The sequence below is a fragment of the Nicotiana tomentosiformis genome, chromosome 9, assembly GCF_000390325.3.
Source record: "Nicotiana tomentosiformis chromosome 9, ASM39032v3, whole genome shotgun sequence".
Lineage (NCBI taxonomy): Eukaryota > Viridiplantae > Streptophyta > Magnoliopsida > Solanales > Solanaceae > Nicotiana > Nicotiana tomentosiformis.
The window spans coordinates 96734427-96806515 of record NC_090820.1 but is presented as its reverse complement, the minus strand read 5'-3'; the positions used below and the strand labels follow the sequence as shown (position 1 = coordinate 96806515).

The following is a 72089-nucleotide window of genomic DNA, read 5'->3' as shown; positions in this document are numbered from 1 at the left end:
TAAATTAAATAGTTTTATAACCAAACCAGTGGTTTATTTGATGCTTTGATATAAGTGCAAAGTTATTTTCTTCATCCAAATGATTTCTAAAAATATATTCAATTCTTTGTTGATTTCTTACTTGATTTAAAACTTTAAACTCACTTTAGTAGAAATAAATTGATCATGTAGTTCTTATATATATTGAGGATATTGGCATGTGAACTGTTCATGCAGTTGAGATATGAAATGAGGGCACGATGTGCCAGAGAAATATAATAATTTAATTATGGGCATGAAGTGTCGTGGAGATATGAAAAATGGGCTGAGACCCGTGTTTATGAAAAATATAAAAATGGACTGAGACCCGTATTTTTATGATTATGAAATGAGGTGTCACATGGTGACTTTTTAATTGAAGAATTATATTCAAAATATTTATTTGGAAGGATTTTTATTTAGAAAGTACTATATGAAAGAATTGTATTTGAAAGATAATTATTTGAGGAAAATTATATTTGAAAGAGAGTTAATTGGTAGAATTATATGTGAAGGATATTTAATTGAAAAACTTGATTTAACTGGGTGTAATTGTATTTATTAATTATTGAGAGATATTAAATGGTGATCTTATTGTCTTACTGTGCATATCATTGATTATTTTATTTTGCCTTGTTGTGATATCACTGGTTGAGTTGTTGTTATCATTGCTAGTTATTTTTCAGTACTATTGTATACTGCTATATTGTACAGGGTACTAGACTAGTGAGTGTCTTGACTGTACCTCGTCTTTACTCCATTGAGGTTAGTCTTGATACTTACTGGGCATCGCTGTGGTATGCTCACTCTACACTTCTGCACATTTTTGTGCAGAGCCAGGTATTGAAGATAACGGACTTGAGCAGAACTAAAGCGGGATCGTAAAGATTTAAGGTAGAACTGCTTGGTCGTCGCAGTTCCTTGGAGTCCTTTCATTTTATTGTACTGTTAACTTGTAATCAAACAGTATTATATATTCGGTCCTCGTGATCATTCTATGTATTTAGTTAGAGTTCGTGACTCAGTACTACCAGTCTTGGGAAGTTGTATATTGTAATTATTTTTGTTATTAGTTTTGGTTACTTATTTAATTCAAAAAAATGGCTTCAAAAATGCAATGGAAATCGGCTTACCTAGTCTTAGAGACTAGGTGCCATTACGACGCCTGCGGTGGGATTTTGGGTCGTGACAAGTTGGTATCAGAGCTCTAGGTTCATAGGTTCTATGAGTCACGAACGAGTCTAGTAGATTATTGCGGATCGGTACGGAGACGTCTGTACTTATCTTCGAGAGGTTACAGAACTGTTCGAAAATTTCCATTTCTTTCATTCTTGTCGTGCGGAATTTGTTGAATTTTGAATTGGAATCTTTTTATCTCCATTCTCTCACAGATGGTGAGGACATGTGCTACTGGGTTAGCTGAGCAGGCATCCGCACATACTGCTAGGGCTGTAAGAGGCCGGGGCCGAGGTAGAGGCCGAGGAAGGGCACGTGCTATGACTAGAGCACCTGTCAGAACAACAGTTGAGGAGCCACCAATAGCTCCAGTTGGGGGACAGCTACCAGAAGCACCTGTTGTTACCCCCGGACTTTAGGAGAATTTGGCACAGTTCCTGAGTATGTTTGGTACATTAACTCAGGCGGGATTGATCTCTGTTGCACCAAACATTCAGCAGATTGCGGGAGTAGCTCAGACTCCTATCACAACTTCAGAGCAGTAGGTTCACGTTGGTCAGGTTTTGGGTGTAGAACCAGTACAACCTGTTATTCCGGTTTGACCTAATGTCAGGTCCGAGGCATCAGAAGAAGAACAAAAGAGACTTGAAAGGTTTAAGAAATACGATCCACCAACATTCAGTGGCACAGCTACAGAGGTTGCACAAGAATTTCTAGAAAATTGTCACTGTATTCTCCACACCATGGGTATTATGGAGATGAGCGGAGTTGCCTTTACTACATTTCAACTGTCAGGCGCAACGTATCGGTGGTGGAAAATCTATGAAGAAGGTAGACCAGTCAATGCCACACCACCAACTTAGGCTCAATTTTCGAAAATATTCTTGAAAGAATTTGTTCCCCAGACTCTCCGAGATGCGTGGCGCACAGAGTCTGAATGGTTACGTCAGGTCACTATGACAATGTCAGAATATGCTATCAGGTTCAGTGAGTTAGCCCGTCATGCACCTATCTTAGTTCCTACAATAAGAGAACGGGTCCGCAGATTCATTGAGGGGCTCGATTATGATATTAAAATATGCATGGCTCGAGAATTGCAAACTGATGCTTCATTTCAGCAAGTAGTGGAGATTGCAAGGAAGATTGAGGGTGTTTTAGGCGAGGAAAGGGGGTCTAAGTAGGCCAAAAGGTCTCGAAGATCTGGAGGGTTCAATGGATTTTACTCTTCAGCTAGAACCCATTATAGCGGAGGCTCGAGCAGTCGGTCAGCTCAGTCCGCACATCAGATAACTCGGGGTGCTCCAGTTTATAGTGCACTACCAACATGAGATTCTTACAGTGGTTATTCCAGTTATCCGGCACAGACTCAGTACGAGCAGCCGCGACCTCAGAGGGGTTGTTATGAGTGTGGTGATACTAGGCATATCATGAGAGATTGTCCTAGACTTGGGAGGGGTGGATTTCATTAGAACACTCCAGCTATAAGCTTTATTCCAGTTAATACTCCACATGCACCGTCATCAAGAGGTGGAGGACAGGCAGATAGTGGGCACCTAAGAGTTGGAGGCCCGACCCGTTGATATAATCACTATGATTTGGCTGAGGCCGATACACTAGATGGTATAGTTACAGGTACGATCCTGATTTTGTTATAAAAGGATATTTTCCTTTAATTTGGTCTGGTTCTAAATATTGAGGTGAGTCCTCCTATTATGCTCCGCTTATGGGTGAGCTTTGTAAATTTGTGACCCACTTATATGTTTATCCCTGTTGGGAGATTTGAAGATGTGAGCCCGTGACTGTCATTTTATTTTTGTGCACCATTGAGGACTATAAGTCTAAAAGCAAAATTTTATTATTCAATACAGTGGGTTTAATGTGTTTTGGAATAATTGATTCCATTTTTTTTATGAATCATATGCCTTACCGGTATGAGGGTTCATTATATGTTGTGAAAATTATTTATGAAATATATTGAAAAGAAGAAAGAAAGGAAATTGAAAATTTCAGTTGGCACAATGTGCAACAAAATTGTGCTTTGGATTTGAGGACGAGATCCTCATATTTTTACACGACGTGAAATATTTAAACCGGGCTGCAAGCTGCGGTGGAAGTTATGTAAGGACGAGGTCCTTATGGTGAAATATTTATGAGTTTAAAATTATCCCTGTGTGAAATTAATTTGTACAATAATATTAATAGGGAGTCATGCCTGTTAGGCTTATTTGATAATTCTTGTGTATTATTTCTGTTTATATTCAGCCATTTTCGTGCTGTGAACATTGAGTTTTAGCCTATAAGGTGAGTGCCCAGGTGGCTTTGAATATGACTCATTAATCCGAGTAAGTAATCATGAGGTCTTCATGCCTCACATTCTGTTGTCAGTGTTGTGAAAATTCGAAATGAGGTGGTGGTTAATATGAGATTAATTGATGATGCTGGAATTAATTATGAATAACTTTTAAGATCAGAGATGTGGTGATGAGCATACATATGATGTGCTTCATATCCTGATATCATTATAATAAGGCAATGCTGAGATTAATGTTATTGATATATACCCTGTGGTATTTTGTTGGGTTGTGGATATGTTGTTAGGAGTTGTTTGGGTGTTACTCTAGCGGGTGGATAGGCCCAATTACAGGGGAGACTCTGCCGAAATTTCTAAAAACCTTTGGGAGTTAGTAAAATTTGGAGGATTGAGAATTTGCAAAAGAAGAGATAAAAATGTTATGTGTTTGAGGGCGAATGATCCTAAGCGGGGAATAATATAACAACCTAGAGAAAGTTTTGAGTTACTTCAACACTATTGAGGAAATTTATATGTGCATAGGCACGAGTTGCTATAGCTAGTTGAGACTAATGTTGTGCGTTGTTGTGAGAATTCAAGCATATTTAGAAATGATTGGAGAATTAGGGATTTTGCTTTAAAGCTTATAAGAATGGAGAAAAGAAATAATCTCAATTGATATGGTGTTGTCGGACCCGTGTTAAATTGCGGGAATGTAAAATCACTCACAAGTATGTGTGCAAGAATATACTCAGTAATTTAAAGTCCTCAGAAAGATTCTTAGCACGTTCGAGGACGAACGTTTGTTTAAGAGGTGGAGAATGTAACGACCCGATTTATCATTTTAAGAATTTACGCCCTGTTCAGTGACTTAAGGTCTCTAGCAGCCTCGCAATATGCATTATGACCCGCGTATGTGATCGAGTTTGATTTACGGATGATTCGGAGATATTTGGGACACTTAGTCCCTGAGATGGAAGCTTAAGCCTTAGGATTTTTTACCGTAGTCAGAACTGTGTGAAGACGACTCCGGAATAGAGTTCCTTCGGTTCTGTTAGCTCCGTTGGGTGATTTTGGACTTAGGAGCGTGCCCGGACTGTGAATCTGAGGTCTGTAGCCAATTTAGGCTTGAAATGGAGAAGGTCGAATTTTTGGAGAATTGGACCGGAAGTGGACTTTTTGATATAGGGGTTGGAATCCGATTCCAGAAGTTGGAGTAGGTCCATAATGTCAATTATGACTTGTGTGCAAAATTTGAAATCATTCCGGATTAATTTGATGTGTTTCGGCACAAGTTATAGAATTTGAAAGTTCAAAGTTCATAAATTTTGAATTGGGATATGACTCATGGTTTTCGAGTTGTTTGTGGTGATTTGAAGGTTCGACTAAGTTCGTATGATATTTTGGGACTTGATGGTATGTTTGGTTGAGGTCTCGGGGGCTCGGGTGAGTTCCGGGATGGTTTCGGATCATTTCTCCTTGTTTTGCAACTGCTGGAACTGATATCTTGTATTGTTCTTCGCGAACGCGAAGGGTCTCACACATTCGCGAAGAAGGATTTTGGACGGCTGGGATTTGCCCATCGCGAACGCGATGAAGAAGCCGCGAACGCGAAGGAAGAGATGAGGAAAGCCTACGCGAACGCGAGTGGGGAGACGCGAACGCGAAGAGAAAAGGGAGTTGGGGGCCTGCCTGGCGTTAAGCCTTCGCGAACGCGACTCGTGTCTCACGAACGCGAAGGGCAGAGGTCGGAATGCATCGCGAACGCAATAAGGATATCGCGAACGCGAAGAAGGAATCTGGGCAGCACATTTTTTGTGCTTCGCGAACACGAAGCTATGGTCGCGAACGCGAAGAAGGCCTATCTGGGCAGAATTAAAAGTACCAAAAACGGGGGTTTGAGTTCATAACTCAAAATCTAATTTGGAGCTCGGTAGAAGGCGATTTTTGGAGAGATTATTGCGTGGGTGTTTGGGGTAAGTGATTCTCATCCAATTTTGATTAATTTTCATGATTATGTCTTTGAATCTATCATTTAATTCGGATTTAATGAAGGAAAAATGAAGATTTTTGTAAAATCTTTCAAAAACAAAAATTGAAGATTTGGAAGTCGGGTTGTTATTGGAATTCGATAAAATTGGTATGGTTGAACTCGTATCGGAATGAGTGTTCGTATTTCATGAAAATTATGTCGGGTTCCGAGAGGCGGGTCCCGCATTGACTTTTGTTGACTTTTTGGAATAAATTTTTAAGTCGACGTATTATTATCCGGAATTATTTTCGATGAATTTTAATGAAGTTATATAATTAATTTGGATAGATTTGAACGGCCCGGAGGTCAATTCAAGTGAGAAGGTGATTTTGGAATATTTGCATAACTTCAAAGAGGTAAGTGTCTTGCTTAATCTCGAGTGGGGGAATTACCCCTTAGGTATCAAGGCTTATGTGCCAAATTGTGTAATTGAAAACCATGTACGCTAGGTGACGAGTACGTACTTGGTTTATATGTGCAATTTTCATGAATTAAAAATCCTTAGACTCCCTTATGTATTAAATTGGAAATTATTGGCAATTATTAAATCCTCTATTTGTCATGCCTAGATCCTTGTTTGTTGAAATTATTTTTACATGGTGATTTGGTGTGATTGCCACCTTGATTTTTATGTGAAATATTATTTTTTGAGTTGTTCACTTTCGGATATTTTGTTAAGATTTTTGTGCACATTATGGTCGAGCCATGGGCTCCTTATTATAAAAAATAATGTATTGTTGATTTCTGTGGCAAGTTGTAATATTTGGGCACTTGATGTGCAACTTGTGATATGTTGTAAGATTTGAGCACCTGATATGCAATTTGTGATATGTTGTTAGATTTGAGCACCTAATGTGCAATTTGTGATATGTTGTAAGATTTGAGCACTTGATGTGAAATCTGTGATATGTTGAAAGATTTGAGCACTTGATGTGTAATTTGTGAAATGCTGTAATAGTTGGGCACTTGAGGTGCAAGTTATATTATGCTGTGATATTTGGGTACTTGAGATGCAAGTTATATTATGCTGTGATATTTGGGCACTTGAGGTGCGATTTGTGAAATATTGTGATATTGATACGCATGAGGTGAGATAAGGGTGGCTTGAAACACGTGGCTAGTAGGGGAACTACTAGAAGTCATGGGGTGATAAAAGGTCAGGGTGTTGAAATGCATGCGGTGAGATAAGGGCGGCTTGAAATGCGTGGCTAGTAGGGAAACTACTAGAAGCCATGCGGTGTGATAAGTGTGGCTAAAATGCGGAATGATATTTCGGGAAAATGATTTCTTTAAAATTTAATGTGAAGGCTCCCGCGGTGATATAAGTAAATGAGATATTGTGAATTTATTTATGATTTGGGACTACGAGACGGTACCTCGGGAGTGCCCTGTTGATATTTCTTTATTCATGTTCTTGCCCAGGGTGATTTTGTTTCATTTAATATGTAAATTCATGTCTTCTTCCGTGATGTACTAGTTGACTTTATTATTATGTGTTTTGTGCTCCTAGTTGTTTTGTGTTGACTTTGGCTTTTTAGCACGAGACTCTGAAGAAGTATATTTCTGGTTTTTCTTACTGATTTTCGATGATTGTGTTGATTTAAATAAAAGAAATTATTATTATATTTTAAATTAAATAGTTTTACAACCAAACCAGTGGTTTATCCGATGCTTTTATATATGAGCAAAGTTATTTTCATCACCCAAATGATTTCTAAAAATAAATTCAATTCTTTGTTGATTTCTTACTTGATTTAAAAACTTTTAAACTCACTTTAGTGGAAATAAATTGATCATGTGGATCTTATATACATTGAGGATATTGGCATGTGAACTGTCCATGCAGTTGAGATATGAAATGAGGGCACGATGTGCCGGGAAAATATAATGATTTAATTATAGGCATGAAGTGTCGTGGAGATATGAAAAATGGGCTGAGACCCGTGTTTATGAAAAATATGAAAATGGGTTGAGACCTGTATTTTTATGATTATGAAATGAGGTGTCACATGGTGACTTTTTAATTGAAGAATTATATTCAAAATATTTATTTTGATGGACTTTTATTTAGAAAGTACTATATGAAAGAATTGTATTTGAACGATAATTATTTGAGAAAAATTATATTTGAAAGAGAGTTATTTGGTAGAATTATATGTGAAGGATATTTAATTGAAAAACTTGATTTAACTGGGTATAATTATATTTATTAATTGTTGAGCGATATTAAATGGTGATCTTATTGTCTTACTGTGCATATCATTGGTTGTTTTATGTTGCCTTGTTGTGATATCACTGATTGAGTTGTTGTTATCATTGCTAGTTATTTTTCAGTACTATTGTATACTGCTATATTGTACAGGTATTAGACTAGTGAGTGTCTTGACTGTACCTCGTCTCTACTCTATTGAGGTTAGTCTTGATACTTACTGGCCACCGCTGTGGTGTGCTCACTCTACACTTCTGCACATTTTTGTGCAGAGCCAGGTATTGAAGATAACGGACTTGAGCAGAGTTAAAGCGGGATCGTAAAGATTCAAGGTAGAGCTGCTTGGTCGTCGCAGTTTCTTGGAGTCCTTTCATTTCATTGTACTGTTAACTTGTAATCAAACAGTATTGTATATTCGGTCCTCGTAATCATTCTATGTATTTAGTTAGAGTTCGTGACTCAGTACTACCAGTCTTGGGAAGTGGTATATTGTAATTATTTCCGCTGTTAGTTTTGGTTACTTATTTAATTCAAAAAAAAAATGGCTTCAAAAATGCAGTGAAAATCGGCTTACCTAGTCTTAGAGACTAGGTGCCGTCACGACGCCTGTGGTGGGATTTTGGGTCATGACAATGCGTATCAATATCACAATATTTCATAAATCGCACCTCAAGTGCCCAAATATCACAGCATAATACAACTTGCACCTCAAGTGCTCACATATCACAAATTGCACATCAAATGCTCAAATCTTACAACATATCACATATTGCATATCAAGTGCTCAAATCTTACAACATATCATGAATTGCACATCAAGTGCTCAAATCTTACAACATATCATAAATTGCACATCAAGTGCTCAATTCTTACAACATATCACAAATTGCACACCAAATGCTCAATTCTTACAACACATTATTTTTCAACAATAAGGAGCCACGACTCGATTATAATGTGCACAACATCTTAACAAAATGTTCGGGAGTGAACAACTCAACCGAATAATATTTCACAATTTGGCACTTTGTTTCAATATGATTCACGGCCTTTATAATTCAATACCATATTTTCAATAACGTGAACTGACAAGTAATTCATCCAGGAACAACACATCTTTTAAATCACAACTTCAGGGAATAAATAGATTTATTCATCTTATTAACTAAATTTTTCATTTAAATTATCTGTAAGTAAAATCAATAATGAAAGTATTTTCCATAAAAATAGCAACTCAAACAAACACAGAGTTCACATAAAAGTCAAGTGGCAATCACACCAAATTATCATATAAAAACAACCTCGGCAAACAAAGAATGAGGCATGACAATTAAAGGATTTTATAAGTTACAATAATTTTCCAACTTAATACTTAAGGGCGTCTATGAATTTCAACCGATATAATTTGCACATATAAACCAAGTACGTACTCGTCACCTCGCGTACATGGTTTTCAATTACACAATTTCTACATAAGACTCAATGCCTAAGGGGTAATTTTCCCACTCGAGGTTAGGCAAGATACTTACCTCGTTTCGCAACCAATTTCAAGATTCCAAAAAATCCTTGCCTCGCGAATTCGTGTCCGAAAGCTTCAAATCTAGTCACAAACAATTCAATATACTCAATACGAATCGTAGGAATTAATTCCACATGAAAATACTAATTTTCTAACCAAATCCAAAATTTAACTCAAAAATCGCTCATGGGGCCCACGTCTCGAAATCCGGCGAAACTCACAAAATCCGACCACCTGTTCAATTATGAGTCCACCCATACTAATTTTATCAAATTCCGATATCAGATTGACCTTCAAATCTTCATCTTACATTTTTGGAAGATTTTACAAAAATCTGATTTTTCTTTCATAAATTCACGGATTCATGATGTAAATGAGTATGGAATAATGAAATATAATTAATATAGGATAAGGAATACTTACCACAATGTTTACCCGTGAAAATCACCCAAATATCGCCCAACCCGAGCTCCCTAACTATTTTTATGTCAAAAATAGCCAAAAGACCCGTTTATAGAGCCTCTGATGTTTTCGAGCATCACAGATAGCGTGGGGCACTGTCAGTGGTGCAGTTTCCAATACCCCAAAAATTTCCAGTGCCAGAGCTAGCGCCCCACGCTACCCTGGCGCTCGTGGCGATGGGAAATCTTTTCCGACAAGGAAATGAGCATAACTCTCTCATACGATGTCCGAATTCGATGATTCTTTTTTATATGACTCCGTAATTTCAATACGGATCTAATGCTTTAATCAAAACTGAATTTGGAGCTTATTTGCTTAATGAGATACATCGTATTCTTGAAGAAGCGATGTCTAAATATAGCGAATCAAGTCCGATTGACCTCAAACTTTGCATACAAGTCATAATATATCATATGAAGTTATTCAAGACTCAAAATAGTAGAGAGAAGAGTAATTACTCAAAACAACAAGCTGGGTCATTACAAAAATAGTTTGTGAGGAAAATAAAGAGTGAGCGATATTGTAGTAAGGTGAGAATATCAAAAGAGGGTTATTTCTTTTCAGTGTTGTAGTGGTCTTTGTAGTATTTTACTCGGACCTACAAAAGTGTAAAATTCCTTGCTATAGTGATATCAGTTGCTCCTCTCAGGGCCATGGTTTTTCCCTTATTCAAAAGGTTTTCCACATAAAAATCTTGGTATCATTGTCACTCTTTTATTCTTGTTAATTACCTTATCTCGGTGCTACGTTACTATTCCGCTTTTATTACTGTGAATATTATTTCTGTAGAGGGTTTATTCCCAATAACTGGTATCAGAGCACAGGTTTTGCTCGTTCACAGAAATACTATTCACTGTCGGTAGTACTATACTCGGTGAAAAACAAAAATGTCTAGAGTAAAGTACGAGGTAGCAAAATTTAACGGAGATAGCGGTTTCTCAATATGGCAAAGAAGGATGAGAGATCTGCTCATCCAGCATGGATTACACAAGGTACTAGATGTTAATGCCAAAATGCCTGATACCATGAAAGCTGAGGATTGAGCTGACTTGGATGAAAGGGATGCTAGTGCAATCAGGTTGCACTTTTCTGATGATGTGGTAAATAACGTCATTGATGAAGACACTGCACGCGGCATTTGGGCAAGGTTGGAAAGCCTATACATGTCCAAAACTCTAACAAATAAATTGTACTTGAAGAAGCAGCTATACGCCCTAAACAAATTTTTTGTCACATTTAAATGTGTTTAACGGACTAATCACACAGCTTGCCAATCTCGGAGTGAAAATCGAGGAAGAAGATTGTGATGGCCCAAAATATCATCTTTAAATTTAATAAGTAATTCTGTGTTCTAAGACCTCAAAAAGCACCATTTATCATTCCTCGACTTGCGTGTGCAGTCCATAAAATTTTTCGGAAAGTTTTCATGTGAAAAATGGATTAAAATGTGAAATAGAGTTTAAAACTCAACTGAGTTGACTTTTGTCAACATTTTTAGCAAACAGACCCGGATCAGTATTTTGACAGTTCCGGTAGCTCCGTATCATGATTTGGGATTTGGGCGTATGCCCGAAGTTTAATTTGGAGGTTCCTAGCTCAAGTTATGACCATTTAAAAGAACTAGCAATTTAAAGGCTAAAGATTTCCAAGTTTGACCACGGGGTTGACCTTTTGATATCGGAGCCGGAATTTAATTCTGGAAATTTGAATAGCTCTGTTATGTCATTTATGACTTGTGTGCCAAATTTGAAGTCATTTCGGATTCATTTAATATGTTTTGGCACGAGATTTGCAAATTGAAAAGTTTAAAACTCAAAGTTTGAATTGGGGTGTGAATTGTAATTTTAGCATTGTTTGACGTGATACGAGACCCCGAGTAAGTTCGTATTATGTTATTTGACTTGTTGGTATATTCGTATGAGTCCCGAGTACCCCGAAAGTGATACGGATTGAAATCGGATCAAGAATTGGACTTAAGCAAAATCTGAATTTTTCCTTCTGTTGTAATCGCACCTGCGGATTTTTGCCCGCAGGTGCGAGCTCGCAGAAGCGAGCCTTCCATCGCATATGTGCCCAGGCATGTCCAGGCTTCGATCACAGAAGCGGATAGCTTCTCACATAAGCGTGTGCGCAGATGCGCACCAAATCACGCAGATGCGGGACTGGGCTGGCTTGGGGTCTTCGCAGGTGCGGCCTTTTTGCGCAAAAGCGAATGTCGCAGGTGCGACAGGAGTGTCCGCAGATGCGGAACTTCACCTGGCAGCCTGGCATTTCAAATGCAAGCTTTGTCTTGCAAATACGAGTCCGCAGATGCGAAAATAACTGGGCAGAGCCCATAAATTCGGAAGTCGCTATTTTTACTCATTTTTGAGTTTCAAGTCTCGGATTTGGGCAATTTCAAGGGGGATTTTCACGACTTTGAATTGGGTAAGTGTTCTTTAACCAAAAGTGATTATATTTCAAAATTTTATGTTTATATTTATCATTTATTTCGAATTTAGATGGAAGAAATCAGATATTTTATAAAATTTTTCAAAAATGAAAAGTTAAGATTTGAAGGTCCATTTGATATCGGAATTGGAGAATTTTTGTATGGTTGAACTCGTATCGGAACGGGTGTTCGAATTTTGTGAGTTTTTCCGGGATTTGAGACGTGGATCCCACTGTCGAATATTTAAATAAAATTCGGATTTTTATCCGAAAAATTAGTAAATTCATATGGAATTAATTCTTATGATTAGTATTGAATATATCAAATTGTTTGTGAATAGTTTTGAATCTTTCGGAGACAAATTTAAAAGGAAAAGGTATGGTTGAATACTTTATTGGAATTTTCAAAGCGAGGTAAGTGTCGTGGTTAACCTTGACTTGAGGGAATAAAACCCTTAAATTAATTGATATGTGAATTGCATGTGAACTACGTATAGGCGAGGTGACGAGTACCTATACGTCGTCAAATTAATTGTTTGCATAATTATTTAAAAATCCTAAAAAAAATTTAATACATGAATTGATTGCTATAATAATTGTTTCTCTCCTATTCTTTGCTAAATATTAATTTTTAAATTCCTATAATAATTGCTACATGCTTATTTGAATTATGTGCACTAATTGCTACTTGACATTTAGCATATTAAATATTAAACTGTCTATTTTCTCCTTGATTTCCAAAATAAATTGTCATTGCCATTGTTTGTTCAGAAATAAATTATAATTATTGTGTGCCTTGATGCTTAATAGTTCAACATTGGACGTGGTATTTATTGGAGTAATTTTTATTTACATTATGAGTTGTCTAAAGTTATATATATTAGGAGAACAGGTTGCACGCCGCAACGGAAATGAAAGTAAATATATCTATATTGGGGGATCGGATTGCATGCCGCAATAAACTTATTTAAAAGTCAATATTGGGAGATCGGATTACACGCCGCAATAGACTTATTTAAAAGTTAATATTGGGGGATCGGATTGCATGCCGCAATAGACTTGTTTAAAAGTCAATATTGGGGGATCGGATTGCACGCCGCAACAGACTTATTAAAAGTCTATATATATGCTTGATTGAAACAAATATATGACGGACTTGATTAAAAGGAATATATTGGGAGAGCGGGTTGCACGCTGCAACAGAATTGAATGTGAATATATTCTGTTGCACGCTGCAACAGAATTGAATGTGCAACAGGAGAGCAGGTTGCACGCTGCAACAGAATTGATGGAAATAATAATGGATTATGACTACTGAACCGCCTTATCCTCATCACTACTTCGTCGAGGTTAGGCTTAGCACTTACAAGTACATGGGGTCGGTTGTACTAACACTACACTCTGCACTTCTTGTGCAGATTTCAGAGTTGGTCTCAGTGGCGTGCCATAGACTTACTCGGAGGAGACTTGAGGTATAACTGCATGGCATCCGCAGTTCTGAAGTCCCCGTCTATTTTTCTTTAGCTGTGTGTTTATTTCTAGATAGCTTTATTTTATTCAGACCTTTAATTATATTTATTTTAGAAGCTCGTGCACTTGTAACACCAATTCTGGGATGGTATTTAGACACCGTTATTTTTATGGATCAATTACTATATTTCAGACCTTACTTCCGCATTTATTTCTTTGTTATTAATAAATTTAGAAATTGGTTAATATTATTCTAACGTTGGCTTGCCTAGCAAGTGAAATGTTAGGCGCCATCACTGTCCGAAGGTGGGAATTTTGGGTCGTGACAGTTGGTATCAGAGCACTAGGTTACATAGGTCTCACGAGTCATGAGCAAGCTTAGTAGAGTTTGAAGGATCGGTACGGAGACGTCTGTACTTATCTCTCAGAGGCTATGAAGTTTAGGAACAATATCACTTCTTTCTTATTCTGTCGTGCAATTTTATTCCATCATCGATGATTGAACCATTCTTGTCACGATCCAAAATCCCACCACAGGCGTCGTGATGGCACCTAGTCTCTAAGACTAGGTAAGCCGATTTCTATTACATTTTGAAGCCTTTTTTTTTTAAATTAAAATCTAACAGCGGAAATAATTACAATACACAACCTTCCAAAACTGGTAGTACTGAGTCACGAACTCTACTGAATGCATGGAATGATCACGAGGACTGAATATACAATATTGTTTGATTACAAATTAATAGTACAATGAAATGAAAAGACTCCAAGGGATTGCGACGACCAAGCAGCTCTACCTTGAATCCTTACAATCCCGCTTTAACTCTGCTCAAGCCCGTTATCTTCATTACCTGGCTCTGCACAAAAATGTGCAGAAGTGTAGAGTGAGCACACCACAGCGGTGCCCAGTAAGTATCAAGACTAACCTTAATTGAGTAGAGACGAGGTACAGTCAAGACACTCACTAGTCTAATAACCTGTGCAATATAATATACAAAATAATAGGAAACAAATAATAATAATAATGGCAGGATAAAACAACGAGTGATATGCATAACAGACAACAAGAATACCATTAATATCACTCAATAATTAATAAACATAATTACGCCTAATTAAATCAAGCCCTTCAAATAAATGTATTTCACATAGTTCTTCCAGATAACTCTTTCAAATATAATTTTCTCAGATAATTATTTTTCAAATATAATTCTTTCAATAAATCTTTCCAAATACAATTTCCTCAAATAAATATCTTTCAAAATACAATTCTTTTATATAATACTTTCTAAGTAAAAATCCTTCCAAATAAATATTTTGAATATAATTCTTTCAACTAAAAAGTCACCATGTGACACCTCATTTAAAAATCATCAAAATACGGGTCTCAGCCCATTTTTATATTTTTCGTACATACGGGCCTCAACCCATTTTCATATTTTCACGGCACCTCGTGCCCATAATTAAATCATCATATTTGCCCAGCACCTCGTGCCCTCATTTCATATCACAACTGCACGGACAATTCACGTGCCAAATATCATTATCATTGCATCACAGCACCTCGTGCCCACATTTTATATCACAACTACACGGACAATTCACGTGCCAATATCCCCATTTCATATCACAATTCACGGCACTTCGTGCCCACATTTCATTTTATAAACCGCCTGACAATAGCCACATGCTCCCAATTTCAACATAAATCAGATTATTATCAATTTACTAACAACAAGACAAGTTGCACAAGATATAAAAATAAACACAAGAAAATCACAACATCACATGAAAATTGTCAACACCACAACCCCACATCATCACATATCGTCCCTGACAATAGCCACCCTTATCGCTCCTATTGCCACCCTTATCGCTCCTATAGCCACCCTTATCGCTTCGCCCAGACAATATCAATAGCCACCCTTATCTCTCCTATTGCCACCCTTATCTCTCCTATAGCTACCCTTATCGCTCCACCCAGACAATATCAATAGCCAATAAACGCAACAGTGAAATGCCACCCTTATAACCACATAGTATCAACGGTGAAATGCAACCATTATCTCCCCAAAATAATAACTCATACAACACAATAATTTACACGGGAAATTATCACAACAACATAACAAAAATCAATTCATATCACAATTTTTCCAATGGCCACAACCAAATTTCAAGCTACAACCAAGTCAATTAATTTCACAGCAAATAACCAAATGCTCCACACAATGTGTACAACACCCAAAAACAATCAATAGAGATAGAAATTACTCAACATAAAGCAAAGTATTCATAAAAGATCAAATTTTCAATAATTATATAAACATCTCTTCTTAAGCTCATTTAATTAATTATTTGCAGAGGGGAAAATCCAAAATAAAATTAAATTCTAATAATTATCAAGCCAGCAAATTCACGAAATTTCATAAATAATCAAATAATAATCACATCACATTGTCATATAACAACAGAGTCAACAACAAGGGTTTAGGCACGACAAGTAAATGATTAAATATATGCCAACAATTATCCAATTTACTACACAATATGCTCAAGACTTTAACTCAATAAAATATGTACATATAAACCAAGTACGTACTCGTCACCTCGCGTACATGGTTTTCAATTACCCAAGTTGCATATAAGACTCAATGCCTAAGGGGAATTTCCCCCACTCGAGGTTAAGCAAGACACTTACCTTTTGAAGTTAGGCCGATATTCCAAAAAATCTTTCTTGCTTGAATTGACCTCCGGGCCATTCAAATCTATCCAAATTAATTGTATAACTTCATTAAAATTCATCGAAAATAATTCCGGACAATAATACGTAGACTTAAAAATTTATTCCAAAAAGACAATAAAAGTCAACGCGGGACCCGCCTCTCGGAACCCGATATAATTTTCATGAAATTCGAACACCCATTCCGATACTAGTTCAACCATTCACAATTTTATCGAATTCCAATAATAAATCGACCTCCAAATCTTAAATTTTCGTTTTTTGGAAGATTTTACAAAAATCTTGATTTATCTTCCATTAAATCCGAATTAAATGATGGATTCAAAGACATAATCTTGGAAATTAATCAAAACTGGATAAGAATCATTTACCCCAAACATCCACGCAAGAATCTCTCCAAAAATTGCCTTCTACCGAGCTCCCAATTTGATTTTGAGTTATGAACTCAAACCCCCATTTTTGGGACTTTTAATTCTGCCCAGATACACCTTCTTCGCATTCGCGACCATTCATTCGCGTTCGCGAAGGCCAAAAATCCAGCTGCCTCCAATCCTTCTTCGCGTTCGCGTGACAAGCGTCGCGTTCGCGAAGGCCAGCTGCTTCTGCCCCATCATTTCCTCTTCGCGTTCATGAAGTCCTCGTCGCGTTCGCGATGAACAGCTGACCAACTCCTTCGCATTCGTGTTCGCGAAGGCCAAACGACCCCAGGCCCCTATCTTCCTTTTCGCGTTCGCGTTGCCAGGGCCACGTTCGTGAAGGCTTGCCCTGCTCCTTCTTCGTGTTCACGTTCATAGATTTGTGTTCGCGAAGGACAAATCATCAGCCCCTCAAACTTCTCTTCACGAACGCGGGACTCCCTTCGCGTTCGCGAAGAAGGAAACCAGACTTCAGCAACAACAGGCAGTCCAAACAGCTCTAATTTGGTGTGAAACCACTCCGAAACACACCCGAACCCATCGGGACCCTGTCCAATCATGCTAACCAGTCCCATTACATATCACGGAATCGCTCGAGGTTTCAAATCATATCAAATTACGCCGAAAATACAAATCGCACCACAAATCGAACTTATGAACTTCAAAAACTTCCAACTTCTAAAACTCGTGTCGAAACCTATCAAACCAACCCAGAATGACGTCAAATTTTGCAGGCAAGTCCCAAATAACATAGCGGAGTTGTTTCAACTCTCAGAATTTCATTTCGACCCCGATATCAAAAAGTCAACCCCCCGGTCAAACTTTCCAAAATTTTGAGTTTCGCCGTTTCAAGCTTAATTCCACTACGGACCTCCAAATAATTTTCTGGAAAAGCTCCTAAGACCAAAATCATCATACGGAGCTAACGGAACTGACGGAACTCCATTCTAGAGTCGTCTTCATACAGTTCCGACTACGGTCAAAATCCTAAGACTTAAGCTCCCTTTTTAGGAACTAAGTGTCCCAAATCACTCCGAATCATCTGTAATTCAAACTCGACCACACACGCGGGTCATAATACATATTGTGAGGCTGCTCAAAATCTTAAGTCACTGAACGGGGCGTAAATTCTTAAAATGACAAATCGGGTCGTTACAATTCTACTCTTATTCTCTCGTAGATGGTGAGAACACGTAATACCTCTACCGATAGACAAGGACTAGAATCCCTGGTGGCAACTATGGCCAGGGGTAGAGGTCGAGGTCATGCTAGAGGCCGAGGCAAAGGTCGTTACATTTCTAATGCTACCAGCCGTTTCACAGGCTGGGGGAGGTGCACAAACTCCCACTACTCCTGATCTGAAGCAGATGGCTCCCCAGAATCAGGCTCCAGTAGCCCCGCCAGTTAGGGTAGTTCAGCCAGTTGTTGCGGCACAGATCGGTGATAGGCCAGCCATGTTTTTTGAGGCCTTATTGAGATTGGGTAAGTTTACCAAGCTCTTTCCATTTCACTTCAGTAGTACACCTTCTGAGGACCCACAAGATTATCTTGAACGCTTCCATGAGGTGTAGCGGAACATGGGTATAGTTGAGACCAATGGGGTTGATTTTGCTGTATTTCAGATGACGGATTCCGCCACGAGGTGGTGGAGATATTATACATTGACCCGGCCAGTCGGATCACCTGCACTTACATGGGAGCAGTTCTCTCAGCTATTTCTAGAAAAGTTCCTTCGTATCATACTAAGAGTGGAATTCTGCAAGCAATTTGAGCGTCTACAGCAGGGAAATATGACTGTTACTCAGTATGAGTCACGTTTTATGGATTTGGCCCGTCATGCTCTCCTTTTACTACCTACGGAGGGAGAGAGAGTGAGGAGGTTTATTGAGGTACTCACTCACCCTATCAGACTTTAGATGGCCAAGGAGACCGGAAGTGAGATTTATTTTTCAGGCGGCTGCTAATGTCTCAAGGAGGATCTAGATGGTTCTTGCATAGGAGAGAGGGCAGAGGTCCGATAAGTGGCCTCGTTAGTTCGGTGGTTTCAGTGGTGCTCGTCTGGAGGCAGAGGTAATTTTGGTAGGGGTCATCCTCCCAAACCGTTTCATTCAGCACTTCATGCATCTCCCGGTGCTTCAGGGAGTCACGATCCTAGTATGCATTACTCTGGGCAGCCAGCATTTAATGCACATTCAGCTCCTATCAGTGCACCACCACTCCAGAATTACTACAGTGGTTATCCGGCCCATCTGGGTCAGCTTCACCTTTAGCAGCCACGACATCAGGATGGATGTTATGAGTGTGGAAACATTGGTCACATCAGGAAGTATTGCCCTAGATTGGCGAGTAATAGATCTCGAGAGGATTTATGTGCCATCATACCGGCACCGGTTGCTTCACCGCCTGCTCAGCCAGCTAGAGGTAGGGGTCAGGCAGCTAGAGGTGGAGGTCAGGCCATTAGAGGTGGAGGTCAGGCCATTAGAGGTGGAGGTCAGACCGTTAGAGGTGGAGGCCAGTCAGTTAGAGGCCGTCCCAGGGACGCAGTTCAGAGTGGTGGGGCTCAACCCCGATTTTATGCTTTTCCAGCTAGGCCTGAGGCCGAGTCATCTGATGCTGTGATCACAGGTATTATTATAGTTTGCCATAGAGATGCTTCAGTTCTATTTGATCTAGGATCTACTTATTCCCATGTGTCCTCCTATTTTGCTTCATATTTGGTTGTGCCTTGTGATTCTCTGAGTGCTTTGGTGTGTGTATCTACACCGGTGGGAGACTCTGTTGTAGTAGATCATGTCTATCATTTGTGTGTGGTTACTATTGGTAATCTTGAGACTAGTGTGGATCTTCTACTTCTTGATATGGTAGATTTTGATGTCATCTTGGGTATGGATTGGCTGTCTCCTTATCATGCTATATTGGATTGTCATACCAAGACAGTGACCCTAGTTTTGCCGGGGTTACCTCGGTTAGAGTGGAAAGGAACCCCTGGCCATTCTGCCAGCAGGGTTATTTCTTATATGAAAGCTCAGCGTATGGTAGAGAAAGGGTGTCAAGCATATTTGGCTTATATTCGCGATCCTAGTGCGGATGTCCCTTCTATGGACTCAGTACCAGTTTTTCGTGAATTTCCAGAAGTATTTCCTGCAGATTTGCTGGGGATGCCACCCGACAGAGATATTGACTTCTATATTGATTTGGCTCCAAGCACTCAGCCCATTTCTATTCCACCATACCGTATGGCAGGCACTCAGCCCATTTCTATTCCACCATACCGTATGGCCCCGCTAGAGTTGAAAGAATTGAAAGAGCAGTTACAAAACTTGCTTGATCAGGGATTCATTAGACCCAGTGTCTCGCCCTAGGGTGCACCAATATTATTTGTAAAGAAGAAAGATGGCTTTATGCGGATGTGTATAGATTATCGGCAGTTGAACAAGGCCACTATCAAAAACAAATATGCACTGCCAAGAATTTATAACTTATTTGATCATCTTCAAGGTGCCAAGGTATTTTTGAAGATCGATTTGAGGTCTGGTTACCATCAGTTGAAGTTTAGGGCATCTGATGTCCCTAAAATAGCTTTTTGAACTCGGTATGGGCATTACGAATTCCTAGTGATGTCATTTGGGTTGATAAATGCCCCAGCAGCATTTATGGATTTGATGAATCGGGTGTTCAATTCTTATTTGGATTCTTTTGTGGTTGTATTCATTGATGATATCTTGATTTACTCCAGCAGTCGAGAGGAACATGAGCAGCATCTTCGAAGTGTGCTTCACACCTTGAAGAATAATCAGTTATATGCCAAGTTTTCAAAATGTGAGTTTTGGTTAGACTCAGTTGCCTTTTTGGGGCATTTTGTATCTGTAGAAGGCATAAAGGTGAATCCTAAGAAGATTGAGGTTATTCAGAATTAGCTAGACCTACTTAAGTTATAGAGATCCGGAGTTTCCTGGGTTTAGCAGGTTATTATCGTCGGTTCGTGGAAGGGATTTCATCTATAGCAAGTCCATTGACCAGATTGACCCAGAAAGGTGTCCCATTCAGATGGCCAGACGAGTGTGAGTTAAGCTTTCAGAAGCTCAAGACCGCTTTGACTACGGCGCCAGTGTTGGTATTACCTACAGATTTAGGATCGTATATGGTATATTGTGACGCATCTCACATTGGGCTTGGTGCAATATTAATGCAAGATGGCAAGGTAGTTGCATATGCGTCACGACAGTTGAAATTTCACGAGAAGAATTATCCTGTTCATGACTTAGAATTGGCAGCCATTGTTCATGCGCTGAAGATTTGGAGGCATTACCTCAATGGTGTCTCGTGTGAGGTATTTACTGATCATCATAGCCTTCAGTATCTGTTCAAACAAAAGGATCTTAATTTGAGGTAGAGAAGATGCTTGGAGTTGTTGAAAGACTATGATATCACCATTTTGTATCACCCCGGAAAGGCCAATGTGGTGGTCGATGCTTTGAGTAGAAAGGCTGTGAGTATGGGCAGTCTTGCGTATATTCCGGTTGGTGAGAGGCCATTAGCTGCAGATGTTCAAACTTTGGCTAATCAGTTCGTGAGGCTAGATGTTTCAGAACGCAATCGGGTTCTAGCTTGCACAGTCGCTCGGTCCTCTTTATATGAGCGCATCAGAGAGAGGCAGTATAATGATCCTCACTTACTTGTCCTTAAGGACATGATGCGGCACGGTGATGCCTAACAGGTTGTTGTGGGGGAAGATGGGGTTCTGCGAATGTTCATATTTGTGTGCCTAATATGGATTGGCCGTAAATTAATTATTGAAGAATCACATAGTTCCAGGTATTCCATTCATCCAGGTACCGCCAAAATATATCAAGATTTGCGGCAACATTATTGGTGGAGGAGAATGAAAAAACATATAGTTGCATATGTAGCTCGATATCTGAATTGTCAGCAAGTTAAGTACGAGCATCAGAGACCTGGTGGTTTGCTTCAGAAGTTAGAAATTCCTGAGTGGAAGTGGGAGCGTATCACTATGGATTTTGTTGTTGGGCTCCCACGGACTCAGAGAAAATTTTACACAGTTTGGGTTATTATGGACAGGTTGACCAAGTCAGCACATTTCATTCCGGTGGCAGTTACCTATTCTTCAGAGAGGTTAGCTGAAATTTACATTCGTGAGATTGTCCGCCTTCACGGTGTGCCCGTGTCTATTATTTCAGATCGAGGTACGCAGTTTACCTCACATTTTTGGAGAGCTGTATAGTGTGAGTTAGGCAAGCGGGTGGAGTTGAGTATAACATTTCATCCACAGACAGACGGACAGTCAGAGTGCATTATTCAAATATTGGAAGATATGCTCCGCGCTTGTGTTATAGACTTTGGAGGTTCTTGGGATCATTTCTTGTCACTTGCGGAGTTTGCTTATAATAATAGCTACCAGTCGAGCATTCAGATGGATCCATATGAGGCATTATACGGAAGGCGAAGCCGATCGCCGGTTGGTTGGTTTAAACCGGGAGAGGCTTGGTTGTTGGGTACCGATTTGGTACAGGATGCCTTGGATAAGGTCAAGATTATTCAGGATCGACTTCGCACAGCTCAGTCTAGGCAAAAGAGTTATGCCGACCGTAAAGTTCGTGATATTGAATTCATGGTTGGAGAAAGAATATTGCTCTGGGTTTCACCTATGAACGGTGTAATGAGGTTCGAAAATAAGGGCAAGTTGAGCCCTAGGTATATTGGACCCTTTGAAATTATTGAAAGGGTGGGTGAAGTAGCCTACAGGTTTGCATTACCACCTAGTTTATCGGCGGTTCATCCGGTATTCCATGTGTCTATGCTCCGAAAATATTATGGTGATCCGTCTCATGTGTTAGATTTTAGCTCAGTCCAATTGGATAAAGATTTGCCTTACGAGGAAGAGACGATGGCTATTCTAGCTCGGCAGGTCCGACACTTGAGGTCTAAGAGTTATCCTTCAGTTCGGGTGCAATGGAGAGGTCAGACGGTAGAGGAATCTACCTGGGAGTCCGAGTCGGACATGCGGAGTAAATATCCACACCTTTTCTCCATCTCAGGTACTTTTTTTTTCTAACTCCGTTCAAGGATGAACGTTTGTTTTAGAGGTGGGGATTGTGATGACCCAAAATGTCATCTTTAAATTTAATAAGTAATTCTGTGTTCTAAGACCTCGAAAAGCACCATTTATCATTCCTCGACTTGCGTGTGCAGTCCGTAAAATTTTTCGAAAAGTTTTTATCGTAGATGCGCCCAGGCATGTCTAGGCTTCGATCGCAGAAGCGGACAGCTTCTCGCAGAAGCGTGTCCGCAGATGCGCACCAAATCACGCAGATGCGGGACTGGGCTGGCTTGGGGTCTTCGCAGGTGCGACCTTTTTGCGTAGAAGCGGATGTCGCAGGTGCGACAGGAGTGTTCGTAGATACAGAACTTCACCTGGCATCCTGGCATCGCAAATGAGAGATTTGTCTCGCAAATGCGAGTCCGAAAATGCGGAACTTTTATCCGCAGATGCGAAAATAACTAGGCAGAGCCTATAAATTCAGAAGTCGTCATTTTTACTCATTTTTGAGTTTCAAGTCTCAGATTTGGGCGATTTCAAAGGGGATTTTCACGACTTTAAATTGGGTAAGTGTTCTTTAACTAAAAGTGATTATATTTCACAAATCCATATCTATATTCATCATTTATTTCGGATTTAGATGGAAGAAATCAGTTTTTTTATAAAATCTTTCAAAAATAAAAAGTTAAGATTTGAAGGTCCATTTAATATTGGAATTGGACAATTTTTATATGGTTGAACTCGTATCAGAACGGGTGTTCGGATTTCGTGAGTTTTTTCAGGATTTGAGATGTGGGTCCCACTGTCGAATATTTAATTGAATTTCGGATTTTTATCCGAAAAATTAGTAAATTCATATGGAATTAATTCCTATGATTAGTATTGAATATATCAAATTATTTGTGAATAGATTTGAAACTTTCAGAGACAAATTTAAAAGGAAAAGTTGTGGTTGAATAATTGATTGGAATTTGCAAAGCGAGGTAAGTATCGTGGTTAACCTTAACTTGAGGGAATAGAACCCTTAAATTAATTATTATGTGAATTGCATGTGAACGACGTATAGGCGAGGTGACGAGTGCCTATACGTCATCAAATTAATTGTTTGCATAATTATTTGAAAATCCTAAATTTGTTTTAATATATGAATTAATTGTTATAATAATTGTTTCTCTCCTATTCTTTGCCAAATATTAATTTTTAAATTCCTGTAATAATTGCTACATGCTTATTTGAATTATGTGCACTAATTTCTACTTGACATTTTTGCATATTAAATATTAAACTGTTTATTTTATCCTTGATTTATAAAATAAATTGTTATTGCTATTGTTTGTTCATAAATAAATTATAATTATTGTGCGCCTTGATGCTTAATAGTTTCACATTGGACGTGGTATTTATTAGAGTAATTTTTATTTAAATTATGAGTTGTCTAAAGTTATATATATTGGGGGAACGGGTTGCACGTCGCAACGGAAATGAAAGTAAATATATCTATATTGGGGGATCGGATTGCACGCCACAATAGACTTATTTAAAATTCAATATTAGGGGATCAGATTGCACGCCGCAACAGACTTATTAAAAGTCTATATATATGCTTGATTGAAATAAATATATGACTGACTTGATTAAAAGGAATATATTGGGAGAGCGGGTTGCACGCTGCAACAGAATTGAATGTGAATATATTGTGAGAGTGGGTTGCACGCTGCAACAGATTTAATGGAAATAATAATGGATTATGACTGCTGAGTTGGCTTCAATTATTATAAATGAGTTACCTGATTTACTTCTATTATTTGTTGTTGTAATTAATATTGCGTACAGGTTAATGTAAGTGAATCGCCTTAGCCTCGTCACTACTTCATCGAGGTTAGGCTCGGCACTTACGGTACATGGGGTCGGTTATACTGATACTACACTCTGCACTTCTTGTGCAGATTTTGGAGTTGGTCCCAGTGGCGTGCCATAGACTTGCTCGGATTTAAGCTACTCGGAGGAGACTTGAGGTATTACTGCATGGCGTCCGCAGTTCTGAAGTCCCCGTCTATTTTTCTTTAGCTGTGTGTTTATTTACAAACAACTTTATTTTATTCAGACCTTTAATTGTATTTATTCTAGAAGCTCGCACACTTGTGACACCAATTCTGGGATGGTATTTAGACACCGTTATGTTTTTGGATTAATCATTATATTTCAGACCTTACTTCAACGTTTATTTCCTTGATATTAATAAATTTAAATTTTTTTTATAAATTGGTTAATATTATTCTAACGTTGGCTTGCCTAGCAAGTGAAATATTAGGCGCCATCACGGTTTGAAGGTGAAAATTTTGGGTCATGACAAAGATAAAGCCATCTTGTTGTTGAACTCGTTGCCATCTTCGTACGATAATCTAGCAACAACCATCCTGCACGGTAAGACTACCATTGAGTTGAAAGATGTCACATCGACTTTTTTACTCAATGAGAAGATGAGAAAGAAGCCTGAAAATCAAGGACATGCTCTTATCACAGAAGGTAGAGGCAGGAATTATCAAAGGAGTTCGAGCAACTATGGTAGATCCAGAGCTCGTGGGATGTCTAAGAATCGATCCAAATAAAGAGCTAGAAATTGCTACAATTGTGATCAACCAAGTCCCTTCAAAAGAGATTGCCTAAATCCAAGGAAGGGCAAAGGTGAAACTAGTGGCCAGAAGAATGACGACAACACAACCGCCATTGTGCAAAACAATGATAATGTTGTCCTCTGTATAAACGAGAAAGATGAATGCATGCACTTATCAGGTCCAGAGTCAGAATTGGTGGTTGATACAGCAGCATCTTACCATGCCACACCGGTAAGAGATCTTTTTTACAGATATGTAGCAGGTGATTTCGGCCTTGTGAGAATGGGTAACACAAGTTACTCAAAGATTGCAGGGATTGGTGATATTTGTATCAAGACAAATGTCGGATGCACATTAGTTCTGAAGGATGTGCGACATGTACCTGATTTGCGGATGAACTTGATATTTGGAATTGCTTTAGACCGAGATGGATACGGGAACTATTTTGCAAATCAAAAGTGGAGACTCACCAAGGGATCATTAGTGATTGCAAAGGGAGTTGCTGGTGGCACGTTGTACAGGACAAATGCAGAAATATGCCAAGGTGAATTGAACGCGACACAAAATGGGACTTCTGTAGATTTGTGGCACAAAAGAATGGGTCATATGAGCGAGAAGGGATTGCAGATTCTTGCCAAGAAATCACTCATTTCTTATGCCAAAGGTACAATGGTAAAACCCTGTAACTACTGTTTATTTGGTAAGCAACATAGAGTCTCATTTCAGACATCGTCTGAAAGAAAATTGAATATACTTGATTTGGTATATTCTGATGTTTGTGGTCCAATGGAAATTGAATCGATGGGCGGTAACAAATATTTAGTTACTTTTATTGATGATGCTTCACAAAAATTATGGGTTTATATTTTGAAAATCAAAGATCATGTGTTTCAAGTTTTCCAGAAGTTTCATGCTATGGTGGAAAGGGAGACAAGCCAAAAGCTAAAGCGTCTCCGAAGTGACAATGGAGGTGAGTACACTTCAAGGGAATTTGAAGAGTACTGTTCGAACCATGGGATCAAACATGAAAAGACAGTTCCTGGAACCCCACAACACAATGGCGTAGCCGAAAGGATGAACTGTACCATTGTGGAGAAAGTGAGAAGCATGCTCAGAATGGCTAAACTGCCTAAGTCATTATGGGGTGAAGCAGTTCAGACAGCATGTTACCTGATCAATAGGAGTTCATCAGTTCCATTGGCGTTTGACATCCCAGAGAGAGTTTGGTCCAACAAGGAGGTGCCCTACTCGCATGTGAAGGTGTTCGGTTGCAAAGCTTTTGCACATGTACCAAAGGAGCAGAGAACAAAGCTAGATGATAAATTTGTTCCTTGCATATTCATCGGATATGGAGATGAAGAATTCGGATACAGATTGTGGGATCCCGTAAAGAAGAAGGTCATTAGAAGCATAGATGTAGTCTTCCGAGAAAATGAAGTTGGAACTGCCGATGATATGTCAGAGAAGGCCAAGAATGGTATTATTCCTAACCTTGTTACTATTCCTTCTACTTCTAACAATCCCACAAATGCAGAAAGTACGACCGACGAGGTTGCCGAGCAGGGGGAGCAACCTGGTGAGTTTATTGAGCAGGGAGGCAACTTGATGATGATGTCGATCAAGTGGATCACCTCACTCTGGGAGAAGAACAACCTCAACCTCTGAGGAGATCAGAAAGGCCAAGGGTAGAGTCATTCAGGTACCCTTCCACGGAGTATGTCCTCATCAGTGATGAGGGGGAGCCAAAAAGTCTTAAGGAGGTGATGTCCCATCCAGAAAAGAACCAGTGGATGAAAGCCATGCAAGAGGAGATGGAATCTTTGCAGAAAAATGGCACGTACAAGCTGGTTGAACTTTCAAAGGGTAAAAGACCATTTAAATATAAGTGGGTCTTTAAACTCAAGAAAGATGGAAATGGCAAGTTGGCCAGATACAAAGCTCGATCGGTGGTAAAAGGCTTCAAGCAGAAGAAAGGTATTGATTTTGACGAAATGTTCTCACATGTTGTCAACATGACTTCTATTCGAACAATCTTAAGCTTAGCAGCTAGCCTAGATCTTGAAGTGGAGCAGTTGGACGTGAAAACTACATTTCTTCACTTAGATTTAGAAGAAGAGATCTATATGGAGCAGCCAGAAGGATTTGAAGTAGCTGAAAGGAAACACATGGTGTACAAACTGAATAAGAGTCTTTATGGATTGAAGCAGACACCAAGGCAGTGGTGCAAGAAGTTTGACTCATTCATGAAAAGTCAAACTTACACAAAGATATATTATGATCCATGTGTATACTTTAAAAGATTTTCTGAAAATAACTTTATTATATTGTTGTTGTATGTGGATGATATGTTAATTGTAAGAAAAGACAAGGGGCTAATCGCAAAGTTGAAGGGAGATTTGTCCAAGTCATTTGATATGAAGGACTTGGGCCCAACACAACAAATTCTGGGTATGAAGATAGTTCGAGAGCGAACAAGCAAAAAGTTATAGCTGTCTCAGGAGAAGTACATTGAACGTGTACTGGAACGCTTCAATATGAAGAATGCTAAGACAGTCAGCACACCTCTTGCTAGTTATCTAAAGTTGAGCAAGAAGATGTGTCCTACAAGTGTGGAGGAGAAAGGGAACATGGCTAGAGTTCCTTATTCTTTAGCAGTCGGAAGCTTGATGTATGCGATGGTATGCACCAGACCTGATATTGCTCATGCAGTTGGTGTTGTTAGCAGATTCCATGAAAATCCTGGAAAGGAACATTGGGAAGCAGTCAAGTGGATACTCAAGTACCTGAGAGGTACCACGGGCGATTGTTTGTACTTTAGAGGATCTGATCCAATCTTGAAGGGCTATACAAATGCTGGTATGGCAGGTGACATTGATAATAGAAAATTCACTACTCGATATTTATTTATATTTTCAGGGGGAGCTATATCATGGCAGTCAAGGTTGCAGAAGTGTGTCGCACTCTGTACAACTGAAGCGGAGTATATTACCACTACTGAAGCTAGCAAGGAGATGATATGGTTGAAACGGTTTCTTCAAGATATTGGCTTGCATCAGAAGGAGTATGTCGTCTATTGTGACAGTCAAAGTGCAATAGACATTAGCAAGAACTCCATGTACCATGCAAGGACCAAATACATCGACTTGAGATATCACTGGATTCGAGAAATGGTAGAGAATGAAAATCTAAAATTCTTGAAGATTTCTACAAATGAGAATCCCGCAGATATACTGACCAAGGTGGTACCAAAAGACAAGTTCGAATTGTGCAAAGAACTTGTCGGCATGAACTCTATATGAAAAACTGGAGTTACCTCCTTCAGGTGCATGGGACTGGAGGGGAAGGAGGACATCTTCCTTTTGGCTTTGAATGGTCAAGCCAACTAAAGGAATAGTAAGGAAGATTTTATGGCAAATATTTCTTTGGTTTCACAGTGAATATTTGACTCTTGCCAAACTCATGATATCATTGATGACATCAATGAAGCAATCCTAAACACTATAAATAGGTGTCTTGCTCTCATTGTAATACACACCAACAAAGAGAGAAAGAAAGAGTGAGGTTTCACAGACAAGGTATAAGAAAATAGTTTGTGAGGAAAATAGAGAGTGAGCGATATTGTAGTAAGGTGAGAATATCAAAAGAGGGTTATTTCTTTTGAGTGTTGTAGCGGTCTTTGTAGTATTTTACTCGGACCTACAAAGTGTAAAATTTCTTGCTATAGTGATATCAGTTGCTCCTCTCAGGGTCGTGGTTTTTCCCTTATTCAAAAGGGTTTTTCACGTAAAAATCTTGGTGTCGTTGTCACTCTTTTATTCTTGTTAATTACCATATCTCGGTACTACGTTATTATTCTGCTTTTATTACTGTGAATACTATTTATGTAGGGGGTTTATTCCGAACAGCATAGACACATAGTAGTTGTTGTTGTAATGGGGTTGACGAGACCCCAACTTGTTTGAGATTGGGGCATAGTAGTAGTAGTAATTGTTGTAGTTATGGTTTGTGATGAGAACGTAAAGATGGAATCCATTAAATTTAAATCATGATATGTCTCTTGTAACTTGCTTTATTTTCAGGTTACTAATACCACTTTCTAGGGAGGACTACTGGTAGTTATGTTTTAGGTGATAAGATAGTGCGCAAATTCTTTTTACATTGTCACATGCTTGTTTGTTTATAGGTTGTACAAAGCATTTTGTGTTTCTTGCAGAATTACATTGTATATAATGTATGACTACGTATTAGCCTCGCATAATGGAGAGTTTCAAATTAACATGTTGGTTAGATCAGATATTTATTTCCATCTTGAAACATTTTTGTATTTTCAAGTTATGTGTCCTAACTTCAATTCCAATGTGTTAGGTTAAAGAAATTCCAGAGACATTCTTGTCAACTGATCATTACATGAAGTCATTCATTACTCCACTTATTCAAGAAACGCATGCTGGTTTGCTCTCAAGCATGTTCACAGTTTCAAAAGCCGCTGCTCTTGAGGTTCTTGGCGTCGAGGAATCAAAAAATTTTATATTACGAGATTTTGTTGAAGAGAGCATTAGAGGGAGAGAACATTGAAGCAAAATATAAACCAGAGAATGGAGATTTGATTACACTAACAGATGTGAGGCCAAGAAGAATTGAAGATTTGAACAGGCCTAAGAGATCTTATCACATTGCCATAGTTCAAGGGATTGAAGATGAAGACTCATATTGTATACCTATCCTGTCTTTGAAGCCTATTTCATTTCAGAAACAAGACGTTGAGAAGGGTGAACGAGGGGACAAGCTTTTTGTTGTGACTCTTCCTAATTTGACGACAAATATGCGAATATGGAATGCTTTGAATTCAGACCAGGAAAATGCAAACCTGAAGATCATTAAGACTGTGCTGACAATCGATCCAAATATTGTAAGTAAACCTCTTTCCTCAGCTACGATTTCGTGCAAGCTGTGTAGGCCTATATTTACTATACTTTGTATCATTTTCAAGTAGTGTCAGTCTATTGTGTGTGTGTATGTCTGTGTATATGTGTGTCTGTGAGAGTGTGTTTGTGTTGATTCTTAAAAAATATATTATTTATACGCATAAGAAAAAGGCAGCCCGGTGCACTAATCTTCGGCTATGCGCGGGGTCTAGGGAAGGACCGAACGACAAGGGTCTATTGTATTCATCCTTACCTGCATTTCTGCAAGAGACTGTTTTCACGGCTCGAACCCGTGACCTCCTGGTCACATGACATCAACTTTACCAGTTGCGTCAAGGCTCCCCTTCCACGCATACGTAAATAAAACTATTACGAAGCAATGTCGGATGACACCTCTTACTAAGCGGTGCCTCTGCCAAAACTTAGTCTTATTCTTTTATTTTGTAGCCATTCTTAAGGCATATTATGAACTCTTCCTCGGTTAGTTTTGATTCCAATGATCATCTTTTGAGGTCTGCTATATTTTCAATCGTCCACAGGGTGAAGTAGACTGCTCTCTTTGTTCCTGCAAAGAATCTAAAACTAATGCTATATCAAATTCAAGGGCCGTGATTCAGTCCTTTGGGCTAGATGATGCTCAACAAGAGGCGGTTCTAAGCTGTATTGCAACAAGAGAATGTGATAACCGGAATATGGTTAAGCTAATTTGGGGTCCTCCAGGAACTGGAAAGTCTAAAACAGTTGCCTCCTTACTCTACGTTCTATTAAAGATGAAATGCAGAACTTTGACTTGCGCTCCTACGAACATTGCTGTGTTGGGAGTTACAAAGAGGCTGATGCAACATGTACTAGATGGTTTAGGAGACATAATTTTATTTGGTAACGGGAAAAGAATGAAGATCGATGATCATGAAGATCTGTTTGATGTATTTCATAAGAACCGTGTTGATACTCTTGTTAGCTGTTTGTCACCAAATACTGGGTGGAGAATTGGTGTGCAATCCATGATATGTTTGCTCTAGGATCCTGAAGAGCAATATCGCAAGTACTTAGAAAATGAAAAAAAAGAAAGAAAATGACAATGATGAGGATGAGGAAGAGGAAAAAAAAAGAAACATTACCAATGATCAAGTACTAGATAAGAATAGGAAGAATAAGTTGTGGAACAAATTTGTCCTTGAGCCATTGAAAAAGAACAAGAAGGCGGCATCAAAAGATAAACAAAGTTCTCAAAGGAGGAACAACTCGAGAGCAGATGACAAAGCGAACAAGGTCAAGAACGAAGGGGAGGCAAGCAACAAAAGAAGCCATTGTTTGGACATTTGAGGAGTTTGTTATCGAAAGATTCAAATGGATACAGAACCAGTTAATATTTTGTCTGACGAGCTTGTATACACATCTACCTACTTCTTTTATTCCACTAGAAGTAGCTATGGAAATGATCAGACTACTTGCAATGCTTCAGACTCGTGGAAAATTGTTTGCTACTGCAGAAACTTCTGGAGGGTTAACAGAAATTCCACACGAAATTGTTACAAGGAATAAGGCGAGACGCTTTGCTAATTTGTATGCAACCAAAACAGAATGCCTAAAAGTATTGAAATTTCTTAGTGAGAGTATCTCTCTTCCCAATTTAATCTTTGACTACCAAATTCGAAGTTTTTGTCTGAAAGGTGCATGCTTGATTTTCTGCACTGCTTCTAGCTCATCGAAATTGCACACAGACAGAACGACACCAATTGAGATGGTGGTGATTGATGAAGCTGCTCAGTTGAAAGAATGTGAATCCACTATTCCTTTACAAATCCCAGGTCTCCGCCATGCTATACTCATCGGAGATGAGAAACAATTGCCTGCAATGGTTCAGGGCAAGATTATCTGTTAGTTTTTTCACATCTTGTTTTTAAAATTACTGTGCTGTTCTTATGTCATTGACAACTAGTATCTGTTATATACAGATCTGTGAGAAGGCTGGCTTCGGCAGGAGCTTATTGTAGGACACAAGAAGCACCTTCTTAATGTTCAATATAGGATGCATCCAAAAATAAGTCTGTTCCCAAATAATGAGTTCTATGAGAAGAAAATAACGGATGGTCCTAATGTAAAAGCCGCAATATATGAGAAGAGATTTCTTAAAGGAAATGTTTTTGGCTCCTATTCATTTATAAACACAAGTAGTGGAAATGAGGAGCTTGATGACCAACATAGCACGAGAAATATGGCAGAAGTTTTCGTTGTAGCTGAAATAGTCGCTAACCTTTATAAAGGTGACACTCTAATCTTTTGGTGACTTAATTTCTAATTTTGATGATCTTTTCGAGTTTTCTCTACTGTATCTTTATTTGCATTGCAATTGATTTGGCAACCTGATATTGTTATCTATGTTACAGAATCTGTCTCTTCAAAACAAAAAGTCCGTGTTGGTTGTATATCTCCTTACAAGGCTCAAGTTTTTGCTATTCAACAAATTCTTGGCAAGAAATATAGCACAGATGTTAACAGTGACTTCTCAGTGAATGTTCGTTCTGTTGATGGTTTTCAAGGGGGTGAAGAAGATGTTATAATTATATCCACTGTTCGTTGTAATGGGAGTGGATCAGTTGGTTTCCTTTCTAATCTTCAGAGAGCAAACGTAGCACTGACCCGAGCAAGGTAGTATTAATTTGGTGGAAAACTTTTCAAAAATGTTAGGATATAATTTGATGAACTTGTTCTTGATTGTTTCCTCGTCTTTTTATGCAGATACTGCCTTTGGATATTGGGAAATAGCACAACTTTGGTTAACGGTGGTTCCATTTGGAAGAATTTAGTCATTGACGCCAAGGCTCGTGGTTGTTACTTTGATATTACTGATGATCAGAGATTGTCTCAAGCAATTTCGAACGCAACCATTGAAATTGGCAACATAGAAACATTACTCCTCTATATTCAGAACAGCTAAGTGGAAAGTATGTTTCTTTATTTTTCTTAAGCCGGATGTTTAAAGTTTCTTCAACTATTTCTTTGAGTCAATTGAATACTGCGTTGGAGCCGATGATGTATATTTAACAATTATGGGCCAGTCGGATTTTGGGCCTAACTTGGGTCCTCAATGCATTTTGCATTGGGCCTAATTGCCCACAGCCCACTTCTGGGCCTGCCCTTTCAGATGGTATATTCACATTGTGCATAGAAATGTGTATTATAATTATTTGTTCCATCCATATACAACTTTATACATGAAATTTAATTATTTGCTCCATTCATGTATTTGTTTTAGGTATAACTTTGTACTAACTAATAGGACATTGCCACTTGACAATGTAGAATGTAGCCCTAGATTCATTCATACTTGTATATAATTCAAGACATGTACTGCAAAATGAGATTCTGAAAATACAAGGAAAAAAAAAAAATCAAATCATTCTTCTGATTTTTACATACTGTAGGAGTAATATTTAAGTAGCTCCTTAACCCCCTAAGTCTATAGTCTATACTAATAGCTGTTGCATAACTCATCGACAATTTGATTTGTTTCTTGAATATTAATGGCAAAAATTACATCTGTTGAATTTGGAATTTGCTAGTAAAGTAAAGACAACATTTTCACAAGTGATGGTGTTGAACTTAAATCTTTTGTTTTTGTGGCTTAATCCTTTTATTAACAACGACAACAAACCCAATATAATCCTACAAGTGGGGTTTGTGGATCGTAGATAGTACGCAAACCTTACCCCTACAGTGAATGTAGTGAGGTTGTTTCTAGTAGATCCGAGAAAAAATGAAAAGACGAAAGGAACAACATGTAGTAATAGAAATCTACAATATTAGAATACAAGACTGCCACTTATAACACTGGAATTGATGGAAATCTACGGTATTAGAATACAAGACTGCCACTTGACGTGCTTAATTCTTTTATTGTTGTTTTAAATTGAAGAAATAAAAGGTTCTTGCTGTATAAACTTAAGTCAGAACTTCACAAAAGCCATGGCCAGAATTAAGGATGCGAAGATTAGTAAAGAAGTGATCTCCCTTTTGGTGAAGCTTTCAAGTGGTTGGCGTAAGGCGGAAAAGAACATCAAGTTCAGCAATAAGGGTGGGAATTTTTCTGCACTGTTGGAGGTGTACAATGTCAAGCACCAAAAATTGATTTGGACAATAGATATTCAGCAGCAGGACTGTACATACATTCAAGTATTAAAGATCTGGGACATTTTACCTGGATATCAGATACCAATGTTGGCAAAGGAACCCGACTTCGTTTTTGGTAATTATACAGTGGATATTATGAACCGTTTGCCAATTCAAGCATGTGGAAACGTACGAACATATCTTTGTATTGCTTGATCTAAGTTTGTTAGGATCGAAATAATCAGGTGTTATGCGGAAGTTAGTAAAGTAAACCTTGAACTATGATAAACCAGACAACAAAAAAGAAATATTTCAAAAGAGACACAAACATTTAACGTAAAGTTATCTTATCTTCTATTCTAACAAGACTCTATACATAGCTGAAGAGGTACTCTGCGTACATTTCTTAGGAACTTTTTCTTATCTAAGTTGATGTCTTGTCGTCTCTTCTTATAAGTTGTATTCATTTGATGATAAATGAAAACTCATCCAAATGCTGACTTCACAAGTCTTCCTGTTCTGTAGAAACTTAATACTTCCAATGACTTGGCCAATTAATGGAAATGCTGTCTCAAGAAAATACTCAGCTCACAGTGATCGAGACGAGAACTTGGCAAGTCAAGTGGCTGCTATGAGTTTGAGGGATAAGCCAAAAACTTCAATAAGTTCCAAGTGAGTGTAGGGTGTACAATATAGAAAGTTTCAACAGGGGGAAACAATTTATGAAAAGTAAAATAACAGAAGTTTGTGCTATATGATTGTTTTTCGGTAGATGACCTGTGTTGCAACCAAATAACTAATCTTTTCGACAAGGTACTCCCTCCGGTCCACTTTAATTGATTTTTTAGTCTTTCTTTGTGGTCCATAATATTTGCTTTTTTTCAAAAAGATATTAACACTTCTTTTTTCCAAAGTTGCTCTTGGAGTAAAAAGTTAAGGAATATTTGTTATATTTTCAATGAACAAACTAAAGTTATGGTCAATTTTATTGTTAATTAATACTAAAAGGTGGGTTCCTAAATATATGTGAAACAGCCAAATAATCAATTAAAGTGGACCGGAAGAAGTATCAATTGATGTTGTTACTAACTCTACTCATCGTTACTAGTAATTTTCACAAGTCCAAGACGACGAAAGGAGGAATGATCAAAGCAGTGTGGCAACCGGTCTCAGATCAGTCTAGTTATTGACTCGTCGATGATTTATTATGGAATGTTCTGAGTGCAACGAGTTCAAATGGGAGACCTTAAAGTTGCATACAAGAGGTAAATATAAGATTAATGATAGTTTGCAATTCTATCATGTTTTTTCTGAGGTAGCCTTGTTACATGTGTTTGAACTGCTTTCTCAATTTATATTGATGATTCATTTTACATAACAAATTTTTGAACATTAAATTCTCTGTTTTTGGCAGATTGTAGCTTCCATTGCTTGGAAGCTAGGCATATAACACTCCTTTGATCCGCTGATTCTTGAATTTTTGCTGTTGTTATGACCCTTAAAAGGTTTGATTGAAATTTACAGCTGCAGCATGTACAGGACTATTATTAGTTGTTGCATTGTAATGAGATTTATTCAATGGTTTGCATAGCTTGTGTCACACCCTTTTTTTTTTTTACCTCACTAACCCTCTTTTAATTAATAAAAAGTTTTGCAAAGCTCGAAAGGGTTTTCCAAAATTGAAAAGTGACAAAACATTGTTTAAAATGGATTAACTAAGACTCGCCGCTTGACATGTAATTTCGGTGTGTCAAATCACCATTTAAAACCAATTTTTCCTTAAAAACACATTTGACTCTTAAACCAGTTTGCATCAAATATTCTAGATAAGGGGGCTCATTTGACTCGGGAAGGTGTTAGCCATTCCCTAAGTCCCGTGAAAATCACAGTTGCGTACCCGATCTAGTTAGCTTTTAAAATATTCAAATTGAGGTAAAAAAAATATATAAAAGGAAAATAAACACAAAAGAGGCTCAAGGCCGTCCCCACCTAATAAGAGAAAATGAAAAGAAAAATCCCAAACTAACCTATACTATGACTTCCCCACAATGCTCGTCAACACCTCCAAAATATTTACAAAGTGCTTCGGGGCATTCCCCGGAATAGAATATTTACTAATCCTTCGGGGAATTCCCCGGATAAATTTAACTAAAGGGACGACCTCTCGCCTCAAAATTAATAAAACGTCCTAATATTGCCTACCCAAATGTTGTCGGCCTAAACATTAGCGAATAACAAAAATAAAATAAAAATAAGTAAATAAGAGAACTGGAAGAAAATTCAATTCATGATTTTGTTCTTTTTTAACTTATCATTTTGTAGGCCGAGCCCAATCCTAAAGCTGGTAAATTAAGCACTAATGGGCCAAGTCTTTTCCCAATTTCCCACGCCCGACAATCATTCAACTGAACAAATTCCATAAGGTCAAATAATGCAAAAAGACACACAAACACTGAGGCAATAAACTAATAAAGAAGATAATAGCAAAATAGAATAAAGGACTGGTGTGCTTGAAATATGGTAAGAGCCACCTTAACATCTTGTCGATCTCACTCACAGCTCCCCAACTAACACCCTTTAAATGGAGTACCTTTTCTTAAATTCAATTGAAATTTCTGCAATACCCACATGACATAGACTTATCAACAGAACATGAGAACATGTTTTTTTTACTGGAACAAACCAGCGTGTAAAGGGCAATTGATAAAACAACTCGACCATCTAGGACATAACAAGCAGACAAGCATTTCGAACTTGATGGTGAACCTTGGTTCCATGATATTAAGAAGAAATCAACAGATGTGAATGGATCTAAACACTAGTAGTCCGAATACATTCAGTGCAATTCAACTTTGAACCATAATCACAGACATTCCAACCTTGTCAATTATCCATGTTCAAACTCAATTAAAATGAGCTCGAAAGCAATGAAACAATCATCCTGGACCTTAGCTATATGATTGATCTTCTAACTAACAAAAGAAACAAGACACCAAAAGCCGTGGGTTTTCAAATAGAGGCTAATTGACTGAAACACGCAGAAATGATCTCAATGTGCAAATTAGGAATGTCACTGATCAACAAACTCATTAAGTTGAGATGCATATTAGAGCCAGGTTAACTTTCAATAACTCTTAACATAACTCATTTGAGGTGAAATGAGTGCCGGCATTCTAATTACAGGTGAACTGGCAAAGACAGGCAAAATTAACAGCAGACCAAAGCAAAGCAACAGTGAGCGAAATGCAATAAGATATGCAGGCTAATCTGACTCTAAACATGATTCACTTATCTCATATGCTACTTCAAGTAACAGCAGCCCGAATACTCAAAGAATGCAATCAAGACAAGCATTAACTCATATCAAGCAGTACAATTTCACTATCAATCGAATATCAATCATTCAGGTCAAAAGACAAACAATCCGAGCTAAAAAGACATTCCAGAACATTTAAGTGTAACCCCCATATATATTCACACAAATCAGCCCTCAATCAATTCCCTTTCTAAATCAACTCAAACACTTTCCAAATTCGACAAACCTACGGCTCTTATCATGTTTCAATCACACCATTAACAAGAATGAGAAGGAAAGAGGTGAACCTGAAACTGCGAAACTCTTCAATTAAGTTTGTTTGGAATCGAATACAAATGAATCCGGCACTGAAATTGGAAGTAACAGCAGCTGAGAATGCGACAGGATCCAAAATCCACGAACTCGGCCTCGAACAAACTTCGACTCCACGGAAAACCTCAATCAAATTCCATGGTTAAGAATCAAAATCGAAGTTGGAAAGAGGGAATAGAAACATTTTTGTATATTTTTTCTTTTTCTGGAAAACTCAAAATCAAAGAAAGAAAAGCCAAAAATCTTGTTCTCTTTTTCTAATTTTATAAACGGACCGATGACTTCAATTCAAAAATCAGAGAAAAAGGAAAGCTATCTCTCAGCCCTAGAACTTCCGCCTCTCGATTTTTCTCTCTTCAATTTCTGTCCAAAGAAACTCCTCTTATACCCAAGCCTAGAAGCTTCTCCAAAAATCCGAAAATCCTCCTCAAATCTGAATTTTTCCCTTTCGAACCAAAATGGGACAAATGGAAGCCTAGGATCTTCATCTCCATAGATCCTACGAACTCCCATTTATCCAAATTCGTCCAAAACAAAATAGAAAAAACACGTGGGGAGGTTGAAGAAGATTCGATTGTCAGAGTTTGTTATGGATTCAGATGACGTGGAAGGAATTTGAGGGGAGCTCGGGCGACCTTAGGGTGTGGTTGGGGGCGGACAGAGGGTGTGAGAGGGGTGAGGCACCGTTTTGGTTGGGTCTTTAGGGTTAGGGTTAGTGAATATTAGGTTGTTATATGTGGGTGGGGTGAATAATAGCCGTTAGATTAACATGGATCAATGTCTGGGATTAAATGGAAGATGTGGCGGGTCACAGGTTGGTTTTGGGTCGTGGGCTCAGATGGGTAGGGGCTGATGGTCGAAATTGTTGGGCTAAGGTGTGGGACTCGAAATTGGGCTCAATTTGGACAAGAAAAGCTGAGAATTTCTATTTATATAGAAAAGCCAAGTGTGGTCGACCAATGGTATAGCTGTAATTTTAGCTCAAGGGTAAAATTATAATTTTAATTAACAACTCAACGCAATTCTAAACGCAGATTCTTCCGAGCCACAAGAAGAAATGTTGGTTTTCTCGGGTTCTTAATTTGTCCTCTCAAATAATAGTTTTTTTCATTTCTCTTCATCTTCGCAGTTGGGTGTTACAACATTCAGGTCTGTTCCTCTCTAAATTTTTGCCCAAATCTTGTTCTTTTTTTCATTAATTTCTATTAGGGCTTTATTTTCCTATCTGATTTGTTTTTTGTAGTTAGAGAGTTGGTATGAGGTATACTAGTTTAGGGCAAAACTTGGAGTCATTTGCCGGAGATAATGGTGGTCTTTTACCATGTATTTGCTGCTCTTAAAGGTTGAATCTCTGGGAACAAGCATTATGATTGATTATAGAGGTAATATATATTGTAGAGTATTTTTCGTTTTTAGTTCGCATGCTTCTTCACTGTCTTTGTCATGAGCGCTTTATGGGAGATAATTGGGGTTGTTTTGCTCTAATTTTCTCAATATGATCATATATCTGACACAGTGCACAACTTCGAGAAAGTTAAAATTGTATTGATCCTATATTTTTACTCAATTCTTAGGGATAAAATTATACATGTTGATTTTGTGCAGAGATAGATCTCATAGTCAGGGATATTATCTTTTTTTCTTTGTATATTTTTTTCACGCTCCTGCTTATTCAGGGGATGCGCGTGTCTTGCTCCCTTTTTTTATTTGTTCTTTAGGAAACCTAGGGATAAAAAATAATTAGAAAATTATTGAATTTTGGTTCCAATTTTCTTTTACCGAATTTCGATGGATTAGCTTTGTAGTGATGATCATGTCGTTGCTTTCTAAATATTATTCTAAACATATTCTTTTAGAATAACACACTTTATTAATAGAATTAGATCATTGATCACTGATCCACGGGAGAATTTCGATGATCTAATGGTTTTCAATTAATGAATGCTGTGTTTTAAAATTTATAGACAATTACTAAACTAAACGATATCTTCTGGTTCCCTTTTTGGTTTCCAACGATAGAACATGTAATGGGTTAACTAATGTATCTTTGGTTATGTATAAGACAACATTGTACATACTAGGAAGATCCACTTGACTAATTATGTGGAGTTTTGAAAGATATTCTGCAATCTATTATCTATATAATCCTATGTTGATTTGCATTGTATTTTATTTCTCTTAGTGGTGGAAGCATTTAAGCTATAGTAAATAGAGTATTTTTATTGTAATTTGAATTAGTCACTTATTTAACTGATTTCTTATAAATATGTTAAATTTAACAGAGCATTGCTAGCCGAATGATGTGATTTATCCCTTGATAGAGAAATATGCTCACATCAAGTCTGAGGAGGATAGTGTGTACGCAGACCTTACCCCTACCCTGGATAGAGAGATTGTTTCCGATAGACCCTCGGCTCCCTCCCTCTAAGAACTCTCCACCTTGCTCTTGGGGTGACTCGAACTCACAACCTCTTGGTTGGAAGTGGAGGGTGGTCACCACTAGAGCAACCCACTCTTGCTCATATAATGCCTATTAAATTATAAAAGTTTTATTTGGCTAAAAATTCACTTCCTTTGAAAATTAATAGTTCTACTATTTTACCCTATTGTGTGTTTTACAAGACTAATGACTATTGAATACAGAAAAAAGAATTTGAATTGTGTTAAATGTGTTGAACTTAAAAATACATCCTCTCTGATCGTCATTATTCAACTGCCGTATTTTAAAGACAAGTACAAAAATAATCATTTGATATTTTTCTCCTTTCGTATTCTTTTCTATTTCTCCCTTTGCAGAAACTTTAAAGATGCTTAAGTATCCATTTGAGAAAATTGAAAGGAGCGGTGGCACAAATAGCCTCTTAATATTAGCAACAAATCTCCATAATGAACTTTATAAAACTTATACTATGTAAAATTTCAATAATTAAATATTTTTAATGAACTCACAAGTTCATGCAAGAAGTGTTCATTTTGGGAAAGAAATTTTTGTCACCATTTTTTACTTATTGAGACTGCTCTTTGATTCTTTGAAGCAAAAGCCGATCTTCACTTTTATTTGTAATTTCTCCTCCCACCCACCAAAAGAAGAAAATTAGAAAGATGCCAATGGTCTTTTTGATAATGATCTCCTTTTCTTTTTTTACTAATAATCAGTCAAGTATATTGTATTACTATATTTGATCGATCTTAACTTTTTTGGCCAATTTTAAACCTCTTTAGATATTCGTCTATCAATGGCAATTAAACTTGTCTATGTCTTAGTTTGGAATAGTTCTATGAACTATATTCACAACTCTATACTTCTGTCACGACCTAAAATCCCACCACAGGCGTCGTGATGACACCTAGTTTTCATTAATAAATCCAAATTTCTTCCAAATTCGTATAAAATACTTGTAAAACCTAAAATCACTCCTAATTGGTTAAAGTAAAACTAAAAATTAAAAGTGCAACTATTTTTGGTATTTTCAAATATTATAAAAGTAGATAAACATAAGTTAAAACCATAGTAAACTAAAATAGTATTACTACAAGAACATTAATGACCTTAGCTTAAATATAAAATAAAACTATTTTATCCCTCGGTAGTGTATAAATCGAAGAATCCGAGATTTTTTTCTCATTTTTAGACATTTCAAGCACGAATTTAGGCTATTTCAAAGGGGTTTTCCACGATTTCGACTTGGGTAAGTATTTTATATCTGAAAGTGATTATACTTCATAAATTCATGTCAATATTTATCATTTATTTCGAATTTAGATAGAAGAAATTAGTTTTTTTTGTAAAACTTTCCAAAAATGAAAAATTAAGATTTGAAGGTCCATTTGACATCGAAATTTGATAGTTTTTGTATGGTTGGACTCGTTTCGGAATGGGTGTTCGGATTTCGTAAGTTTTTTCGAGATTCGAGATGTGGGCCCACTGTTGATTTTTGAGATGAATTTCGGATTTTAATCCGGAAAATTAGCAAATTCATATGAAATTAATTCCTACGATTTGTATTGAGTATATTGAATTATTTATGACTATATTCGAGGATTTCATACACGAATTCGCGAGGCAAAGGTTTATTGGATTCTTGAATTTGGTTGCAAAGCGAGGTAAGTGTCGTGGTTAACCTTGACTTGAAGGAGTAGGATTCAATTGTCTATTTGATACATGATTTAATGTGCGGGTACAACGTATATATGAGGTGATAAGTACATATGCGTTGTGGTTGAGTCAAAGCATGTAGGTGAAATTTGTTTATTGTGAATAATTATCTATTTAATTAAGATATTCCTGCTTAAGTTTATTATTGATTATTTGATCATTATTCGTGAAATTATTATTCATTTAATTATTGTTGAATATTTTGGAAGGTGAAGTCGGTATTTAGTATTGAATTGATTGATAAGTGTGCATTTAAATACTCTTCCGAATTTATATTATTATTTTCATGGTAAGGAAGAGTATAAAAGCACGAAGGGTGATGCCGTGCCATTTTAATTATTCATAATATCATTGTCATGGTAAGGAAGTGTGTAAAAGCATGAAGGGTGTTGTTGTGCCATTTGTGAGTGTAAAAGCATGAAGGGTGTTGCCGTGCCATTTTATGAGTATAAAAGCACGAAGTGTGTTGCCGTGCCATTTTATGAGTGTAAAAGCACGAAGGGTGTTGCCGTGTCATTTGTGAGTATAAAAGCACGAAGGGTGATGCCGTGTCATTTTAAGAGAGTGTAAAAGCACGAAGGGTGATGCCGTGCTAAAAGAGAGTTAAAGCACGAAGGGTGATTACGTGCCAATTATTATTATTATCAGTTTATGAGAGGAATAAGAGTAAAAGCACGAAGGGTGGTGTCGTGCCATTTTCATATTATCATTTGCTCATTTTATTGTTGATGAATTAATTGGCTGCTAAGTGATACTTTGCTTACTGAAATTATTATATCATTCCCCTTTGCATGCTCCCTCCCAATTTATAAATTGTTATTTATTGTATTATTGTTGCTTCGTATTTGTCTATACTTGTATAGGTCGTTTACGTATGTGTCTTATCATAGCCTCGTCATTACTTCGTCAAGGTTTGGCTCGGCACTTATCAGTATATATGGTCGGTTGTACTGATACTACACTCTGCACTTCTTGTGCAAATTTCGGAGTGGGTCCCACCGACGTACTATAGATTTGTCCGGATACATCTACCAGTGGAGACTTGAGGTATAACTGCATAGAGTTCGTAGTTCTGAAGTCCCCTTCTATCTTATCTCAGTTATGTATTATATTTCAACAGCTTGAATTTTATTTAGACCTTTATTTGTATTATTCTAGTAGCTCGTGCAGTTGTGACACCAGATTCGGGAATGTATTGTGATGATTCGGTAGTTATGGTCTTCCGCACTTTATTTTAGCAATTAACTTTTGTTTAATTTAATTTGCTTAAAAATAGTTAAGATTATTTTAACATTGGCTTGCCTAGCAAGTGAAATATTAGGCGTCATCACGGTCCTGAAGGTGAGAATTCCGGGTCGTGATAGTTGCTATCAGAGCCCTAGGTTACATTGGTCTCACGAGTCACGAGCAAGTTTAGTAGAGTCTGAAGGATCGGTACAGAGACGTCTGTACTTATCTCTCAGAGGCTATGAAGTTTAGGAACAATATCACTTCTTTCTTATTCTGTCGTGCGATTTTATTCTATCACTGATGATTGAACCATTCTATTCTTATTCTCTTGCATATGGTGAGAACACGTAATACATCAACTGATGGACAGGGACCAGAGCCCCCGGTGACAACTATAGCCAGGGGTGGAGGTCGAGGTCGAGGTCGTGCTAGGGGCCGAGGTATATGAAGAGGTAAAGCTCAGTCTAGAGCTCAAGCAGCAGCACCTATTGTAGAACCTCGGGTGGATCTTCAGCAGGAGGATCCCGTTCAGACTGTACCGATTGGACCAGTTCAGGTCCCAGAAGGATTCATAGCTATTCAAGTACTTCAGGACACTTTAGTCCGTTTGGTGAGCCTTATGGAGGGTGTGGCCCAGAATGGTACATTTCCAGTGGCACCAGCCATCTCACAGGCTGGGGAAGGAGAACAGACTCCCACTACCCCCGCTCCGGAGCAGATGGCTCAACAGTATCAGGCTCTAGCAGCCCCACCAGTTGGGGTAATTCAGCCAGTTGTTACGGCACATGCAGGTGATAGTGCCACCATGTCTTCCGAGGTCTTATTGAGACTGGATAAGTTTACTAAACTCTTTCCAGTTCACTTAAGTGGTACACCTTCTGAGGACTCACTAGATTATCTTGACTGCTGCTATGAGGTACTGCGGAACATTGGTATAGTTGAGACTAATGGGGTTGATTTTGCTGTATTTCAGATGACGGGTTCCGCCAAGAGGTGGTGGAGAGATTTTATGTTGACCAGACCAGCTGGGTCGCCTACACTAACTTGGGAGCAGTTCTGTCATGACCTCAAAACATAACTTGTCGTGATGGAGCCTATCGTGGTACTAGGCAAGCCGACTCATTCTAAAACAAATCGGGAGTTCAAATCAAAATAAAAGAGCAGAAAAGAAAAGCCCGATATCGGGGTGTCACTAGTCATGAGCATCTACTACAATTTGTCTAACAATATCAAGACTAACTCAGTCTGGAAATAGCTAAATACAACTAAAGGAAGCTAAGAGGGAGAAGAGTAGGGCTGCGATCGCCAGGCAGCTACCTTGCTATCCTCGAGAAAATCTGCAACCAGAATAATCAACAACCGCTACCGTGTCTAGCTATACCTGGATCTGCACATAAGGTGCAGGGAGTAACGTGAGTACGTCAACTAAGTAAGTAACAACAATAAATAAAGACTGAACAGTAGTGACGAGCAATAAAGTATATCAAGTTCATATCACAAAAATTTAGTAAAGTACAACATGCTTTAAAAATCAGTGTTTGAATCAAATCATCTCGTTTGAACCCTGTTCCAGTAAAAATTAATTAAAGATATTTTTCAATAGTTTTTCAAACAAAGGCTCAATGCAAATGTGAGCAAAAATGATGAAATCATAAACAGTCCCTCGGGTAAACCTCACAGTCACCCTTGCCACTCGGGCATACTTCACCATCACCCTTGCCACTCGGGCATACTTCATCATCACCCTTGCCACTCGAGCATACCTCACAATCACTCATGCCTCAGTCTAGAGCTCGAGCAACTGCACCTTTTGAAGAACCTCAGGTGGACCTTCAGGAGGAGGTTCCAGTTCAGAATGTACCAGTTGGACCAATTCAGGTCCCGGAAGGATTCATAGCCACTTCAGTACTTCGGGATGCTCTAGTCCATTTGGTAAGTCTTATGGAGGGCGTGGCCCAGAATGGTAAGTTTTAAGTGGCACCAGCCATCTCACAGGCTGGGGGAGGAGAACAAACTCTCACTACTCCTGCTCTGGAGCAGATGGCTCCCCAGAATCAGGCTCCAGCAACCCCGCCAATTGGAATAGTTCAGCAGTTGTTGCGGCACAAATCGGTGATAGGCCCGCCATGTATTTTGAGGCCTTAATGAGACTGGATAAGTTCACTAAGCTCTTTCCAGTTCACTTCAGTGGTACACCTTCTGAGGACCCACAGGATTATCTTGAACGCTGCCATGAGGTGCTGCGGAACATGGGTATAGTTGAGACCAATGGGGTTGATTTTGCTGTATTTCAGATGACGGGTTCCGCCAAGAGGTGGTGGAGAAATTATACATTGACCCGACCAGTAAGATCACCTGCAAGTCAGATCACCTGCACTTACGTGGGAGCAGTTCTCTCAGCTATTTTTGGAAAAGTTCCTCCCTATCACATTGAGAGAGGAATTCCGCAAGCAATTTGAGCGTCTACAGCAGGGCAGTATGACTGTTACTCAGTATGAGTCTCATTTTGTGGATTTGGCCCGTCATGCTCTCCTTTTACTACCTACGAAGCGATAGAGAGTGAGGAGGTTTATTGAGGGACTTACTCACCCTATCAGACTTCAGATGGCCAATGAGACCGGAAGTGAGATTTCTTTTCAGGCGGCTGCTAATGTCGCAAGGAGGGTCGAGATGGTTCTTGCACAGGAGAGAGGGCAGAGGTCCGATAAGAAGCCTCGTCAGTTCGGTGGTAACAGTGGTGCCTCGTCAGGAGGCAGGGGTAATTTTGGTAGGGGTCATCCTCCCAGACCATTTCATCAGCACTTCATGCATCTTCCGGTGCTTTAGGGAGTCACGGTTATATTATGCCTTACTCTGGGCAGCCAGTATTTAGTGCACATTCAACTCCTATCAGTGCACCACCACTCCAGAGTTACTACAGCAGTTATCTGGCCCATTTGGGTCAGCTTCAGCTTCAGCAGGCACGATATCAGGATGGGTGTTATGAGTGTGGGAACATTGGTCACATCAGGAGGTATTGCCCTAGATTGACGAGTAACAGATCTTGGCAAGATTCTCGTGCCATCATACCACCACCGGTTGCTTCACCACCTACTCAGCTAGCTAGAGGTGGAGGTCAGGCTATTAGAGGTAGAGGTTAGGTCATTAGAGGTGGAGGTCAGACCGTTAGAGGTGGAGGCCAGCCAGTTAGAGGCCGTCCCAAAGACGCAGTTTAGAGTGGTAGGGCCCAACTCCGATTTTATGCTTTTCCAGCTAGTCCTGAGGCCGAGTCATCTGATGCTGTGATCACAGGTATTATTCCAGTTGGCCATAGAGATGCCTCGGTTCTATTTGATCCAGGATCTACTTATTCCTATGTGTCCTCTTACTTTGCTTCATATTTGGTTGTGCCTTGTGATTCTCTGAGTGCTTCTATGTGTGTATCTACACCGGTGGGAGACTCTGTTATAGTAGATCATGTCTATCTTTCGTGTGTGGTTACTATTGGTAATCTTGATACTAGTGTGGATCTTCTACTTCTTGATATGGTAGATTTTGATGTCATCTTGGATATGGATTAGTTGTCTCCTTATCATGCTATATTAGATTGTCATGCAAAGACAGTGACCCTAGCTATGCCGGGGTTACCTCGGTTAGAGTGGAAAGGAACTCCTAGCCATTCTGTCAGTAGGGTTATTTCTTATATGAAAGCTCGGCGTATGGTAGAGAAAGGGTGTCTAGCCTATTTGGCTTATATTCGCAATCCCAACGCGGATGTCCCTTCTATGGACTCAGTACCAGTTGTTCGTGAATTTTTAGAAGTATTTCCTACATATCTGCCGGGGATGCCACCCGATAGAGATATTGACTTCTGTATTGATTTGGCTCCGGGCACTCAACCCATTTATATTCCACCATACCGTATGGCCCCGACAGAGTTGAAGAATTTAAAGAGCAGTTACAAGACTTGGTTGATCAGGGATTCATTAGACCAGTGTCTCGCCCTGGGGTGGACCAATATTATTTGTAAAGAAGAAAGATAGCTCTATGTGGATGTGTATAGATTATCGGCAGTTGAACAAAGCCACTATCAAAAACAAATATCCGCTGCCAAGAATTGATGACTTAGTTGATCAGCTTCAGGGTGCCAAGGTATTTTTGAAGATTGATTTGAGATCTGGTTACCATCAGTTGAAGATTAGGGCATCTGATGTCCCTAAGATAGCTTTTCGGACTCGATATGGGCATTACGAGTTCCTATTGATGTTATTTGGGTTAACAAATGCTCTAGCAATATTTATGGATTTGATGAATCGGGTGTTCAAGCCTTATTTGGATTTTTTTTGTGGTTGTATTCATTGATGATATCTTGATTTACTCCATCAGTCGAGAGGAACATGAGAAACATCTTCGAAGTGTGCTTCACACCTTGAAGAATAATCAGTTATATGCCAAATTTTCAAAATGTGAGTTTTGGTTAGACTCAGTGGCCTTTTTGGGGCATGTTGTATCGGCAGAAGGCATAAAGGTGGATCCTAAGAAGATTGAGGTTGTTGAGAATTGTCCTAGACCTACTTCAGTTACAGAGATCCAGAGTTTCCTGGGTTTGGCAGGTTATTATCATCAGTTCGTGGAAGGGTTTTCATCTATAGCAAGCACATTGACCAGACTAACCCAGAAGGGTGTCCCATTCAGATGGTCAGACGAATGTGAGTTGAGATTTCAGAAGCTCAAGCCCGCTTTGACTACGTTGGCAGTTACCTATTCTTCAGAGAGGTTAGCTTAAATTTACATTCGTGAGATTGTCCGCTTTCACGTTGTTATAGACTTTTGGAGGTTCTTGGGATCATTTCTTGCCACTTGCGGAGTTTTCTTATAATAATAACTACCAATCGAGCATTCAGATGGCTCCATATGAGGCATTATACGGAAGGCAATGCCGATCGCCAGTTGGTTGGTTTGAACCGGGAGATGCTCGGTTGTTGGGTACCGATTTGGTAGAGGATGCCTTGGATAAGGGAAAGATTATTCAAGATCGACTTCGCACAGCTCAGTCTAGACAAAAATGTTATGCCGACCGAAATGTTCGTGATATTGCATTCATGGTTGAAGAAAGAATATTGCTTCGGGTCTCACCTATGAAAGGTGTAATGAGGTTCTGAAAGAATGGCAAATTGAGCCCTAGGTATATCGGACCCTTTGAAATTCTTGAAAGGGTGGGTGAAGTAGACTACATGCTTGCATTACCACCTAGTTTATCAGTGATTCATCCGGTGTTCCATGTGTCTATGCTCCGAAAATATCATGGTAATCCGTCCCATGTGTTAGATTTCAGCTCAGTCTAATTGGACAAAGATTTGACTTACGAGGAGGAGCCGGTGGCTATTTTAGCCCGACAAGTTCGACAGTTGAGGTCTAAGAGTTATCCTTCAGTTCGGGTGCAATGGAGAGGTCAGCCGGTAGAGGCATCTACCTGGGAGTCTGAGTCGAACATGCGGAGTAAATATCCATACCTTTTCTCCAGCTCAGGTAGTTTTTTTTCTAACTCCGTCCGAGGACGAACGTTTGTTTTAGAGGTGGAGAATGTGATGACCGAAAATGTCATCTTTAAATTTAATAAGTAATTCACTATTCTAAGACCTTGAAAAGCACCATTTATCATTCCTCGGCTTGCGTGCGCAGTCCGTACAATTTTCCAAAAAATTTTCATGTGAAAAATGGGTTAAAATATGAAATAGAGCCTTAAAACTCAACTGAGTTGACTTTGGTCAACATTTGGAGCAAACGGACCCGGATCAGTGCTTTGACAGTTTCGGTAGCTCCGTATTGTGATTTGGAACTTGGGCGTATGCCCGGAATTTAATTTGGAGGTCCCTAGCTCAAGTTATGACCATTTAACGGAAACTAGTAATTTAAAGGCTAAAGATTTCTGTGATGACCTAAAATGTCATCTTTAAATTTAAGAATCAATTATGTGTTCTAAGACCTCGAAAAGTACTATTTATCATTCCTCGACTTGCGTGCCTAATCCGTAAAATTTCATGGAAAGTCTTTATGTGAAAAATGGATTTAAAATGTGGATTAGAGCTTTAAAACTCAATTGAGTTGATTTTGGTCAACATTTTGAGCAAACAGACTTGGATCAGTGTTTTGAGAGTTCCGGTAGGTCCGTATCGTGATTTGGGACTTGGGCGTATGCCCGAAATCAAATTCCGAGGTCCCTAGCCCGAGATATGGAATTTTAAAGAAAATAATTAAAATGTTTAAGTTCGAATAGTGATCGGATGTCTAATTATGTGAAAACGACACCGGAATAAAATTTTGATGAATCCAACAGCTCCGTATGGTGATTTTGGACTTAGGAGCGTGTTCGGAATTTTATTTGGAAGTCCGTAGTTAAATTAGGCTTGAAATGGCTAAAAACAAGAATTTAAGTTTGGAAGTTTGACCGATGAGTTGACTTTTTGATACCGGAGTCAGAATCTAGTTCCGAAACTTTTCATAGCTCCGTTATGTCATTTATGACTTGTGTGTAAAAGTTGAGTCAATCGGAGTTGATTTGATAGGTTCCGACATCGAATGTAGAAGTTGAAAACTCTTAGTTTCATTAAGCTTGAATTGGGGTATGATTCATGGTTTTAGAGTTGTTTGATGTGATTTAGAGGTTTGAATAAGTTCGTATGATGTTTTAGGACTTGTTGGTATATTTGGTTGAGGTGCCGAGGGCCTCGGGTGAGTTTCGGATGGTTAACAGATAAAAAATTAGACTTAAAAGCTGCTGCAATTTTCCCTTCTGATGTATATTCTGGGTTGTGATCGAGCCCCAGATCGAACCCAGATATCGAGCCCACGATCGAGGCCTGAGTCGAAACCAGGTACGGGGCTCAGTATCGAAGCCACGATCGAAGATCCAGCTCGAGGACATGATCGAAGGTAAGGCTCGAGGGCTAGGATCGAGACCCATGCTCGATGCCCTGATCGAAGACCCATGCTCGATGCCCTTAACGAAGGCTCAACCTCGATGTCCTGATCGAAGGCCCAACCTCGATGCCCTGATCGAAGGCCATGACCGAGGTCTAGGCTCGAGCCTGTGATCGAAGCCGCGATCGAGGCCCAATTCGAGGACCAGTTCCGAAGGCTGCTGGGCAGTTTTATAAAAAGAGTGCATTCGTCCCATTTGCCATTTTTAACAAATTGGAGCTTGAGCAGAGGCGATTTTTGATAGATTTTGAAGGAAAAGACATTGGGGTAAATGATTCTAACTTGGATTTGGTCTATAAACATAAATATATTATTGTTTTCATAATTTAATAAGTGTTTTGAGATTGAAATTTGGAAAAGTTTAGAAATCTCATAGAAACGGAATTTTGAGATTTTGGTATCGATACAGAGTCGAATTTGAGTGAAACTGATATGGTTGGACTCGGATCAGTGTTTTGCCAGTTCCGGTAGGTCCGTATCGTGATTTGGGACTTGGGCGTATCCCCGGAATCAAATTCCGAGGTCCCTAGCTCGAGATATGAAATTTTGAAGAAAACAATTAAAATGTTTAAGTTCGAATAGTGACCAGATGTCTAATTATGTGAAAACGACCCCAGAATAGCATTTTGATGATTCTAACAGCTCCGTATGGTAATTTTGGACTTAGGAGTGTGTTCGAAATTTTATTTGGAAGTCCGTAGTTAAATTAGGCTTGAAATGGCTAAAAATAAGAATTTAAGTTTGGAAGTTTGACCGATGAGTTGACTTTTTGATACCGGAGTCGGAATCTAGTTCCGAAAATTTTCATAGCTCCGTTATGTCATTTATGACTTGTGTGTAAAATTTGAGGTCAATCGGAGTTGATTTGATAGGTTCCGACATCGAATGTAGAAGTTGAAAACTCTTAGTTTCATTAAGCTTGAATTGGGGTATGATTCATGGTTTTAGCATTGTTTGATGTGATTTCTAGGTTTGACTAAGTTCGTATGATATTTTAGGACTTGATGGTATATTTGGTTGAGGTTCCGAGGGCCTCGGGTGAGTTTCGGATGGTTAACGGATCAAAAATTGGACTTAAAAGCTGCTACAATTTTCCCTCCTGCTGTATATTCTGGGCTGTGATCGAACTCAGATATCGAGTCCCAGATCGAACCCAGATATCGAGCCCACGATCGAGGCCTGAGTCGAAGCCAGGGACGGGGCTCAGTATCGAAGCCACGATCGAAGGTCCAGCTCGAGGACATGATCGAAGGTAAGGCTCGAGGGCTAGGATCGAGACCCATGTTCGATGCCCTGATCGAAGGCACATGCTCGATGCCCTGATCGAAGGCTCAACCTCGATGTCCTGATTGAAGGCCCAACATCGATGCCCTGATCGAGGCCATGACCGAGGTCCAGGCTCGAGCCTGTGATTGAAGCCACGATCGAGGCCCAGTTCCAGGACCAGTTCCAAAGGCTGCTGGGCAATTTTATAAAAAGAGGGCATTCGTCCCATTTGACATTTTTAACAAATTGGAGCTTAAGCAGAAGCGATTTTTGATAGATTTTCAAGGAAAAGACATTGGGGTAAGTGATTCTAACTTGGATTTGGTCTATACACATAAATATATCATTGTTTTCACAATTTAATTAGTGTTTTGAGATTGAAATTTGGAAAAGTTTAGAAATCTCATAGAAACGAAATTTTGAGATTTCGGTATCGATACGGAGTCGGATTTGAGTGAAACTGGTATGGTTGGACTCGTAATTGAATGGGTTGTCAGATTTCATAACTTTTACCGGATTCCGAGATGTGCACCCCGCAGACAAATTTTTAATTAATTTCGGGATCTTTTCTTTAAAATGTAGTATTTTCTTATAGAATTGATTCCTATAATATTTAGTGATTGTATCGAATTATTTTGGCTAGATTCGAGCCAGACGGAGTTGGATAATCGTGGAAAAGGCCTTATAGTAGATTAAATTGGAGCAAGACGAGGTAAGTCTCTTGTCTAATCTTGTGAGAGGGAAATTACCTCATAGGTGATTAAAATTAAACAATTATTGCTAAAATTATGGGGGGCTACGTACGTACGAGGTGATGAGAGTCCGTGCGTAGCTACTATTAATGCTAAAGTCCGGGTAGTTTAGGACTCAAAGCATGCCTTACTTGTGTAAATTGTGTTCTTTGATTTATTTATATTAATTGATATCTATATGAATATATTGTGAATTGTTAGATAAAGATATTAAAGGATGGAAATCTCATAGGCTTGATTGTCTGTTTAAATCAATTAATTGTTAAAAGAAATTATTCTCCTCCCGAATTTACCTTATAATAAATATACTCTCCTTCCGGAGGCACATAAGAAAATGTCCTCCTTTCTTGTGGAGCGGGCCAAACGCCTCGGCAGGATAGATGTATCTATGGATCACGCCACACGTCCCTCGGCAGTGTACACGACACTCTGGATCGGGTCGTACGTCCTCGGCAGAAATCGTACTTAATAATAATAATTACACGATACTTTAATAATATATTTCAGCTTGTAAAGCTAATTAATAAATTGGAAAAATCTTTAGAATTTAATGAATTATTATTCTTGCTTGTTAAGGAATTAATTGTTACTCATGTAAATGAGAATTAATTGATAAATTGGAAATTATTTGTATTGAAGGAATTTAATTAATATATTGATAATTATTACATTTGAAGGAATTTGATTATTTCCGCTGATTAAATAAATTATTATAAATTCTGTAATGTATACTGATTTAAATATCCTTGTTTTATTTCAGTTATTATTGACCCATAGTGAGTGTCAAAGTCGGCCATCTCGTCTCTACCACTTCGAGATTAGGCTTGATACTTACTGGGTACACGTTGTTTACGTACTCATACTACACTTGCTGTACTTTTTGTGCAGGATCTGAGACAGGTACTAGTGGAGGACCTATCATCACATACCCACGTCATCCCGAGGCATAGTGATGAGCTGCCTTTCTGAGCCGTTCTGCAGCTACCAGTGTCTCTTCTTATATTTATATTCTGTCTATTTCATTTCAGACAGTATTTGGAGTTTTGTATAATCTACTAGATGTTCATGCACTTGTGACACCGGGTCTTGTCACACAAATTGGTAGAAGTTGGTATTATATTATTTTTTTAGAATAAAAGTTTAACCAATGTACGATTGACTTATTAGTTGGCTTGCCTAGCTGTAGTGTTGGGCGCCATCATGACCTATAGGTGAAATTGGGTCGTGACAATTTTAAAGTTTTACCACAGGGTTGAGTTTTTGATATCGGAGCCGAAATTCGATTCTGGAAATTTGAACAACTCCGTTATGTCATTTATGACTAGTGTGCCAAATTTGAAGTCATTCCGAATTTATTTAATATGTTTTGGTATGAGATTTGTAAATTGAAAAGTTTAAAACTCAAAGTTTGAATAAGGTGTGAATTGTAATTTCAGCGAGACCCCGAGTAAGTCCGTATTATGTTATTGGACTTGTTAGTATATTCGTACGGGGTCCCGAGTACCCCGAGAGTGAAACAGATTGAAATCAGATCAAGAATTGGACTTAAGAAAAATCTGTATTTTTGCCTTCTTTTATAATCGCACCTGTGGATTTTTGACCGTAGGTGTGAGCTCGCAGAAGCGAGCCTTCGATCACAGATGCGCCCGGGCTTGGCTGGGCAAATGTCCGCAGGTGCGGAAATGTGCACGCACCCGTGCGTTTACAGAAGCGTGTCCGCAGATGCGGACATACGCTGGTAGCCCCTTTTCCGCATATGCGAGATTTTTCTCGCAGATGCAAGCTCGCATGTGCGAGCCCAGGAACCACAGGTGCGAAAATGCCTGGGCAGTGTATATATCGAAGAGTCCGATATTTTTACTCATTTTTGTCATTTTGAGCTCGGTTAGGGCGAATATTTGGGCGATTTTCACGGGAAACGTTATGATAAATGTTCCTTATCCTATATTGATTATATTTCACGATTCCATACTCGTTTATATCATGAAATCGTAAATTTATGGAAGAAAAATAAGATTTTTCTAAAATCTTCCAAAAACGAAAATGTTTGATTTAAAGGTCCATTTATATCGAAATTGGACAATTTTTATATTGTTGAACTCGTATCGGAACGTGTGTTCGGATTTCGTGAGTTTTTTCGGGATTTGAGATGTGGGTCCCACTATCGAATATTTTATTGAATTTTAGATTTTTATCCGAAAAATGTGTAAATTCATATGGCATTAATTCCTATGATTAGTATTGAATATATTGAATTGTTTGTGAATAGATTTGAAGCTTTCGGAGGCAAATTTAAAAGGAAAAGTTGTGATTGAATAATTGATTGGAATTTACAAAGCGAGGTAAGTGCCGAGATTAACCTTGACTTGAGAGAATAGAACCCTTAATTTATTTGTTATGTGAATTGCATGTGAACGACGTATAGGCGAGATAACGAGTGTCCATACGTCGTCAAAATTAATTGTTTGCCTGCTTACTTGAAAAATCATAAATTGTTTTTAATCATAAATTAATTATTATAACAATTGTTTCTCTCTTATTCTTTGTCAATTATTAATTCTTTAATTTCTGCATTAATTGTTACATGTTATTTGAATTATGTGTTTTAATTGTTATCTGACATTTAGCATATTTAATATTAAACTGCCTATTTTCTCCCTGATTTCTATAATAATTTGCTATTTATCATTGTTTGTTTCATAATTAAATCATAATTATTGTATGCTTGTTGTCTTATAATTTTATATTAATTGTTGTATTTATTGAGGAAATTTCTTCTATAAGAATTGATTGATGAATATATTGGAGGATCGGGTTGCACGCCGCAACAGACTTATTAAAAGTCAATATTGGGGGATCGGATTGCACGTCGCAACAGACTTATAAAAAGTTAATATTGGGGGATCGGATTGCACGCCGCAATAGACTTATTGAAAAGTCAATACCGGAGGATCGGATTGTACGCCGCAACAGACTTATTTAAAAGTCTATATATATACTTGATTGAAATAAATATATGACAGACTTGATTAAAAGAAAAATATTGGGAGAGCGGGTTGCACGCTGCAACAGAATTGGTTGAAATAATAATGGATTATGACTGATGAGTTGACTTAAATTATTATAAATGAGTTACCTAATTTATTTCTATTATTTGTTGTTACTAATATTGCGTACAAGTTAATGTAAGTGAACCGCCTTAGCCTCGTCACTACTTCGTCGAGGTTAGGCTCAACACTTACCAGTACATTGGGTCGATTGTACTGATACTATACTCTGCACTTCTTGTGCAGATTTTGGAATTGATCCCAGCGGCGTACCATAGACTTGCTCGGATTTCAGCTACCAGAGGAGACTTGAGGTATAACTGCATGGCGTCCGCAGTTTTGAAGTCCCCGTCTATTGTACTTTAGTTGTGTGTTTATTTCCAGACAACTTTATTTTATTCAGACCTTTATTTGTATTTATTCTAGAAGCTCGTACACTTGTGACATCAATTCTGAGATGGTATTTAGACACCGTTGTTTTTATGAATTATTTCAAAATTGCTTCCGCATTTGCTTCCTTGTTATTAATAAATTTAAAATTATTTTAAAAATGGATAATATTATTCTAACGTTGGCTTGCCAAGTAAGTGAAATGTTAACCGCCATCACAATCCGAATATGAAAATTTCGGATCGTGACACCAGGAATCCTGACGCTAGAAATTTAAGCCACAATACGAAAAATTCTAGTGATAGATTAGAATTTGTGGAAAAAGGTGATCATTGGGATTTCTTTAATCATAAATCCTGTCGAACCTGGTGATCACCGTGAGTAAAAAATCTCACTGATCACCGTAAGAACCTGGTGATCACCATGAGCATACTTCCAAAATCGCGGAGGTCTTAACATGTCAAAATTTAAATGGTCGCACCGAAAGATCCTATTTGTGTAGATAAAACTATCCTTTATAGTCCTCAAAATTTTAATAGCCCATATTTTTTATATTTTCAAATATATTATATCTAATAGTCCGAAATGTCTATTTTGTTTATTTTTTGTATAATGACAGTCTATTTTGTATAGCGACAGTCTATTTTGTATATATTTTGTATAATGACAATGTATTTTGTATATATTTTGTATAGTGACAATCTATTTTGTATATTTATTTTTAATAGTGATAGTCTATTGTATATAAATTGTATAGTGGCAGTCTATTTAGTATATTTTCGTATAGTGACAGTCTATTTTGTATATATTTTATATAGTGACAGTCTATTTAGTATATTTTTTTGTATAATGACAGCCTATTTTTATATATATTTTGTATAGTGACAGTCTATTGTATATAAATTGTATAGTGACAGTCTATTTTATATAATTTTTGTATAGTGACAGTTTATTTTGTCTATATTTTGTAATATACCAATATTCAAAAATATTTTTACCGAAAGAAATACATAAATATCCATGTAAATATATACTAATGGTGGGCCTGAAATTATGATTTCCATCAAAATCAACTAATGACATTTATGTGAAAATATATTTGGTGAAAACCAAAGGATTTTTCCAGCAAAGAAAGTTAGCCCAGAAAAAAAAAGGCAATAACAGATAGCTTGGGATTTTTATTCAAAGGGTGATTGCCCCTCTCTGTTTAGCCAATGATTTTCCTTTTTCACTTTTAAAACAAAATCAACAACCCTTGAATTCCTGGAAATATGCACTACTATATAGTCATTTCTTCAGCATCAATCAACAACAACAGTCAGATCTCTCTTTCTCCGTCTCTGTTTCGGTGATTTTAGTTCCTCTTTTTTGGTACACGACAATTGAGGCAATGATGATATTTTATCTGAATTCTGTGCTAACTGGGTCGCGCATAGAGACTATCCGTCCCGTATCTTGGCCTGGCAAATCACCGGATGACCGACAATTCAAAGGTTTTTACTTTGCATGCAATCAGTGATTTTGCAATCATGGCGTGTTCGCCTCTCTTTTCCGCGATCTGTCTTTGCAGATCTGAGTTTTTTAGTTAAGTACTTTAAATTGACCTAAAACTTCTTCTTCTTTGAATTTCAATTACTTTTTGTGCTTTTAAGTGTTAGCTTAAGCATCAGACCAAAAGAATGAGGATTTTGAGGAAGATTGAGTTTTTCTGTGGTATGGTTATGATACTATGAAGTCAAAAGTCAAAAGGAGTTGCCGGAGAATCGTCGGAGCAACGGCTCAAGATAAAATCAAAGATGGAGGAAGAGAGTTTAAACTCTAATTCCAAGTCTTTGGCTGAACCGCGACGACATCCGCTTGCCGAAGTAGTGGGCGAGTGGCGGTGGTGTCAAGACACTCTTAAGGAAACTAAATCTGGGGATATAACTATGTGTGTGCTTGTGAGTTAGAATTACTTTTGGGATATACAATGTATATTATAATTTTGGGCTATCGGGTGTTAAAATTTTGGCCCAAGCGGCTATTAATGAAGTTTGCTCATTTGTGTATCTTGCCCAAGAAGATCAGGCCTAGAGTCCAACGGACTACTAATTCGAGATTGTTGGGCCATGACTTTATCATCAAGCAAAAAGCATAACTAGGCAAAATTTTAGGAAAATTTCTATGGATGTAGCAGCATTAGGTATTTTACATCCAAGACAACTAAATAATTATATTCCTATCAAGAATCCTTTAAACCCTATACCCTAAATCATGCATTCAAAGAATTTCAGTTACACTGGTTCTCTTCAATTAAGATGATTGACAACCTTAGAGTCGGGCAATTGCATTATTCGTAACAACCATATTCCTTTGTATTCCATATATTATATAAAAAGATGAAAGCAACTAATAGGAAGCAAACAACTGAAATATCTAGTTTATTTTTTCTGCCATGGATCAACCAATTCTCACACAATCTATTCATAATTTCTCGCATGTATATGACTTCCACCAAACGTAAATTTTAGTATATTACATATTTAATTAGCAACATTTAATATTATAAAAGTTATAATAATGAAATAATTTCATATTATATTTATGAAATAATTGTAGTATATTGCATATTTAATTATATAAATGGTATAAGATACATAGATACTTAGAAATAAATATTTACAGAATAATATTGGTATAAATATTATATATTCAGAAGGCCGCCAAAATATTGATATAAAAGTTCTGGAGTGTATTATATGTTATAATTCAGTTTGTGGTATATTCATCGTATAAATATTGCTATATGTTTGGAGTATGTTATATAGTTGTATGAATTTCACTTTGTATAATATAGTACTATTATATACAACATATATAATTGACATAATGTACATATATAAACAGGTATGTTCCATATATATAGTGATAGATATATACGTATAATATATCTAACATAAACCATCAAAATCCTATAGAATAATGGAACGCATGAAACACCATAAGATGCATTCAATGTTGGATATTTCCAAATCAAGGAAGTGTGTCAAAAGTTTTTTAAGATGGTAGAGAATGTCCCATGATTTATGCATCTTATCTGCAGTGGCGGACCCACGTAGTGGCTAGCGGGTTCAACTAAACCCGCTTCACCAAAATATAATACAGTATATATGAATAAATTATGATTAAAGTTGTGTAAATTTTATATAAATACTTTATTTGAACCCACTTGACAACTACTATTTTACAATTAAAGTTATGTACTTCTAAGATTAAACTCGCTTGCATAAAATTCTGGGTCTGCCACTGCTTGTCTGGTTATTAATTATTTGCTTAATCTTTATAATATGCTATTAGTGTAAAAACAATCTTTCATTTATGTAATAAATAAAGAATATTATTATTTTCTTAAATATTTTTTAAAAAGTGTTCACCCACAGATTCCTCTTTATCTATCATTTAACCAGGATTTTATTAGGACTCCTAATCTCCGAAGAAATGGAGGTACCCACGTTTCTCCTCTTATAAAAAGGGTCTAGCAATCTCCTCGTATTATAGGAGGCTGATGTATGAGACCATTGTTTTTTGAACTTCTTTTAGTCCAAAAAATAGCATTTTGCCCATAGTATAAGGTATGTGAAAGAGAAGTATTTTTATATGAACTTGAAAGTACCTATGACTAAACAATTACTGATAGTTCAAATTATGTAGAGGGTGTTTGGATTGATTTTTAAACTGATCAAATCAACTTTTAAGCCTTTTTAGATTTTATCAGTTTTCGTCAAAGTAAAAAAATGCGTAAAATAAGTTTAAAACAGCTTAAAACAAGCTAAAAGTAAGAAGCTGGATAACCCCAACTTATTATTTTTTGGCTTAAAAGCTATTTTTCTTGAAAAGTCACTTTTCACTACTAGAAATCCGCTAAAAACCGACCAACGTTGGTCGGTTATGGCCAATTACCGACCAAAATGCGACCATTTGGGTGTGTACGGTATTTTGATGGTCGGAATGGCTTACCGACCAAAGTTGGTCAGAAATTACCGACCAGCATTGGTCGGTAGCTTTAAACGGCCATCTGACAATTTAAATTATTTATCGACCAACTTTGGTTGGAAACATATTTTATTAATTTAATTTTACCGACCAAAGTTGGTCAGTGTAATTAATTTATATTTTTTTATTAATTATTAAAATTAAAAAAAACCGACCAACTTTGGTCGGTAATTGAAAAAATAAATATATATTTTAAAATAATTAAAATTAAATATTACCGACCAAATTTGGTCGGTAACCTCAACAGTGTAGGCAAAATACAGACCAAAGTTGGTCGGTAATATTGAATTACAACAACACAACAACAACAACACAACAACACAACAACAACCAAACATTCAATATATACTTTAAAACTAACAAATTAAAGTTCAATTGAACATAACAATCCAAAACCAAGTTAAAACTAATTACAACAAGTTCAAAACTGGTTCTATTTGTCTAGTTCAAAGTATATAAAAGTCAAGGGGTATTTTCTACAACATCATTATCACTGTCTGATGAACTTTTATATACAAGATGGTATAGAGAACGGTCTTGTGGAGGACGAGAGGAACGATCACGGGGAGGACAAGAAGAACGATCACGAGCAAGACGGGAGGAACGATCACATAGATGTCGACCCTCTGGCGATGACTCACGAGACCGGGGCAATGGAAAAGCTCTAGTAGATAGGAGAGTTTTGATCTGAGCTTGCATGCCAATGAATTGAGCATCTCTAAGCCTTTCTCTTTCCTTGGCCATTTCTAGCTCGGATGTGAGCTTTGTCACTATCTCCCGCATAGCGGAGAGGCTCTCCCTATTAAGTTGCTCGCCTTGCGAGGAAGTCCCTATTCCTTGCATTCCACACTTATAGCGATGGAATATTTTAGTAGGAAGCCCGTATACCTTCCCCCATTTTGGACCGCCAACAGACTCCGATCATATTCTTTCAGCATCCTCGTCCGAAGGTTGGGTTGGCTTGCCCGATTCACCAGCTGGATGACTACGAATGAATTCCTCCACGTTACTTTAGTAGTGACCCTATATTATTTTAAATTAAGTCAGTATTTTAAAATTCTTATAAAAGTAAATTATAATACTTAAAGAAAATTGAAAGCTTGCATATGCAGTCTTTCTTCTTCTTTACAATATGCGTCTCATTGAATAAATCATCATGGCTCATTGGACGCCCATACTTCTTTTCCTGAAAATAAATTAATTTAGTTAATAAACAAAATAGATATACTTAAAAAATTAAAATAATTTAAGAAATTACGTACCAATCTTCTTTTTATTGTCCCTAGGCTGATCGCACCTCCAGTGTGCAAGGAGCCTCCCTTCTCGGATGCGCAAGCTTTCTTTCCTTTTTTGCTCTTCTCTAAGAACTCCGCGTTAAGCCATTTCCTTTGCAAAGCATTCCACAAATTCTCAAGTAACCAGCCAGGCCTCTTGTTCTTCTATCTAGCATCCGAGAAAGCATCCGCCAATCTCTTGCGATCTTTATGATGAAAATTTACAGCCACTTCCGCGCTATAGCGTTCTTCCCATACAAACTTACTCTATATTTCAAAAGATAAATATTAGATGGAAACATCATAAATATAAATTATTAAATTGCTTAAAAGAATATTTATACCTTAAATTGATTGAAAATTTGCTCCTTTAGAGAGAATGGGAAATCAGTCCAAATTGCATAAGGGCCATCATAAAGCTTTCTGATTCCTAGAACATGGCACGTTACTCTTAAAATAATAATGTAACGACCCAACTGGTCGTTTTGACTGTTAGAACCACGTTTCCCTAAATAAAACTTCCCATATATGGTTTTAATAATTTATGACTTACGGGGATGGTTGGTTCGGGATTTGGAAGTGTGTGAGTTGAAATCGGAACACTTGGTTCCTTAAGTTAGCTTTAAATGGACAAGTTTGACTTCGGTCAACATTTTGAGAAAATGATCCCAGAATCGAGATTTGACGGTTCCAATAGGTTCGTATGATGATTTTGGACTTGGGCGTATGTCCGAATCGGGTTTTGGATAACCCGGGAGCGTTTTGACGCTTAATAGTAAAAATTAACTATTTGAAGGTTTAAAATTCTTTAAATTTGGTTTGGAGTAGAATTTTAAGTAATTGAAGTCCGTTTGGAATTCTGAATTTGGAAATAGTTCCGTATAGTGATTTCAGACTTGCACGCAAATTTTCGTGTCATTCTAAGTAGTTTAAGTATATTTCGGCGCATTGGAAGTAAATTGAAGAACTTGAAATTCTTAAGTTTGAATCAATTTGGTTTAGGGTATGATTCTTAGATTTGATGTTGTTTTACGTGTTCGAGAGTTCGAGCGAGTCCGTTTTATAATTTCAAACCTGTTGGTATGTTCGCAAGGGACCCCGGGGGTCCCGAGTGTTAACCGAACGAGGCTCAGACCAATTTTGGGAAATTGAACAAGGACTGAAGCTCCCAGATACTGTCATAATCACACCTGCGCTTGGACAGCCACAGGTGCGAGCTCGCAGGTGCGAGTCACCAATCACAGATGCGAAAGAGAGGAGCCTGTCCAGCCATCGCAGATGCAGAGTAATTTGATGCACCTGCGAACGTGTAGGTGCGAAGGTCTTGTGCGCAGAAGCGGAGGGATGCACAGGTACGAAGGAATGGGCGCACATGCGCTTGCACAGAAGCGAGCTCTTCTTCCGCAGGTGCGAAACCAGGAAAAGAGGGAAAATGCGCACCTGCGAGGAATTTCCGCAGGTGCGAAAGCCGCATGTGCGGTACTCCTTCCGCAGGTGCGAAAAACCTGTCTGGGCAGAACCTTAAAACGGACGAAAACTCAGTCCATTTCTTTCTATTTTTCATCCATTGTTGGGCGATTTTAGAACTTTTGAGAAAGGGGTTTCAACTAGCAATTGAAAGGTAAGTGAATTCCACGCCCCTTGAGTTAAATACATAGATTATAGGTAGATTATAACTAGTAAATCTTAGAAATCAAAGATTTAGATGAAAAACCTAGATTTTTATAAAAATAAAATTTTAACCACAAAAATAGTTATGGAGTTGGGTAGAAATTTTATATTTAAGTTCTTGAGATTATGGGTAACGTTTTCATCCAAAAAGTTTCCAAAATTCGAGCACGTGGGTCCGGGCTAAATTTTAGGAATTTTACCATTTTGGATAAGGTAATTTATTTAATAGATAAATTTCTAATCATTTAGCATATATTAATTATTGTGTCTAATATTTAGACAGTTTCAGATCTTTCGGCATCGAATCAAGAATTCAACGCGACGTGGTAATCGAAAAGTGGACTTTGAGACGAGGTAAGTCTCTTGTCTAATCTTGTGAGGGGGAAATTACCCCATAGGGACTAAATTGAATAAGTGTTGCTAATTGCGGGGGCTACGTACGCACGAGGTTACGAGAGTCCGTGCGTAGCTACTATTAATGCTAAAGTCCGGGTAGTTTAGGACTCAAAGCATGAATTACATGTGTATATTGTATTCTTTGTTTAATTAATATTAATTGATATATATATATATGAATATATTATGAATTGTCAGATAAAGATATTAAAGGATGGAAATCTCATATTCTTGATTTTCTGTTTAAATTAATTAATTTTTAAAAGAAATTGTTGTTCCTCATGAATTTATCTTTAATAAATATACTCTCTTCCCGGAGGTACAAAAACAAATGTCCTCCTTTCTTGTGGAGCGGGCCGAATGCCTCAGCAGGATAGATGCATCTATGGATCGTGTCGCACGTCCCTCGGCAGTGTACACGACACTCTAGATCGGACCGTACGTCTCCGACAGAAATCGTGCTTAATAATAATAATTACATAATACCTTAATAGTTTATTTCAGCTTGCGAAACTAATTGATAAATTGGAGAATTCTTTGAATTTAATGAATTATTATTCATGCTTGTTAAGGAATTAATTGTTATTCATGTAAATGAGATTAATTGATAAATTAGAAATTATTTGAATTGAAGGAATTTAATTAATATATTGAGAATTGTTGCATTTTAAGGAATTTATTATTTCTGCTCGTTAAATAGATTATTTTAAATTCTGTGAATCATGCTGATTTAGATATTCTAGTTTTATTTCAATTATTATTGTTGACCCATAGTGAGTGTCAAAGTCGGCTATCTCATCTCTACCACTTCGAGATTAGGCTTGATACTTACTGGGTACATGTTGTTTTCGTACTCATACTGCACTTGCTGCACATTTTATTGTGCAGGTACATATATGTATAGCGGCCTTGTGGGCGCAGAGGTTTGGTTAATAATTGTTGGGGCATAGGTGAGCTGCATTCTATATTACGATCTGCAGCTAACACAGTCTCCTTCAGAGTTATTATATTTTCCTGTCTAATTTGTATTCTGGACAGATGCTGTATTTTATTTTAATTCCCTAGTAAATGCTCATGCACTTGTGACACCGGGTTTTGGGTATGGTTGTGAATTGTTTAGAAATTTAGTTGCTAAAAATATTTATCATTTAGTCTATGAGTTTTATCTTTACTATTTCATTGAAGAAATTTTTATTTCGAAAATACTAAAATGGGTAATTAAGTTAATTGATTATTGTTGGCTTGCCTGACAGTGGTGTCCGGCGCCATCACGACCTTTTTGGATTTTGGGTTGTGACAACATGGTATCAGAGCACTAGGTTCACTTAGGTCTCACGAGTCATGAGCAAGTCTAGTAGAGTCTTGCGGATCGATACGAAGACGTCTGTGCTTATCTTCGAGAGGCTACAGGGCTGATAGGAATACTTCCCTTTTTGATTCTTCATTGTGTGATTCGATTCCTTTTAAACTTATGCCTACATTTCCTTCCTATTCAATCTTATGCGACGTGAAACGCTTGTTATAAATTGGGGATCGAGGAAATTGTACTACAGATGTAGTGCAAGATGCTTCTCCCTATGTAATTAATTGGGCTATTGTCGTCGCCTTGCGGAAGGCTGCTCTATCGTTTCAGTTCAGTATCAATACTGCCTAAGATTTTGAGATTTGACATTGATTGTTATGACGATTCATGCGTTGTTATCGCATAATGTTTTTGCAATGGTAGAATGCATGTCTATGTGTCAGGGCGGTAAATGACTTGGAAGAAGGTTTTCTCAGTACAAGATTCAGAGGTTCCATGTTTTAATTCCAGCGGAGAAAAGGCAATCGGACTATGAATGTTCAGGTTTGGGGTTGATGGAGTAACGAAGCTTGATATTTTTGAGTGTGGTAGAGTTTTCAATTTTGATGTGGTGTCATCGCCTTGTATAATGCGTTAAGGTTCACCAGTGTTATGGTTTTCTTCAACTCGCCTTGATGACGTGGTATTAGGAATTGGTATAGGGGAAGCAGTCGTAAGAGATCACAGTGTGCAGTGATTCAGGATCGAAGCAGCATTTTGAGTATTGATGTATCGAGAAGGATGATCGTCAGAAAGGTTTAAAGCTGGTAACGAGCTATTGGTTCAAGTGCTACAGAGATGGATTTTGAGTTAAGGCAACAACTAGGCAATGAAGGATGAGAAAGGACATGTGGAAGGTGTCTTGTGGTGGTTAAGTTCCTAGAAGGCCAAGTGTAAGAAAACAAAAGTCGAGTAGTTGCTTAAAGGAGAGGGTTTGACCAAAGTGGGAGAGTGAAAAAGTAGCATATGGGTTACGTGGTAGGATAACTACACGGCTTGAGGAAAGTTTGAAGTGATTTGGGATTCATGGTGGACAGTGACTAGGTCTACGGGCTTATTTTGGAATATTGGCTGCTATATTGAGGAAGATTTGGTGTGGCAGGAGAGAGTTGCTTGATATGAAGAAGGATACAACATGAATTTGGATTGGAATGTATTGTCGCACCTTTAGCTGATGTCCACGAGGAGTGAACGGACTGATGCAGCTGGTGAATAAGCTTGGACTCAGGATGATCTACTGATTTCGTAGTATTTGCACCCAATGCAACGGAATTGGAATATGTCGGCATGTAATTTCCACGGGTGGGTTATCTCCTATGAGCAGGTTAGCGGTTGCATGGTATTGACGAAGCTTCTGCGAATAATTCTACTAGCTACCTGGTAAGAGATTTAATATGTAAATGTGGCTAGTGGTTTGGAGTATTTATTAAAGGTTAATAGAAGGATTTCGAGAAAATTTGGCGAGTTGCGTGTGCAGGATCATGTCAACAATGAAGAAAGAATCTTGGTGGATTCCAAATATTTTATAATTATAGCTTCAAGCTAAGTGGGAGAGCCCCACCGTCTATGATTAGATTGCGTAGTGTCAACTTGTGTGATTTCTGGTTATCGGTGTATTGGTGGGTCATTGCAACTAAGTAAATAAAACATGAGTGGTAATTTGAGCAAAGTATTTGGGGAATTTGTGCCATATTTGGCCTTATCAATTCATATTCAGGTTTTTGGAAGACTCAGAGTTTATGCTTCATGTAGATGTAATGCACAGGAAAGTGAAATAGTCGGATGTTTCCTTGATAAAGTGTCCATGTGCTAGCAAGTCCTTGGAAGTGATCATGTTTGGGAACAAGTCCGAGCAAGTGACTCTCAATAACGTTCCTAGTGGATTAAAAAATTTAAAGTGTGGTGTCTAAGGATCTCGAGTCTATAGTATGGTTGAGTATTAAGCTTTTGCAGAAGATTATGAGATGGGGCTTGGAGTACTCTGCGTTATCTTCAGGTTGTGGTGTAGCATTAGAGAAATGGAAGAAAATAACTTTGGATTCATAAAAGAAGTATCAGAATGGGTGTACCGGTTGAAGATGTAAAAAGTGCGCACAAGAAGGGATATGAGATAATTAGTGGGTTTTGAAATAACGTGGTCTCGTGAAATAAGGTCACTTGGGATGAGTGCGGATTTGAGTTCGTGATGTAATGAATGGAGCTATTATTATTTCTAAGGAAAGTTGAGAGTAAATTAAGAAAAGACGGATCAGCTAACAATGGTTGAATCGGCATGATGGTGGCAATGATCAGTTCCTTCAGTGCATTGAATTATACATGTGATTTGTGGCAGTACGTGCGAGGCTTGACGGCCGTCGTAATTGATTTTATTTGGAGGAATTAAAGTATTATGACATGTTATGTGTAGAGGGATCCCAGAAGAGTTATGGTGGTGTAGACCACTACTTGAGGCCGGCATTTTTTGCGGATATGGGAATTCAGTCAGGTGTTGTAATGGTTCTCTTGAAATAAGTTAAGTAGAAGGTTTCTTTATGATGAAGTGTTTACCCTATTAGTGGTTCGGGAGTTATGATTGAATTCTTGTACTCTGGTGCATTTGTGTGATTAAGTGCACTAAGTAGCATGGAATTCGAAAGTTGAGGATTCAAGATTTCGGTTCGGTGTTGACAAGGATGTCATGAGCTCGGATGAGCAGGAAAAGGATTTAGATGTTTAAAGTACTATGGTATTGTTTTTGGCATCATCTAAGGTCGATGTCATGTGTATGAGACCTTGTGTATTGATTTGAGGATTCTTGATATGCTTTACAACATTAGTGTAACCGGTAGCATGGATGTGCAGACTTGTACCTGGTGCGGAAGGTCGTGGGAGTGTGTCTCACGGAAAGATTGTGTAAGAGTGACATGTAGTCACTTGATTGAGTGAATATTGAAACCAAGTATAAAGATTGTGGTAATATCGCTGATTCGAGAATTTATGCCTGGAGGGTGCTTGGTTCATTTGGTTGTCGACTGTGGAAGTATTGTTCTTGTTATGATGGATATTCTTGTATGCTATGGGATAAAGGGTTATTATGGATACTTGAAAGGTTATTAGCCTAGTACGATGCGATCAGAATCGTCTTGAGGTATGTGGATGGATTTGAATATGAATACGAGCTCTATATCAGGTCGGATGTGTTCATTTTAGCATAACCGCTCCCTATGGAGGAGTATTCAGATGTTGGATGTCGTTTCATCGTCGGTTATTTCATTTAATACTATATTCTGCCGTGTGGGTTGCGAAACGGCTTGATAAATTTCTTATGTGTTGAGGTTTCATATAGCGATGGTATTATGTGAGCAGCATGGCTCTCGAGATTCAGATCATATATCGCACCTTAGTTGTGCTTGAGTTTTGTAGCGTATGGCGGTGTCGGTCCTTCCAAGGATGGTATTATGCACTTAGCGTGCTTGTGTCCGATGTTCAGATATTTTGTAAGTAATGAGCATTCTAGCTCGGTAAGTATTTTTTTTTATAGATTCATTTTTGTGTGCGAATCGGGTTGCACGCCGTAACAGTGTGATGTTCAGTACAATTCCCTATATTCTATTTTGTGTGTTTTGTGTTCCATTTTCTGAGGAAGGTTCATGACACCTTTTCAGTTGTTTAATTAGTCACGTGGGTTGAGTAATCCTTTCCATAGTCTGTTTTTCTTATGTATCGCAATCGAGTCCGTAGCTTATTAGATCATTGACTTTTTGTCATGTCTGAGGTGGCTTATTGCCTGAGCAGCTTATACTAAGTGAGGCGAGGTTATTGGATCCGGGATCAGTACGATCGGATTATATGAAGTATAATAAAGAGCAAATATCATTATTTGGTCCATAATGAGGCAATGGTTCTTGTCAGAAGGAGAAACTCAATAATTTGTTGGCTCAACAGTTGGTTATGAATTTCTACACATTTCTTCCATCGTGGAAGCAGTTCAAGAGTTGGAACACGAATTATATGTATCATGAGGTGTGTTGTGAACATCAGATTCGTGGAATTTCAGCTATTGTTATCGGAGGATGATATTATGATTATGTGAATGGTGCGGTGCATGGTCTAAATTCAACAAAGGTATACAATCATGTATTTGTGCATCATGTAATAATTGATACAACATTCATAGGTTGGAAACATGCATGGTGGAGAATTCTGGATGTTAGAATTGGGCTCTAAGGCTTATTTGCCTAAATAGAGGGGAGAATTTTCAGATTGGCTCGAGTTAATATGCTCAATTAGGTGTGGTAGCACGGGTAGGTGCTCGAAGTGTTAAACTGTGATTTTGGACAACTCCGGAACAGTTCTTAGCACGTTTGAGGATGAACATATATTTAAGTGGGAGAGAGTGTAACGACCCAACCGGTCATTTTGACTGTTAGAACCTATTCCCCTAAAAACAAATTCCCGTATGTGTTTATAATGATTTATGACTTGCGGGGATGGTTGGTTCGGGATTTGGAAGTGTGTGAGTTGAAATCGGAACACTTGGTTCCTTAAGTTAGCTTTAAACGGACAAGTTTGACTTCGGTCGACATTTTGAGAAAACGACCCTGGAATCGGGACTTGTCGGTTCCAATAGGTTCGTATGATGATTTTGGACTTGGGCGTATGTCCGAATCGGATTTTGGATAACCCGGGAGCGTTTTGATGCTTAGTAGTAAAAATCAACTATTTGAAGGTTTAAAATTCTTTAAATTTGGTTTGGCGTAGGATTTTGAGTAATTGAAGTCAGTTTGGAATTCGAGTTTGGGAATAGTTCCGTATAGTGATTTAAGACTTGCACGCAAATTTTCGTGTCATTCCGAGTAGTTTAAGTATATTTCGGCGCATTAGAAGTAAATTGAAGAACTTCAAATTCTTAAGTTTGAATCAATTTGGTTTAGGGTATGATTCTTAGATTTGATGTTGTTTTACGCATTTCGAGAGTTTGAGCGAGTCCATTTTATGATTTCAAACCTGTTGGTATGTTCAGACGGGGCCCCGGGGATCCCGAGTGTTAGCCGGACGAGGCTCAGACCAATTTTGGAAAATTGAGCAAGGACTGAAGCTCCCAGCTACTGTCATAATCACACCTGCGCTTGGACAACCGCAGGTGCGAGTCACCAATCACAGGTGCGAAAGAGAGGAGCCTGCCCAGCTATTGCAGATGCGGAGTAATTTGACGCACCTACGAACGTGCAGGTGCGAAGGTCTTGTGCGCAGAAGCGGATGGATGCGTATGTGCGAAGGAATGGGCGCACCTGCGCTTGCGCAGAAGCGAGCTCTTCTTCCGCAGGTGCGAAACTAGGAAAAGAGGGAAAATGCACACATGCGAGGAATTTTCGCAGGTGCGAAAGCCGCATGTGCGGTACTCCTTCCACAGGTGCGAAAAACCTGTCTGGGCAGAACCTTAAAACGGACGAAAACTCAGTCCATTTCTTTCTATTTTTCATCCATTGTTGGGTGATTTCTGAGCTTTTGAGAAGGGGGTTTCAACTAGCAATTGAAAGGTAAGTTAATTCCACACCCCTTGAGTTAAATACATAGATTATAGGTAGATTATAACTAGTAAATCTTAGAAATCAAAGATTTAGATGAAAAACCTAGATTTTTATAAAAATGAGATTTTAACCACGAAAATAGTTATGGAATTGGGTAGAAATTATATATTTAAGTTCTTGAGATTATGGGTAACGTCTTCATCTGAAAATTTCCAAAATCCAAGCACGTGGGTCCGGGATGAATTTTAGGAATTTTACCATTTTGGATAAGGTAATTTATTTAATAGATAAATTTCGAATCATTTAACATATATTAATTATTGTGTATAATATTTGGATTATTTTCGGATCTTTCGGCATCGAATCAAGAATTCAACGCGACGTGTTAATCGGAAAGTGGACTTTGAGACGAGGTAAGTCTCTTGTCTAATCTTGTGAGGGGAAAATTACCCCATAGCGTTTAAATTAAATAATTGTTGTTAGTTGCGGGGGCTACGTACGCACGAGGTGACGAAAGTCCGTGCGTAGCTACTATTAATACTAAAGTCTGGGTAGTTTAGGACTCAAATCATGAATTACATGTGTACATTGTATTCTTTGTTTAATTAATATTAATTGATATATATGAATATGTTGTGAATTGTCAGATAAAGATATTAAAGGATGGAAATCTCATATGCTTGATTTTCTGTTTAAATTAATTAATTATTAAAAGAAATTGTTCTTCCTCCCGAATTTATCTTTAATAAATATACTCTCTTCTCGGAGATACATAAGAAAATGTTCTCCTTTCTTGTGGAGCGGGCCGAACACCTCGGCAGGATAGATGCATCCATGGATCATGCCGCACGTCCCTCGGCAGTGTACACGATATACTGGATTGGGTCGTACGTCCTCAACAGAAATTGTGCTTAATAATAATTATTATACGATACCTTAATAGTTTATTTCAGCTTGCGAAGCTAATTGATAAATTGGAGAATCCTTGGAATTTAATGAATTATTATTCATGCTTGTTAAGGAATTAATTGTTATTCATGTAAATGAGATTAATTGATAAATTAGAAATTATTTGAATTGAAGGAATTTAATTAATATATTGAGAATTGTTGCATTTTAAGGAATTTGTTATTTCTGCTCGTTAAATAGATTATTTTAAATTCTGTGAATCATGCCGATTTAGATATTCTAGTTTTATTTCAATTATTATTGTTGACCCATAGTGAGTGTCAAAGTCGGCTATCTCGTCTCTACCACTTCGAGATTAGGCTTGATACTTACTGGGTACACGTTGTTTTTGTACTCATACTGCACTTGTTGCATATTTTATTGTGCAGGTACATATATGTATAGCGGCCTTGTGGGCGCAGAGGGGTGGTTAATAATTGTGGGTCCATAGGTGAGCTGCATTCTATATTATGATCCGCAGCTAACAGAGTCTCCTTCAGAGTTATTATATTTTTCTGTCTAATTTGTATTCTGGACAGATGCTGTATTTTTTTTAATTCCCTAGTAAATGCTCATGCAATTGTACACCGGGTTTTGGGAATGGTTGTGAATTGTTTAGAAATTTAGTTGCTAAAAATATTTATCATTTACTCTATGAGTTTTATCTTTACTATTTCATTGAAGAAATGTTTATTTCAAAAATACAAAAATGGGTAATTAAGTTAATTGATTATGGTTGGCTTGCCTGACAGTGGTGTTCGACGCCATCACGGCCTTTTTGGATTTTGGGTCGTGACAACAAGAACAAAAATGTATAGTTTCCTTTGCAAGATAGGCTTCGCATATAGATCCTTCAATCATATTCCTCTACTTAACAAATTTTTTGCATTTGCCAATTGTCCAACATAATGTCATGTTAGTCATGAACATTCAAATAAAATAGAATATTATATCAAACTTATAATATTACCTCTCAAAGGGATACATCCATCTGCATTGAATAGGCCCTCC

At 38.0% G+C, this 72089-nt stretch overlaps 2 long non-coding RNA genes and 1 pseudogene across 2 annotated transcripts; 2 read left to right on the top strand and 1 right to left on the bottom strand.

Annotated features, from left to right (window-relative positions):
- Nucleotides 1–30021: 30021 nt before the first annotated feature.
- LOC104093119 (probable helicase MAGATAMA 3) lies at nt 30022–33387 on the top strand (annotated as a pseudogene).
- A 2341-nt stretch (nt 33388–35728) lies between these two features.
- Nucleotides 35729–38980, bottom strand: LOC117276007 (uncharacterized). The gene is made up of 2 exons (XR_004506231.2): nt 38080–38980; nt 35729–36000 (listed from the first exon to the last, which is right to left on the bottom strand). It is a non-coding gene; the product is annotated as an uncharacterized lncRNA (long non-coding RNA).
- Nucleotides 38981–39114: 134 nt separating this feature from the next.
- On the top strand, nt 39115–53784 carry LOC104093118 (uncharacterized). The gene is made up of 3 exons (XR_004506232.2): nt 39115–39253; nt 39348–39486; nt 53357–53784. It is a non-coding gene; the product is annotated as an uncharacterized lncRNA (long non-coding RNA).
- The last annotated feature ends 18305 nt before the right edge of the window (nt 53785–72089 follow it).